We start from the raw sequence: 72,089 nt of genomic DNA, 5'->3' as shown, positions 1-72,089 counted from the left end.
GGAAGGTGGGCAAAACCAACGCCTTCCTTAAAACCACCAATGAAGTTAGATGCCGGCATATCGCCAGCAAAATTAAGTAAAAGGCGGTACCACTCCCGCGTCTCGTTCCTTAAAATAAGATGGACACCGTTATATAGCAATTTCATATCAGCTAAAAATGGTGCTATAAAAGAACTACCCCCCCTCCGTTTCAGCAAATCTGAGCTTACCATCCCGAGTAACTGAATGTTTTTTAAAGACGACCTTGATTTGGGTGGAACGTTTAAGAGCATCCAATAAAATATTGAAACTTTATGTTTACCTTTTTTACTTCCCAACGGGTTTGCTAATTCCACCTCATCCATATAAACTTGAAAACCAAGAACTTGACCTTTCTTTTCTACAAACAAAGGGTTATGCCTAACAAATTTGCCATCCCAAACGTCTGAATAAGCGTCTGCTTCATCTCTTCTGCTACCTAAGGTAAAGCTATGTAATACACAATCATATACCTGGCGAATGGAGAGGAACTGCTGAAGGGACTGAAGGAAGGGAATGATGTATCCTACTTCAAAAACTTCGTCCAAAACTTGCCCAAAATTTTCATCGGTTACCCAGTGATAGGACGGGTCGTTCTCGTTTAGTTTGATTTCCATAGGCATTGTAGTGGGGAAGGTTTTTTCCCACAGTGTTTCAAGTTTAGTCCTCGTAAGCACGTCCTCGCCCTCGGGCCGTTTAAATATCTGCTTAAACGTGTTTGTGTTGGTGACCGATGGACTTAATATGGAGTTAAGCTTTTCCTGTACAATCTATGTGTAGACAAGAGTGATAACTGTTAAATATATTTGAAATTGTTAAATAATTAGAAACCTGCATGACTTCTGCCTGCTTGCGGTGATAGTCATGAATAGATGATGAAATGAGTATGAGGGCTTCATAAGGAATGTGAAACTTTTGCCGTAGCAGCAAAAGAATTCCTGCCTCCCATTCAACATCAGACAAAGGAACCATCATCATGGAAACGGAATCATCCGTCTGGTATAAATTGGGCTAAAGTTCACAGCCCTCTTCATTTTTTCCATCCAGAGCTGACATAAGTGTAGTATTATTTGAAAAATCTTCCTCCGTCACCAATTCAACTGTGTCTTCAGTAGCACCTCCTGTTGTATATGTTATACAAATAAAGTAATTAGTTGTTTTAATTAGACCTATAGAGTTTTTATTTATTTTTAAAAAGTAATTTTACCGTTACGATAACTGGGCACACTAGGCAATTGTGTACTGTTGATTCATGAAGTTTGTTGCAGTGGCGACGAAATGAAATGTATTTGCTATAATGAACATTACATCCAGGATACTTACACACTACGTTGAAGAGAGTAGCCGGTGCGTGAATTTTCATGTGGTTAAAAAAACTTATCTGAAGTTCACTTGAAATCAAAAGAGGGCACATTGGGCACTTTAAAAAATTTGACATTTTAAAAAGTATATTGACTCGTTTATCAAAATCAATATTATCGTCTGCTTCGCAGGATACTTAAATATTTTAAGCACTTAAACCAATTTTTGTAACTTAAAAAGCTGTATATAATACTTTTTAAAAAATTTCCATGCTTAAAAAAAAGGGAAAGGTTAGAAATTTTGTTTCAGTAGGGGAAGCCGAATTTTAAGTATTTTTTTTTTAATTAAGTGTCATTTTAAAATACTTAATTTTTTCAGTAGTTTTTCCCTACTGAAAGACCCTTAATTAAGTATCCATTCGCTGCTGTGTGGTTATTGTTCCGCAGTTTATTTTGGTGTTTAAGCCCCTAAAATCTATAGTATTGAATCGGTTTTTGTGGTAAAAACCATAAATTTTTTGCTTCTACTTCGAAGTTTTCATAGCCCTGCCAGGTTAATTGTATGGGTTACAAAATTTTCAGGGTGATAATACCCCAAAAATTGGTAATGTTTTTGACAATTTAAGTAGTAAAATGTTTTTTGAGTAGGAAAACGTAAGTACGACGTAGCCGCCGTGTAGTCATACAAACATATTTCTATAGAAACAGGCGCCGGTCGAACGCCAGTCACTGGAACTTGTAAAAAAAAGCTGTGTGCTCGGAAGTTTTAGTCGCTTTATTGTAAACGGTGATACTATGACTCGAAGTTTTTCATCCCAGTCGAAACGGATTTTAACTCGAATCGTGGTTTTACTTCTTCTGCTTGTTATTTTTTTTACTATATACCAAACAAATTTTGCTAATCATAAAAATTTAAATGCAAAACACGATGCTCGAGATCCAAAGAGTATTTCCTCGGCTTTACGTTCTACCCTACCGCATTATAACTTGATGGAAGAAACTTCAGGATTTCGAAAATCTGTTACAGGAGCGAGTTACAGCAATAAGTGTGATTTAGGTCGAAAGATGCATGTAGGATTTTTCAAAATGTTGATAATCAGTAATATTGCTTTACTGCTTATAAATACAGATTACATAAATGCAAATAAATTGGAGCAAGATCATCCTTGCGTTATCGAAATAATTCGACAATTTTTCTTAAATAAGCCGCCACCGTCAAATATTCCACTCAAACTGGACTCTAACGATACAAGAAATCGGTCACCAGGACAGACTGACGTTATAATGAGGCTCTTAAAAAACCAGGTCTCTAATCAAGTTTCATGTCTTTGGATGTTGATTGATTGTTGGTGTTATATTAAAGTTCTGTGTGTTTGCAGACTAAAGGTTTTTTTGTGGAATGCGGTGCCCTAGATGGTGAATATATGTCGAACACAATCCACTTAGAACGCCAATTTAGTTGGAGTGGCATATTGATTGAAGCCAACCCAGTAACTTTTAAAAAGCTTTCTGCTCGTCACCGTAGAGCATGGACGCTTCCCGTGTGTCTTAGTTTGGAACCGTTTCCTACTCAAGTTTGTCAACTACAGTTCAATGTTGATAGAAGTGGTTAGTAATTTAAAATGCAAAATCAGGTCACTTTTCAAATGAAGGTTGGCGACCCCGGTCATAGCCACATCGAAGGAGGGGCTGAAACCTTACAGGAACCTGGAATACCTGGAGTCGATCCAAGTTTGATAGAAATTCAGTGTTTTCCCTTTTACTCAATACTGTTGGCCGTTGGCCTAACTCAAGTGGATTTCTTTAGCCTTGACGTCGAAGGTCACGAACTGAAAATTCTCAAGACCATACCATGGCGAAAGGTGGATATTAAGGTAATTCAGCATAAACATTTCGCAGAATCACTGTAAATTTTTTTAGGAAGAAGGGGCTATAACCCAAAAAAAAGTATTTCATTTTGTGCACAACGATTTTTTCGTATTTTAACCCCAACAGCTTAGCGGGTTTTACCACAAAAGTTTAGAAATAAAACCATTGTTTTGGAAAAGGTTTGTCTTTGATTAGACTCAAACTACGTTATCCGAGGTTCCTAGTCAAATGTTTTACCACCATCTCCCATTTTATGCATTAACTATCGTCAATGCTCAGTTTCAATGTGGATAAGTTGCGTAGGGTGAAAAATTACCAGAGAACTTGCGTACTTAAGTTTTTTGTCGACTTTCCCAGATTCATGTACGCGAGCATGTCATTGATTTAAAGTTTAATTAAAGTATTATTTGATGTTTAGGACGCAAGTGGCTGAATAAAATTCCCATTACCATCCATGAAAAGCTCTTCAAAATGCGTCTAAGTTTGCCTAATAAAATGCGAAGTTTATCGTAATATCAGCAATATAAAAAGACACCAATTTCTGCAAATTCCGGAAAGACGACGCTAATGTCAAACACATAAAAAAATCAACCGAAAACGTTAATGACTCAGAATCTAACTTGAGCTCATCCATAAAACTTTTTGTTAAAATAAATTTTCATAGATTCATAAACAATTGAATAATTTTAAAGCCAAAAAGTTTTTTAATAAGGCAATTACCTTATTTTACTATGCCCTGTTAACTAGAAAACGACTAGACCTAATCCTTTTGAAAACGTTGTGTCTTATTCGGACACATACATCTTCGTAAAATATTATCAAAAGGTTTTAGTTATTTAACTTTGGTTTCCCTCTAAAGCCAAATGTGGGAGGGATTGGATTCACAATCCATTTTTGCATGATTAAGTTTCTTTTTCTTGTTGAATAAGCTCCCGTGATGCTGATTCTTGTCAGCAGACTACATATGCGGGATGTACTCATAATAAGTTATGAAAATTTATAATAGCCCCACTTTAAGACTTTGGTGTCATGGTTCGATGTTCTGTGTTTCGAATCCTCCAATGTGGAAAGATTGATATAAGATTTGGCTACTTGAAATATCGTTTCGTCAAACTTTTACTTTCTTCATTAATTTGAAAAAAATAATGTTAACTTAAATCGCCTAATTCGTCGTAAACGAACAGTATCAAAGATATTTGGAGACTAGGCCTATTAGATTTTTTGAAATGCCCTTTATTACTCAGTTGAACTTGCTCTTATCTTGTCGCCAAAGTATTGAACTATCAAATAGTATTGAACCATTGAACTTAAAATTTACATCGCCACCTTCCGACTTCATTGCTGCTGATATTATATTTTGAATGTAAATAGCATGTCATTTTTGTATGTAGTCTGCTGTTTGAAATTAGCAACACAGGAGCTTGTTTAAAGAAAAGAAAATGCAATAACAAAATAGATGAATATTTCTAGCGAAAAAAGTAACCAGTTGAACAGTTTTGTAAAGGAAATTTCAGAGAATATAATAATATTAATGTTTCCTCGAATAGCGTAAGTTTAAGACATAAAAAGCGGCTTAAAATTTTTTCAGAAACATGCAAAAATCTAGCAGTATAAGGTCACCAAATAGTAATGAACTCTGTATCAAATAGTTTACTGCCCAACACCTTCCCACTCAGCTATTATTGATAATACAATTTTGAAAATTCATAGCATCTGATTTGGTATGTTGTCAGCTATCCGAAGTTAGCAACACGGGAGCTCTATGTAAAAAAAAAAAGAGGAACGCATATTTCCGCATCTTTTGAAAGAAAATTCAGTCCAAAAGTCTAAACCGTTCAGAATGAAAAACCAAAGAAAGAACTTGCCGATTGATGCCGATATGATTAAAATTAAACAATTTTCTTTTTCTAATAATATTATGTGTTTTTCTTAATATGCAATTGTGGACAAAAAGTTGTCAGGATAAGTTTAAAAAAAAGTGAACAAAATTAGATTTAGTATTTCGTTCACCTGTCATTATCCTTAATGTTATAGCCTTTGTGTCATAAATAGCGCAAGTTTTTCACGATAATCGCCTCTTTCAGTTAGATATTGCCGAGGGCCAAAAATATTTTATTGCATTCTTTTTTAGATTTTTTAAGAAAAGAAATCCACAATAATATTTTTCCTCTTCTAAAATCGCCTGTGGCCAATATAATACACAATAATATAATGAGTTCTTCAGTTTTTGCTGCGAGCAAAAAAAACCATGAGGGAAAATTTGAGAAAAAAAGCAAGGTGTGGGGAATGGTTACAATTTAGAAAAGGTTTGACTTTCTTCGGCCTTCTCGAATTTTCCGTTTTCTGTATTTTGCTGAGGAATATTTTGGGTTTTGGCCCTAAAATATTTGTGGTTTTTACCCCAAAAAGTTAGTTGGTAAAATCATTTTATTTTTAAGTTTGTCTTATACGCAAATCGAACCTCGCAACCATAATATCACAGGCTAATGTCTTATCACAATGCCACACTTTTTGCATATATGGTATCTAAATTTCATTTTGTATTCAAATATGATTGAAAAGATAATGAATAAATTTTCAATAAATTTTAGATTTAGAAACTTACGTGGTTATGACGCGATAAAGTTTCGTTTTCGACGGTTCCTGAATCATATCCAGGGGCCTTAAAATTTTTTTCCAATCTATAGAATTCGTATCCTTTGATTTTATATGCAAAAGTTTATAATTATAAGTGGCTGAATTTAACATATTAGAAAAAAAAATGAAAAATGAAACTGAAAACGTGAAAATTAAATTAAATTAATTAATTAATATTCGTATTAGAAATTGCAGCATACCAACAAAATTATTTTGTTATGTTAAACTGACGTATTTCTGTGGACACTGGGCACACAAGGGAACAAACCAAAACCGCAAATGATAACTCCTCCTCTTTATCGTTACCAACCACTAAAAAAAGGATCAGCTTCTAATTCTAGAATAATTTCAGTTTTTATCGTCATTACCACTGGATTATAATTTTTAAAATAAACCGCAAAATATTTGTAGAAATAAACAAATTATATTTGTCGTGGTTGCAATTTAAAAAAATAATGAATAAGCTTTATTCTTGAAACTTTAAAATTCAACTCTTAATAACAAATTAGGGAACTCGTGAATTTTAAATTTAAATTTTAAATTAGGGAACGATTTGGAAGAACCATGTTTTTTTTGTTTGTTATTTTGGGAAGGTGGAGTATTTTTTAAAACTACTTGTATCCCAAACATCCGGATCAATACGTCCACTCTTTATGAGGGCTATATCCTCTCCTCAAAGAAAAAGTGAAAACTTTTTCAAAGATTTTAGCCCCCCAAGCATTGTATTAATTAAAAAAAAACATTTGGGAATTTTTATCGAAAACTTTGGTGATTTTTTACCTAAAAAATGTAGGTGGTAAAAACTTTTTCTGAAAACCTAATTATGTTACACAACTCAAAACCAATAACGGTAAATTCGCATGATAACGTTTTGTCACTGAATACCATTCTACATATTAAAATTAATGAATGTCTTTAAAAAATAAATATAGCGTACAAGGGTGATAAAAAATTTTCGGACAGTTTTAAGAGATTAGGAAAATTTGATTTTACGTGTTAATGTTTTGTTTTCGACTATTTTTTTATTAATAGACAAGGCATATGATGTATTAATTTTTTCAAGTTTAGTTTAAATAAATGACGTATTAGTTCGTGTGTTTGGGGTTTGGGGCACAAGTGGCAAAAATAAATACCAAAAATAAAATTTAACATAGCTCTTCAAAATTCACCAATTAGGGCACGTTCTCCATAACTGTATTAACATGTAACTAAAAGTTTGATCCTTTTACATATATTTTCTATGGCACAGGAATAAGCATATACACTGTAAATGCACGACTTGTTTTTCGAATTCCATTGCAGACAGTGCTTTATCAGAAAATGATTTTACCACTAAACGATTGGGGTTACTACCAAACCAAAATCTTTTTTCGGACCTATAGCCTTGAAAAAGTTATTTTAAAAATCAACAGTTACGTTGACCAATTCATAGTAGGCTATCATACTTCCAATTTTCGCAAATTCAGAATTTATTTCATACACAAATCCAACTATATTTGGGTATATTACATGAGAAAAGATAAATGGCATTGGCAACCCCGAACATTTTGTGTATTTACATTTACCCTTCAAAAACTTTAGCCATTTTAGCAGTGTGGATGAGTATTAAACCTCCCAGGTAATGCAAATTTTTTTCGCTTATACCTTTGAAGGCACTGACAGTTGAATGGGATCACATACCCGAAGGACAGGAGGCGTTATCCCGTTTCATGGTGGAGAATGGCTTCGTAAAGATTGGAGCGTTTGATTTTCTATGGAGCAAAGATGTGATTTTCGTTAAGAATCAATCGATATCTCTACACTAGACAGAAGGCTACACAGCAGCGACTGCACACTTAATTAAGGGTCTTTCAGTAGGGAAAAATTATTGAAACAATTTAGTATCGAAAAATGGCACATAATTTTGAAAAAAAATACTTAAAAATTGCCTTCCCCTACTGAAACCAAATTTCTTACCTTTTCCTTCTATTTAAAGTATTGAAAAATTTTTAAAAGTACTACATACAGCTTTTTAAGGCAACAAAAATATTGTTAAGTGCTTAAAATATTTAAGTTCCTGCGAAGCAGACAATCATATTGACTTTGACAAACGAGTCAATATATTTTTGAAAATTTAAAATTTTTCAAAGTGTTTTTAAAGTGCGCAATGTGTCCTGTTTTTATTTCATGCGAACGTCCAATAAGTTTTTTTTTAACCATATGAAAAGTCATTCATCGGCTACTGTCTTCAACGTAGTCTGTAGGTATCCTGGATGTAATGTTCATTATAGGAAATACATTTCCTTTCGTCGCCACTGGAACAAGCTCCATGGATGAACAGTACACAAAAAATTATGGCCTAGTATGCCCAGTCATCGTAACGGTAATATGACTTTTTGAAAATATATTAAAACTCTATAGGTATAATTATAACAACTAATAATTTAATCTGTAACACACACAGCAGCGACTGGATACTTACTTAAGGGTCTTTCAGTAGTGACACTTAATATTGAAAAAAAAAATACTTAAAATTTGCCTTCCCCTACTGAAACCAAATTTCTAACGTTTCCCTTTTTTAATAATAATAATAATTTTTTTAAAGTACTACATACAGGCTTTTAAGGTTATACAAAAATTGGTTTAAGTGCTTCAAATATTTAAGTATCTTGCAAAGCAGATAATAATACAACGACATCAGGATCAATATCATATTACGATATTATAACAGCAGTTAACATGGCATTCCCTATTATTGCCATATGCTGTAAAGATTTTTATCTAAGATAAAGACGTACAAATACAAGACGAAAAAAGGAAAAAACAAATTCTTGTATTTTTGTTACGTGGCAAGGCTTAAAAATTCCAGTGTTTGGGGGAAAATTTCATTACTGCTCAAAAGGGATGGACAAATTTTGTCTATTCCAAAAATCAAATGAACACATTTGAGTTAAAAGTGGTTGTCTATTTCAAAGACATCGCGATCAACAAAAAGAAGTGCTTGATGGTAACCAACATTCAACTATGTACGTGTTTAAATCTTTATTTTTAAAAGTGATTTCTAATTAGATTTTGGATTTTCAATGTCAAGTTATAGAATACCTAATGGAAATCCCATAGCCAACTTGAATACACAGCGGCGAATACTTAATTTTTAATACTTAAAAAAGGCCAGCGTACTAGATTTTATTTCCGTACTTAATTGAAACAGGATACTTAAGTTTTAACCATACTACCCTGCCTACTGGATAATTCAATAGGCAACTAAACTACTTAATTTTTAGATAGATACTTAAATTTTTACTCACTACTGGATTATATATAGGTAGAATAAATAAAAATATATATTCCTTTGAAATTTGTATTGTTTGAAAAATCAGAAATTTCATGGACATGGTTTACAAACACTAATATGAAACAAAACTTCCCAATGGCACGTACAGCATTTGGTGAACGTAGAGGGATATTCCATGTTGATGACGTAGTAGGCTGAGATCTGAGATAAGAACCTAAAAACAATCAACATTATTATTTGCTAAAATGAGTTTCACCAAACTTACCAATATCAGCTGCCCGTTCTTGGGTAACAGCAACAACTACGCCATGGTTGTCCTCTATAAATGCAGAGAATCCTGCTAGATGACAACAAAATATGAATTGGTAATCTTAACATTGTCATTCATAGAACTTACCTTGATCGATTTCTTTGCATCAGCATTATCGTATTCCCCTATAAAAGGGATTGTATTGCTACTAATACCTGCTTGAATCTATTGTAAAATTTTTGAAGCAACTAAATGATATGGGTGATTTATAAAATTTGACATTCTTTTTTCTTCATTTGTCTTTACTTGCACGTAGGACGGCTGTCGATAACGCAACTCTTAATCGATTTTTTACATTTCATTTTCTTAATCCTTTTATTATCGCAGGAAAAATTATTACGCTAACTAGTGTAAGTGCAACTACTATTATCAATGATGGAAAGGATATAGTTACATTAAGTTGTTGGAAAGATAGTCCTGGTCATCACTTGAGTTTCCTAGAAAAGATTGTTGTATTAGTTTAAAACTATAGTAACGGAAAAAACTTTATCTATTTTACCCTGCTACTGCGTCAGACTTCTTCAACCCGGCCATGAAATTTCCATTAGGTGTACTATAACTTGACATTTTCCTACTTAAAAACCTAATTAGAGATCTGCTTTAAAAAGAAAGATTTTAAGCCCGAGCACAGTTGTATGTTGGTTACCATCAAGGAAATTTATGTAAATTTCACTATCTCTCACCATTTGAAGGCCATTCTTTCAAGCAACATATTGCCTATCCTTGCTTGTGTCGTTAAGTGACGGCAACGCAAGCACTTTATTTTGTTGGTCACAACTCACAATGTCTTTGAAATAGACAACCACTTTTAACTAACATGTGTTCACTTGATTTTCGAAATAGACAAAAATTTTCCATCACTTTTGAACAGTAATGGAATTTTTCCCCAAACACTAGAATTTTTCAGCGTTGCCACATAACAAAAATACAAAAAATTAGTTTTTCACTTTTTTCATCTTGTATTTGTACGTCTTTTTCTTAGATTAAAATCTTTACTGCATATGGCAATAACAGGGAATGCCATGTTAACTGTTGCTATAATATCGTAATATGATATTTTTCCTGATGTCGTTGTATATTATTAGAAAACGTTAGAAATTTGGTTTCAGTAGGGGAAGGCAAATTTTAATTTTTTTAAAATTAAGTGTCATTTTAAGATACTTAATTTTTTCAGTAGCTTTTCCCTACTGAAAGACCCTCAATTAAGTATCCAGTCGCTGATGTGTGATATTGGTAAGTTTGATTATATTGTCGCCTTCCCTACTAAAGCTCAGAGTAAAGGAGTGTATTCAAGGTCTACACGCTACAACAGTGTCCAAAAGACTAACTAGAGTTGAGTCCGCCAGCCGCCCACAACACAGTCGATGGGCCGAGTCCAGCCGGATGGGATCCGGTGATCATCCGGTCACACCGATCTCATGTAACGCTGACAAATCCCAGCGGATGTGGCGCAGTCGACTGGAATTGGAGCGCGTCCGGTTTGATGGTCGCGACAGATCCCCCTCTTCAAGCCCTACTCGTCCCGAGTAGGACCGTGAGAAACCGACGAGACCAAAAACAGATAGGCTAACAGCCACCGATTACAAGTAAACGGTAACAGGACAGAAACATCCATGGCAAAAAGACAAGAAAACAGAACAAAACAAAAACAACCACCAACAAAGAAAAGAGAGAGGAAAAAATAGCTAAAAAAAAAAGTGGAGAGAAAAAAAAAGAGAAAATGTAAAGAGCGTTAAGTACGATACGCTCATGAGGGAGCTCCACCAACTGCTCCTTCTACCGCCGGCGATTCGTCACGTTCGGCATCCTCCAAAGACTCGTGCTGGGCAAGACGGGCCTCCAGTTGTCGAACCCGAAGGTGTAGCTACCCGACCACCGTCAGCGTCGCGATTATCGTGCTGATAAGGGACGCAATCCAGTCGTAACCGAAGAATTCTGATGCCGGAGTTTCGTCCATTTTCCATAGCAAATCCTGGACATCCTTTAAGTTCCGCTGGGCCTCTTCACGCGTCTTGGGGACTACGAACAGCTCGGTAGGGTCCCGTGCCGGTGGGGCGGGCGCTACCGTGATCTCCGTCTTCCGTGGTCGAACTGTCGGCGAGTATAGGTCGGGTGTGTCCACAGGCGTTGCTTCGAGCGTGGTTCCTCCCTCCGCGACCGCCGGAAAGATCCACTCGTCCGGGTGTGCGGTACAGGCTGGCGGCAACTGGAAAACGTCTACGGGGTTCAGCTTCAGCGTTTGTCGAGGGGGTCCCGAGAACCCGGGTGGGCACGACACGACAATTTCTTGGCTTTTAGTAGCCGATAGCATCCAAGGTCGTCGTCCAAGGTACGCCGTGCGGGAGCCCTCGCAAGTTGTTAGCTGCCGATGGCACCAGCGCTCCACCTCCCGCGTGTCCTCTCTCCAAAGTGCGAAAGCGCAGGAGGATCTTGTAGTCTTCCGTAATAACCCAGTGTAAAAGCGGCATATAGGAACCTCGCCGCCGCAATGAGAGGTTTCTCCTGGGGTCAATTCCACAAAGACCTGCAGGTCGGGGGCTAGGGCGATAGTCTCCGGTAGCTCCAATCGTCTGCCTGCTCTGCCGTTCTCTATAGCTTCAGGTAAATTGACGATCCGATACAGGTGGAATAGGTGGTTCCGATCCACTAGGGGAAGGCCTATGAGAACCCGGATGACACCCTCTGCGACTCTTAACCTCACTTTAGCGTCCCGGTACAAGGTCCAGGTATCCCCGAGCCCAGAACCAGTCATGAGGTCCCAACCGGGAGGTAGTTGTCGATGAATTGACTACAAAACTGTCCTGACTTGCTTCGGTGGGAACAGTCTTGCGGGGAGGTGTCCCCCGGCCACGGCGCTCAATCCTGCCTCTACATCGGTGGCGAAGTCCTCCAACCATGTTAGGCCTTGTTCCACTGTTTCAAAGGCTCGGTCGGTCGCGAGACATGTCACACACCTCTCCTCATCCGCTGCCTGTGTGAGCAGAACTTGGGCCTGTAAATGTCGGATTGAAGTGAACAGACTATTTTCTTCGGTCAGCAAGCCACGTAATATTTCCGCGTGTGACTGTAGTTCCCACAGGGTGGCATTGACCACTATTGCCTGGTGCTCCACAAGATGGGCTATCTCCTTATTCTGCTCCAACGTCCGGGACACGGTCTGACTAAGATGAAGCACGTCCTTCTCTGTGGCGGTGCCGAACATCCATTTTAACAGGTCGCCCCCTCCATCAATCACCCCTCGCACCCGACGGTAGGCGCGCGTCGGGGTTACCACCACTGGGGTGAGCCGTTCCTTCGTCTTTAATAGTCGGTCCGCGGCTCGCTGCTTCCGGGCTTTGATGTATTCTTGGGTCATGACCTGGAATTTGTTGTCCCCGACGTAAGGCTTTAAGTCGCGCAGCCAGAAGTCGAGACGTTCCAGCATAGTTAGGGCGGGTCTGATCGCCAACTCGGTCACAATGGTCCACGTGGACTCGCTGAAGGTCACTTGCCCCTTTTCGAGGAATACGACGCTACCACGGACTACTAGATCGGAAGCGGATGGTTCCCCGGTCACTGTTAACAGGAGGAACAATTGGGCTAGCAGGGCTAGTCCGCAGCGCAACGGAGGCCACCTATTGCGTAGTGGACGTTGCTTTTTCCGACCCTCGTCGGCTTCGGGAGTCAGTGGGCTCTCGGCTCCGGCCAGAACTGTTGGTTCCGGTTCCTCAGGCACGGGCGGGGTAGCGATTCTCAGCGGGCTCGGCATTTGTGACCCATCCAGGTTTTCCCGCGGAGATATCACTGTGGAATCTGGTATTCCGGAGATGGGTTCCCCTTGTTCTTCCCAACTATCGTCCAGCTGGTGGAACGGTTTCATCCGGCTGACATGGACTATGTCGGTCTTCCGTCCGTTGGGTAGCCGGACCTCGTAGTTCACCGGGGTGGTCTGCCTTCCAACGCGGTAGGGTCCCAACCAGCAGTGGAAAAGCTTTTCGGCGTGGCCAATCTTGCGTATCGGCTTATAGACTAAGACGAGGGTATCCGGTTGGAAACTAGCATCGCAGCGTTTGGCATCGAATGCCGCCTTCTGTTTCCGCTGCACTTCGTCGAGCCGCATTTGCACGGTGGCATGAGCGTGAACTAAGCGCTCGCGAAGCTGCGTCACATATTCAACTGGGGAGTCCGCGTCACTCTCCTTAGTAATAATGCCACCAATCCCTAGGTTGAGGTCCGTAGGGAGCAGTGGCTCCCTCCCGTACATGAGAAAGAACGGGCTGAAACCCGCCGACTCCTGTCTGCTGGTGTTGTAGGCGAAGCAAACATACGGCAAGGCTTCGTCCCAATCACGGTGGTCGCTGCTAACATACATTGACAGCATGTCCGCTAGGACATGATTCATCCTCTCCACCTGTCCGTTGGCGCTCGGGTGCAATGCGGATGTCGTCTTGTGGTTCGTGCTTAGCAGACGAGTGACCTCTTGAAACAATTCGGCCACGGTCCGTGACAATGGTTTCCGGGGACCCGTGTCGCAAATCAATTTGTTCCACGAAGAAGCCCGCTACATCGAATGAAGTACCGGTAGGCATTGCCCGAGTCTCCACCCACTTTGTGAAGTAATCCACCGCCACGATGATTTGTCAATTGCCTGCCTTGGATAATGGAAGGGGCCCTAGGATGTCGATGCCGACCCGTTGGAAAGGTCGAGTCGACCTCATGGACTGGAGAAATCCAGCCGGCTTATCAGCTACCCCTTTCCGGGATTGGCAGCTTGGGCACGACCGTACGTAGGCCCACACATGCTCCGCCATCTTCGGCCTAAAGAAACGTCGTTTGATCCTGGCAAGCGTGCGGTTGACCCCCAAGTGATCCGACACCGTGCTATCATGGTATTCGGTTAGAATCTGGCGTCTCATCAAGGGGGGACACACAAGCGAAGCTGTGGTCTCCCGTCCAGCCATACTCGACGGTACAGTACACGATTGTCCAGGCAAAAAGCCTTGGGGGCCTTCAAACCTTTTTCCAACGCTTCGATGTGTTTAGCAAAGGGATGGCAAGACTATTGTTCTTGCCGCCAATCCAGACCCGGTACGGGATCAACGTCGAAGTGTGCCAGTATCAGGCATCGGTCGTCCTCTTCTTCCTGATGGGGTCTATCAACCGGAAATCTCGACAGGCAGTCTGCGTCTTGGTGGAACCGCCCGCTTCGATAAACAACCTCCAAATCGAATTCTTGGAGGGACAAACTCCAGCGCGCAAGCCGACCGGCCAGGTCGCGCTTGCTCATCAGCCAGCAAAGGGCTTGATGGTCTGTCAACACACGAACTTTCGTGCCCCAAATAAGGGTACGGAACTTTTTTAGTGCCCATACCAGAGCAAGGCATTCTATCTCGGTTATTGAATAATTCTGCTCGCTCCGGCTAAGTAGGCGGCTAGCATAAACCAGCGGCCTTTCGATACCGTCCTCTCGTTGGATGAGAGCGCACCGATGCCATAACCACATGCGTCCGGATGTAGTTCCATCGGTAAATCGAAATTTGGCTGCGCTAACGTGGCTGCCTCTTGAAGGGCTTTCTTGAGAGCCTCAAAACTTTTACGCTGCTCGGGTCCCCAGGTGAAAACGTTGGTACTTTTGGTGAGCTCACAGAGCGGATACGCTAATTTAGCAAACTGTGGGACATGTCGCCTATAATAAGAGCAGAGTCCTAGAAAAGATTGTACTACTTTAATTTTTTGGGATACCGTCTGGGTATCGTCCGGTGTTGGAAATTGTTGTACCGCCAGTATTTTGTCGGGGTCGGGTGCGATACCGGTTGCGCTCACCACATGACCCAGCACCTTTAGCTGGTAATCTCCAAATCGACATTTACTCAAAAATCCATGGCTCTCTGGAACTTAGCGGGCGCGGAAGTTAAGCCGAAAGGCATGACCTTAAACTGCCGAAGTCCATCTGCGGGGACGAATGCACTCTTCGGGCCATCTTCCGGCTTAAGCTCGATCTGGTGGTAACCGGACTGGAGATCCATGCTGGAAAAGAACTGGGAACCGGTCAAACGGCTCAAAGCGTCATCAATCCGAGGTAGAGGGTACACGTCCTTCACAGTGACGTGGTTCAACCTACGGTAGTCAACGCAGAATCGCCAGCCTCCGCATTTCTTTTTGACCAGAACTACGGGTGAAGACCAGGGGCTGTCAGAAGGCTCTATGATTCCCTGAGCCAACATCTCATCCACTTGCCGTTGAATTAGTTCCCGCTCTTTCCAGGCACTCTTGTAGGGCGGTTGGTGAAGCGGAACCTGCGTCTCCACGGGAATGACGTGTTTCACGGCCTTGTAGCGCCCCAGCTCCAGCGAAGTATTGGCGAAACAATGTCGATGTTCCAGCAGGATTGCAATCAGCTTCTCACGTTCATCTGACCCTAACTCGGGGCTTATGCGGTCGGCGAAATTAAGAACGTCGTCCTTGGCTTCTCCCATGTGGGCTTTCAGCTCCTCCGGTGGCGCGGTGGTTTCCTCGATCTCCACTAGCTCGCCCAGCGCCGTGCCAGGGGACAGCCATGCTTCCTTCGGCGTATAGTTCGTCACGGGCACCAACATCTGGGTCGAGTTGCGCAAGATTACCGGGTTAACCGCCATCCCCCGGGTGCTCAACAGTTTTTCCACCGGTTCCAACAGCCAATGCTCGTAGGGCCCTCCCTCTGCCGTTACTTCCACCTTCGTAGTCGAGCGAGCCGGGACGCTGAATTCTTCCTTCACCCGGACCACTCGCTGCCCGAGAGGCTCGCTCTCCATCGTGATTGCCCTCAGGGGAATCTCACCTAAGCTGATGAGGGGCTCCTGGTCCTGCCGATATTGGACCTTCAGACTTTCGAATTGTTGGAGGAAGTCGTTCCCAAGCAGGAGCTCCATCCCCTTCATTTCCAGGACAACGGCGGTTCCCCTCGCCGTCAGCGCTCCATCGCTGACCTCCAGGTAGGTTGCGCCCAAATTCACCGCTTCCGTACCGTTGGCGAGCAGAACTCGTGGTCCGTGCGATGGGACCACGACGCAGAGAAGGCTGGCCGCCAAGCGCGGGGAGACGACGGTGACGGCAGCCCCGGTGTCAATTACTGCGCCGACAGGCTCACCGTGGCACGTCATACGCTTAGTGACCATCGTTCCTGCGGTAGGGATACACAGCATCTGAACGTCTGACGTCGAACCGTTGTCTCCCAAGTTTTCGTCCATGCGCGTGGTCAGGGCCCGAACCGGGGCAAATTGCACCTGAACGGGCTCTCTGGCGGTTGACTGATCCGGTTTTGAATCGGTCTGATCCCGACCCTGCCTGCTGGGACAGTTCCTAGCGATGTGTCCCGGCTGCTCACACTGGTAGCAGATGGTACGACCGTCCGGCGTGCGACCGCTCGGGCGATTTTGCGTGGCTGGTCTCCTTCGCGGGACTGCTGTTGCACGATGAGCTTAGCCACCTGGTCGTGAAGATCACGGATGGCCTGCAGGAGCTCACGGTTTGTATCTCCGGTAGGAGGCAAGGCGGCAAGCGGCACGCCACGATCCACCACTGGCAAGGGGGAAGCTGCTCGATCGCTACGGTAGGTGCGCACCTTTGCTTCCTCCTGCCGGCGCAGGCATTCCAAAAATTCCGCGCTGGTCCTAGGATTGAAAGGACAAATTCGTTCTACTATAATTGGTTTCAAACCACGATACAGGTGTTCGACTTTCGCCGCTTCGGTCATATCCAGATCCACCGTCCGGCATAATTTCAGGACGTCATAGAAGTAGTCGATGGGTGATTCATCGAACTGCTGGATACGCCTCCGCAACCTGTTTTTTTGAAAGATGGCCTGGCTGCCATTCAGGAACGCCTCAAGAAAAGGGTCCTCAACCCCGGAGTGGCTTGTCCTAGATGCCCAGCCCGGGGTGCCTCGTCACGCCAGGTTGTAGGCCTATCGTCGAGGCACAGAAACCAGTTCCTGGCTGTGTCTTCCAGGTACATCTCCAAGTTGATTCGTCAGTCGTCATCCGACCAGCGGTTATGTTTCCCGCTGCCTCATATCGCGAAAGCCAGTCAATCACATCGTCCCCCTCCTTGCCCGTGAAAACGGGCGGGGCCCTGAACTGCAGTTGCGGCCGTGCCACCGCCATCTCAGGAGCGCGTTTTTCAGCTCCTCTGTAATGCCGGGCGCTGGCTGTCCCGGCGAAGGGAGAACGCCTTCAGTCGAACTCTCAAGGTCACCGTCTCCGTCCCCCGGCCCGTCGTCCCGTCCCGGCGAACCGAAAGACGACACTTCCAACACACTATTTGCGTCACGTACCTCTCCCGCGACGTGCGAAATGTCCGTACCTAACCCGCTGACTTGCAAGCGACCGCGCTCACGACCCACCGGGCGACTTTCCACTTCAGTCTGCGAATTGTCCCAATCACAGGAGTCCATCGACACACCCGCTTCGTTCTCCACGAGTGGTGGCAGGCCTCGCAAACGCCGACTACCTAAACGACACCGCACTGTAGCCTGCCCACCCCTTCCACTGGATCAACCCAAAAAAAAACTCAGAGCTCAAAAGGAAAAGTTCACGATCATTACCTTTAAAAAAAAATGTCTAAAGGGCCTGCATCTGCACCATTCGTCGCGTTCCCTACTAAAGCTCAGAGTAAAGGAGTGTATTCAAGGTCTACACGCTACAACAGTGTCCAAAGACTAACTAGAGTTGAGTCCGCCAGCCGTCCACAACACAGTCGATGGGCCGAGTCCAGCCGGATGGGATCCGGTGACCATCCGGTCTCACCGATTTCATGTAACGCTGACAAATCCCAGCGGATGTGGCGCAGTCGACTGGAATTGGAGCGCGTCCGGTTCGATGGTCGCGACAATATAATCAAACTGAAACCAATGTGATATTATTTGTAAGTTTGGCGAAACTTAGTTTGGCAAATAAGAATATTGACTGTTTTTTGGTTTTCAGTCTCAGCTCTCAGCCTACTAGATCATCAACATGGAATATCTCACCAAGTGCTGTAAGTGTTATTGAGAAGCTTTGTTTAATATTAGTTTTTGTTAACCATATTCTGATTGTTTAAACAATACAAATTTTAAAGGACTATATTATTTCATTTATTCTACCTATATATAATTTCGGTAGTGAGTAACAATTTAAAGCATCTATCCAAAAATTAAGTAGTCCTACTGCATTATCCAGTAGGCGGGGAGTTATAGTTAAAACTGAAGTATTCTATTTCGATTAAGTTCAGAAATAAAATCCAGTACACTGGCCTTTTTTAAGTATTGAAAATTAAGTATTCAGTTGCCGTTGCGCAGAGGCTTCAGATTGTAAGAATTTTCAAGTTATCCCAAAAAATATTTTTTTAACGGTCTAATTCTAGTTTTTGCCCAGACACATTTTTCATTTTAACCCCTTAAACGATGGAGGAAATTATAAAAAAGCTCTTGAATCATTCCTAGTTCATTCTTATATAAACTGATAACATTATTTTTTCCTAGCTCTTACTTATACTCTGTAAGCAATAAATTTCCGTGAAGACCCATGCTAGGGGCAAACGGAGCACCTTGTTTCAATTGCCCCTTTCCGCATGCGAGTCCTCTTTCCTGCAATTTGGCAACGTTATTCCAGCCATTGCAGATGAATAGCAAAACACAGCTTTTAAAATTTCCTATATTGATAAATATCGCCTGCTGGTTGGCTTATGCTTATCGTCTTTTTTTTTTAATGGTCTTTTAGTAGTTTTTATTTATATTTCCTTACTAGCTTCTCGAAATCTTTTTCTGAAACAAACATTAGGTTAGGTTAGGTTAGGTTAGGTTAGGTTAGGTTAGGTTGCCAACGTTACGGTGCTTAAACCAATTAAATAGTTAAATTCAATTATGTTCATTAATAACATTTAGGATATATGTTTTAACATGCAATATATGCAGGGTTGGGTCGAGCGCGATCGCAAGCGCGAGTACGCTCTACTTTTTTTTTGCGCAAGCACAAAAAGCCGCAATCTTTTGCGCCATCTGTCAGTCATCAGATAAACTATTAGTAGCTTAAAGGATTTTCGTTTGCCATGGTAATAGCAGATCAGACCCATCTCTGACAAGTGCAAACAAAGGTGATCTGTGCCCAAGTATAAAACAATGCCTCCACCAAGAAATATGTAAGTAAATTTTATAATTCTTGTTCCTATAGACGTATTTAATTGTATTCATCATGAAATTATCAGTAAATCGAAGTCGCCTAACAAAGATGAAGACCCATTTGAAAATGATTCTGTGCGTCCCAGCACCTCCACAGCAGCTGAAGACAGTGATCTTAAAATTATTCCAAATTCTTCTTCCAGAAGGAGCTTTTTCTGTTGAAAAAACCAGATGCCATGCAATAGATTTTCACTGAGTTCAACGTTCCTACTCTGTGACCTGCAGAAGAAGTGCTGATCCGTGAACACGTGAAAATCTATACTCCTACCACGGAAGCCCTGGACAGTGATCGCCAGAATCAATGTTGATTACAATCAATTTTGCTTGATTCTTGCGATTTTTTAGTTCCCCCAAAATTTGGTTTGATTTTTTATTCTGATTCTATGATTTTTTAACAAAATTGATTCAAATCAATTATTTTTATTAGTTATTTTTGCAACCATGGAAACGTTTAATAATAATGTGGGCTACGTCACACAGCTGTCTGTTTACTCTGTTTAATAGCAGACGAATTATATTTTCAAACGCGGTACATTTGTACTCTGAACAACGTGACAGTTTTGTCATATCATGAACAATTTACAGTTTTTCAATCAAAGATTGGTCCTGTGGAAGAACATCTGGTTCTGATGCGGGAATACCGAGTACGATTCCAGTCATTGTCTTTTATTTTTTATACATTAACTTATTTCAAACTTTGCCTTTGCTAAAAGCTAATGCTAATTAAGAAAATTTAGCTTTCATTTCAATTTCTGTCATATAACTACTCATACTAAATACAATTTTACACAGATAATTAACTTAAACAGTTTATACCTTAGTAACCAAGAACTCTGGATTCTGATTTTTGATCCTGATTTTTGATTCTAATTTTTGATTCTGGTTCAGTTTCATCGATTCTTAATCTTGATTCTTATTCTGAACCAAAAAACTTGATCTATTCTGATTTTTTTTTCTTGAAATTAATGGAAGCGTTATTCTATTCGGATTTGATTCTAATCCGATTTCAAATTGATTCGGCCGATCACTGGCCCTGGATATCCTTCAAGGGATAAAAAGGTATCTGATGGATTCTTGCTGCAAACTCTTCACATTTTAAAATCGAAGCTAAGCCAGCTAGAAAAAGATTCTTCAATTATAAATGGAAAACCGTTGGTTGCAGCTATGCTTTCCGGACTAAATTTGCGGTTCAAACCCAGTTTTGATGATCGCGAATTGCAAATGGAGGCCATGGTCCAACCAATGTTTAAATTGAAATGGCTCTCTAGCAAGGATGCCAAAGGTTTTCAAGGTTTACCAAGAGAAGAGTATAAAATCGAACGCAAGCGACACCAAAGCCAGACTCCTGTCTCTCAACCATCTACTTCACGCTATCAGAAAAGGTACCAAATAAATTTTGATTAAACTTATTCTATTTATAAGACACCTATAACTTTGCAAGCGGATGACAAATACAACCGCAGCTTTTCCCACCTATACAACCTCAACACCACTGGAGCCGAAAATTGTTGTGAGGACAGTGACATGAAGAACCAAAAAAAAAGGAAGAAAGGATTTTTTCAAATGTCTACGGTCCAAAGAACTACGAGACAACGAAGAGATCGAGTAATTTTTAGCGGATCTATCTTCATCCGTTCATAGCCTCTCCAAATATCCTATCTTAAAAAATATGTTATTAAAATACAACACGGCTCTTCCCGTCATCCGCCGCAGTGGAACGTCTCTTCGGTGTAGGGCGATCATTTAGACCGACCAGGAGCCGCTTAATCGATAAAAATTTTGAAATTCGTTTGTTCCTTAAAATGATCGGGTGGAATTAAAAATACACTTGAATTTTCTAAGAATGTGTTGTCTTTAATAATTCTTCGAGTTGAGAAACGAAAGGGCGTGAGAACCATTCATTCACTTTTTTTGCGAGCGGACCCAATCCTGAATATATGATATTATAAAAATTTTATCTTCATATTAGCAACCGTTTTCCTATTTTAGTGACCTATTTTGGAGCTAATTTAGAGAATTAAAAAAGTTCATTAAATAATATTTAGTTGCTCCAGGAAGTTCAAAAATATATTTAAAAATGAACAATAAAGTTTTTTATATTCTTGTAAAAATGTCATTGAAATACGTATCCCAGAGTCTGACATATCTTCATTTTAGTTTCTTCATAAAAACGGAAGCTCCCTTATGGGAAAACCCACGTTTCAACTGTCCAGACGCCCTGTTTCAATTGCCCAGAGGGATTGGCAATGAAAACATCTTGAAGTACCTCCAGTTTTTTTACCCCTAAGAGATGTTCACCTTTGACGAATCCCCCCCAAAAAATATTTTTGTGTAGCTGAGATAACTGGCTACAAATTTATTTATTATTCAGCGTAGGGAACATTTTTTTTTTGTTCCACCACCTCTTCTCCTTATATTTTTAAGTTTCGGTACCATTAAAATTAATGGGCAAACAATATCCCGAACATTTTCAAATACTTCCGTACATTCATTCAAGAGAAAAATGTAAGGCTCTGAGTTTTTTAGCAAAAACTTACTAGAAGACCTTGCGTTTGGCATAAGTCGGCAATTGACATAACTTGGGGCAATCTGTTTCCATTAGGAACGATTTGCCGCACAAGGCGGTGTTATCGTTGGTGGGATAGCAGTTGTTTTCATTTTGGTGATATTCTTTTACAAGAGAAAAAATATCTTCCTACTTCTCTCTCTTTTCTTTGTTGTCTAAGTATATCTGAGTTTATTTTCATGTTATCTAGCAACTTATCGAGGACGAAAAGAAAGAGAAACGGAATTATTTAAGCAGTTCAAATAAAGTACCATAGCTTGAAACGTGTTTATTGTGTTGCAAATGCAAGACAAACAACAAAATAGAACTACACAGAATGTGGAAGTTTAAAATTTTTCGTTATTTAGCACGTTATAGAGTGACGTTGTTTGTGGTGATATTCTTCCTTTTAGTTTTATTACGTCAGAGGTTAAGGCAAAATCAGGCTTTGGCCAAAACTGCAAACAATCACCAGAAAACCTCCGAGTTGCATTATTCATCTGGCCCAGTGAGTCTTTTGCGAAATAATAGCGAATTATAATGTTACAAAGTTTAATGCTTGTAGTGAATTGCACTTCTCAAAATTAGGACTTAGAAACAACAAGCGCAAAACATACACAGCAGATAACGGAAACTGAGTTTCTACAATATAGCCGGAGAGTTGCGAATTTCAACTTAATGGAGGAGACCCATGGAAAAAGATGGGAAAACATACCGAAAAAATATTTTCTTACCGGCTGCACTACAGGTAAAAAATTATGCCTGAATTTGATTGTAGATTTTTCTTATGTTCGCTATAAAAAGGGGATTGCCAATCATAGGTAATATATAATTCCAATTTTGGAAAAAATCTAATATTTGGTAACATTTGCCTGTTTTTTGCACTATTACCTAAAAAAAGAAAGTTTTCACACCATAAATAACTAATTAAAGATATCTTTTTTTTGAAAATATGTGTCCATCGGTGATTATCCCATGGAACACTTCCTACGTCTAATATTGAGCCATTTATTTTTTGAAAACATTCGCCTATTTAATGGTATACTACAAAATATGTTGTTTGAACAACACATGAATTAGTTATAATGCAGCAGATTTTTAGATTTTACAGCTATGCTTTAAATTTTTCGGATTGTCCATTCAATTTAGAGGGTTGTATCCGAAACATCGGAATCCCTACAATAATATAATTTCATGGAATACGTATATATAGATCATCAGTGGTATAAAACAAAATTTTGGCTTGTAAAATCATGTTTGTATAGGTATAAAAAGTTTTTTTGACTATTTTTTTCTCCTAACGCATCTTTTGCGTAATCGCAGCAAAAATTCTTTTTGGGGGCTGTAACCCCGCCCCCTCCCAAAAAAGGTTTCAGTTTTGTAGATTTTAGCCCGTATAAGCTGCATGGATACGCACAACGAAATTTTTGTGGTTTTGACCGCAAATAGGGAATTTGACCCCCGCCCCCCCCCCCCCCCCAAAAAAAAAAAATATTATTTTGACCCAAAATCTTAAAACCACTAAAATTTGTAAAAGTCTTCTATGGGAATGGAAAGCCTAGAATCACACGTTTACAAGCTAATGTCTAACCACTGCGCCACATTTATTACATTAACATTTTGTAATTTTTTTCTATTGCTCACAAATATGATTGAAAAACCAATAAAAAAATTTTCGGAAAACTTTGGATTTCACGTAATTCAACTTCTTTTTTACTATTCCAGAATCATGTGCAGAAGTAATTACAGAGATTTTTTAAAGTTAGTCTAATTAACGTATTATTTCGGATGTTTGGGATACAGCTTGGCAAAAAATAAAGCATAACGACAAATATGATGATTCTTCAAAATCCATTTAAATTCGTGTTCGAACTTGTGCAAATATAGAAAACAAATTTCGAACTAACAAATCCTAATTTTTCATTAAGAATAAGCTTTGAATTTCTGAAAATTTAGTGTATTTAGTTTTCTGACAATAGCTAACCTGGAAAATATTTTACTTGTCTTAAAAGTGATATTCGCATCTATTTCATTGCACAATCAAAGGTTTTTACAAATAGTTTGGCCATTAATTTAAATTAAATTAAATTAGATAATATATATTTATTTGTTGGAAACCACTAAAAATTTAACATGATTTTTTTTTTGGGAGGGAGTGGGGATTTTTCTTACACTTATTCTGTGATTAACACTGTTCGTTCACTAAAACCATCGAAATTTATACAATAATACAGCTTATGATTTCCGGAGACCTATAGGCTAAGTTGATGATTGTAGTAGGTTCTCGCGTGCGAAAATCAGTGGATGATAATGTTTTTGGTATTTTTTTTTGGCAGTATTTTTGCTTACAAAGCTACCGCTGTACACACAAACTTAACTTAACTTAACTTTTGATTGGTCGTAGCCACGAAAAAATCGTTGTTGATTTAAAAATAATTCACGTTTATTCTTTATGGCTTGAATTATTTGAATTTTAAGGAGGGATCTTCACATCCTTGTTTGTCTTTTCGCTTCATCCTTCCTTTTTGTCAAGGGGCAGTATTACATAAATGCTTTAACATAACGAAATTCAAAACTTTGCCTTTAGCAAGTTGTCAGAAATTTACTTTTTTTGCGTTTTTTTTGTGACTAGAGCTTTGTAAACAGCCACCACTGTTAGTTTTAGTTAGCGGTTTTCGTACCGAAAAATAGTCTGAAAGCGGTGGACAAGGGACGCATGTTTTAACCAACGGTACGTTTCCGAAAACGAAAACCGTCGGTTTTTTTCCGACGATTTTCGGTAAGTTTTTTTGTCGAAATTGAACAGTATCATAATTTTTATTTGCGCCAAGAAAGTATCCATATCCGCAATGGGTATTAAAACAAATAAAATAACAGAAAATTTTTACGGATACAACTGTGTTTATTATTTGATGACAGTCAATCAAAATAACCAAAATCACGACCAGTGAAGCACAACGCAACTTGGTGGGGGAATCAAAAAGTGAATCTTTTTCGTGTAAAGGCAAACCAAGGAATTCAGCTTGAATGAATGGGCAATGAATGGGGGGGTTGCTTTACACCAACTTACATACAAGACGTAATAAACACATAGAAAGAAAACAAGTAACTCCACACTAGAATTTGATGTTTGAGTGAAGGCCTGTTTGTCTACCACAATAGTGTAACATTTTCCAATGTTTAGGGTAACAGGAGTTAGTCTGGAAACGGGCAATTTTCTAGGGAATGACCTCATATGCAAACGGCCCTGTAAATTATGTCAGATTATTCAAGTGAGAAATGTTATAGGATTATTTTGTTCAAAGCAATACCTCTTGCACATCAAATATGGATCGTCTGTTACTCTGCTGATTTTTTTCTGCATGGATTCAATAAGCACAGCAACTTTAGCCTGCACAAGATTGGCTGTCTAATTTAAAAATGAAAATATTTTTTGTTAGTTAATAAATTTTAGCATTTCTCACCTATCATAACCTGTTCTTCAGCAGCCTGTCGTGCCCAAGTGTTCCTTTTAGTGCGACCTGTAGTTATGATAAAATTACACGATAGGACAGTTGACAATAAGCAAAATTAACTTACAAGTATGTAGATGTAAATCCTGGACTAATACTTTGGAACAGCTAGGTGTTGTGTCGCTTATGCATGGCAAGGTACACGTATTTTTAACACAAGATTGGTTGATTGGAAAAGATGACGTACTACTCCTAAATTTAACTTCGAATTTTTCTTTACCATCAAATGACTGGATGGTAACTGATTTAGTTATATCTTCCATGTTATTGAAGAAAATAAGAAAACACACATGAATCCTTAAGTAACAGAAAAAGAACAACAGATAAATTGAAAAGAAACAGTTCTTTTCATTAAAATACAAATAGTACGTACCGAGTAACGCAAGGTAGCCGTTCTCCATTAGCTATAAAATCAAAGCTGCCACTGTCTCTTTGGATGAATATGAAACCGCATACTCAGTGCTGCCAGACTTTGTGAAATTTTCACATATTCGGGATTGGAAATGTCTAATAAAGCGCTTTGAGCTGCTTTGAGGGATATCTATGATTGGATTGTTTTTTAATTGCATTACACAAAATTGATATATCCTGCAAACGTGAAAATTGTGAGATTTCCAATTTGGCATGTGTAAATTTAAAAGACGATGGGACGGGGTAAGAGCGTAGGGAGTAGGGTTGGAATTAGCAGACAATACTTATTTCATTGTTCTGAATTATCGAACGATTATATTTTATATTGAACTGAATTTGTTAGTAATTATTTTATTTACACAAAAAAAATAAAAGTATTAACGTATCTTATAAGAAACTTCACTCAATTATTTTTAAGAAGGCTTTTAGGATTAGGGGAGGTAGGGCGTGGTTGAAACAAAAAACTTATGTTTGTTCGCTACGATTACAAAAATCGTCCAACTACACTCTCAATTTGTGATTTCTACTTTTTCACTGCTTTTGGCTACCATTTGGTAGCGAAATGAAACATGCTACCAAATGGTAGTACTGGCTACCATTTGATAGGAAAGTCGTCCATTTTTATATAGTAGCGAAAAGGTAGAGGAAAGTAAATCATTTACCAATACGTCTACCATTCAAAAATTTCGCATTGGTAGACCATACTACCACGGAAAATACACTACCATTTCCCTTCTATTTTCCTACCATTTCCCTTCTATTTTTCTACCTTTTCCCCACTTTTTGCCCTACTATTTTACCACCCTTTTTAAATTTTAATATACGCGCGAAAAAAAATTTCGTTTGAGTGAAGCAATATGCTTACTTTTTATTGAAAGAAATAAAATCAAAAGCGAAAAACATGTAATGTAGAATTTATCATCATCTTCGTCGAAAATTGGGTCTCCATTTCTATTAAGCTCATTGTCAGGCCTGCAATTAGACTTTGCCTTTTTAGCCGGGCAACAGCATTCCTTATTTTCCCTCAGTCTTCTCCTGGACAATTTTTTCTGTCGTCCATTTCCACTGTCAAGAATCCTACTAATAAAAAAACGCGCACGTTTGTAAATGCAAAATGGAGAACAAATTTTACACTTACTAAGATATCAAAACTTTTGTATGAGAGACACTAGATCCTTGAAAAGCCTTGAAGACTAATGAAAACTTAATGTAAAAAATTGATAATCAGGTTGACCACACACATTTTCTAGTGCTAGGTCCCTAAACACACAATGTAAATCTTCATAATATTTTACATTATACTTACATTCTAATTTTTGCAGTATTTTAATGCAAAAACAATTTGAAATTAAAAAAAATATCCCAGATTACCAAAGTGCACATGTTACTACGATATAACACATGTTGTCAAGTCCCCGATACAATGTTCTCGGTCGTCGTCCATTTTCTTGATGACGTTTGAGATTTCATGCCTACCAATTCCATCTTTGTGGTAGACACCTAGTGCTCTACCATATAGTAGAGGACTGGTAGATACCTTACCAATCTTCTACTTGCTGAAAGCAGACAATTTTTTCTACCATTCTTCTACCTTTTCAGTTCTACCACGTATGGTAGTCGAAAAGTAGGGAAATGGTAGAAGGCGAAAATTGAGAGTGTAGACTAAAAAATATATAGATTTGTAGCCAGTTATCTCAGCTACATAACAGTATTTTTTTTGGGTGGGTTCGGCGAAGATGAACGTCTACTATGTGTAAAAACCTGGAGGTACCTCAAGATGTTTCAATTGCCAATTCTGCTCGGCAATTGAAACAGGGCGTCTGGGCAATTGGAACGTGGGTTTTCCCATAAGAGAGCTCCCGGTTTTAGGAAGAAACTAAAATGACGATAGCTCAGAATCTGGGATACGTATTTTGATGAATTTTTTACAGTAATACAAAGAATTTTAATCTTTATTTTTTAAGATGTTTTACAACTTTATGTAGTAACTAAATATTATTTAATGAATTTCGGTAGTTTCCTGAATTACAGCTCATACGCTGCATAGGGCTATAACATCGTTGCCAGACTACAGTAAGGGGGACGCGCATACGGAAATCGCAATTGGAAAACGGTGTTCCAATTGCCCCTAGCATGGGTCTTTACGGAGTTTTAATGTTTATAGGGGATAAAATTTAGCTAGGAATAAATTAATGTTATCAATTTATAGCTTAATGAACGACGAATGATTCAAGACCTTTTTTTTAATGATTTCCTCCATCGTTTTAGGTGTGAAAACGAAAAAATTGTCTGCGAAAAAACTACAAATGGACAGTCAAAAAACAACTTTCTGGAATAACTCGAAAACTTTTAGAGTCTAAAGCCTGCAATTTTTTCTAAAAATGTACAACCCTAATTCCCGTTAGCTCAAATTTTTAAAACTAAATCTCTTACATAATTTAAGTGGAAGAATTTTTGTTTCAATTACCTAGCGTTCCAATTGCGCCCTACCTCCTCTACATGTCCCTTTACGTGGTCTAAATAGCCAACAAAATATAATTTGAAAAAAAATTTCAAGCTTACACTTCTGTTTTCGGGGAAATATGTCGGTATGTAAAGAAACTTCATAAGTGCCAAATTGGTAAGAAATAAGACTGCGATCATAAGGGTTTTTGTTTTGAGTCTACTCTCTGTCATAAAACTTTCAGTAACAATTTTTTTAACTTCATTTTTTAATACTGGAGTTATACGATATTAAGTAGAACATTTAAGTTGTGAAAATCAATACAGATTCTTCTTTGATATCACCCACAAACCTTTTTAATCAAATAACTGGTTAATAAAATCAACAACATTGGGCAATAGAAATATTTTTAGGAGAGCTTGATATAAATAAACAAAGAAAAAAATAACTTAAAGATCGTTAGACAGCACTATGAAACAGTATCTTCAACAGCGGGTAATATAAATTTCTTGAATTTCGTTACTTATGAACAAAATAGGAACTTTATGAGGCACTGATATTTTTTTTTTTGGTTTCTTCTTTTCCGGGCGTTGTCATCATTATTGTCTACGTTCAAACAGTAGTTGTCGATAACGCTGAGTACTTGATACGTAGCTGTATACTTCATGTTGATGATGTAATAGATGGAGACAAGCTTTAAAAAGGCAGAACCCACTGAGTTGACTGGAACGTTCTTGTATTTCAGGATACCACCCCCTAACAAAAGCATGGTATGCAACGTACTCGTTTCATCGAAATTTACGCCATTGGGGTGAGGGTCATAATTGTGTCCAATCTGCAGTTACATATACGGGAAGATAGAAATTGTGAGTTAAAGTTCGATAATATAAATGAAAAGGGGCATACTTGACTTGCGATGAACAGTTCAGGAGCCTTACAAACACCTTTTGTTGTAGAACAAAGCTTGTTAACTTCAAGTATTAGAGACAAATTGCCTCTTTCGTCGTTCGGTACATGCACTTTGTTGCCAAGGAACTAACGAAACATCAATAGCGTACTTGTAAAGTTGTTCATAAATAGCGTCTCACCCATTCCATCAGCTGCCATTGGTTCCATAAGAAGAAAATCACTGTAGACAACAGCAAAATCGTTGTATGCTGGAATAATTTGGAGCAACTGCCCGGTAGTTAGTTGGTTTCCCTCGGCAGTAGCTAGGTTACGTCTTGATTTGAAGTCTTTCGATAAGTCGTCTTCTGAACCTTTTTCCTTTTCAGTTTTGTTGAAAGAGAAAGATGCGTCTGAAAGTTTCCTCTTCATTGCTTTTTCTTTTCTTGGAACCTTGTGTTAACTGTTTGCAAGGCGATTGGCGATGGAGCTAACTACTTTCTTACGAACGTTTACCTAAAATGAAAAAGGAAACATTAATAACGAAAAAAAGTAGTAAAACAAAAATGATTTACCCATCCACCACCGTGGTCGGCAAGGCACGGATAGGATTGCACAATCATTTGTGCATATTTACAGTAAATTGCCTTTGATCTTTGTGGGTGAGTACGGCAAAGGTGTTTGACTGAAGTCAAGCTTTGCCACGTAACAAAAATATAAGAATTAGTTTTTGTTTCTGATGGCGTTGTATTATTATCTGCTTTGCAAGATACTTAAATATTTTGAGCACTTAACCAATTTTTGCAACCTGAAAAAGCTGCAAGCAGTATTTAAAATTTTTTTTTCATGCTTAAAAAAGATGGGAAATATTAGAAATTTTTTCTCAGTTGGGGAAGGCAAATTTTAAGAATTGTTTTCAAAATTAAGTGTAATTTTAAGATACTTAATTTTTTCAGTAGCTTTTCCCTACTGAAAGACTCTTAATTAAGTATCCAGTCGCTGCTGTGTGTTACTGCGTCAGGATTCTTCAACCTGGCTATTAGATTTTTCTCCAGGTGTTGTATGATTTCGCAGTTTCCTACTTCAAAATATAACCGGAAGTCTTCATTAAAAATAAGTATTTTTACGTCCTGCCCTTTGGTATGATAGCTATGTCTTTTAAATACACAACAACTTTTCTTTCACTGCTATTCTATTGATTTTCTGAAATAGACGACATTTTTTTAATCCTTTCGAACAGTGATAAATTTAAAACTAATATGCTAGCATTCTTAAGCGTTGCCACATAACATTAAATAACAAAATCATTTTTTTCCTATGTTTCATTTTGTATTTTTCCTTATGTTAAACAGAAAGTTTACAGCATTTGATAATAATCAGGAATGACACGAAAACTGTTGTTATAACAAAATGAATGAAGCGGAACTTGAAATTCTAAAGACGTGGGACTTGTTACAGTATACATTTTTGTAGGACGTACATCAAACGAGAAAGAATCCAGATTAAGTGAAATAGTTTCCATGTTTTCCATAACCAAGTAAATTTTATCATCTGAAGCAGTAGTTAATTAAGTATCCAGTCGCTGCTGTATAGAGGTAAGACTTGAGTAATAATAACTATTTCATAATTAAAGTGGCACTGTGATATGATATAGGACTACGAATTTGAAGGCTTGAGTGACATTAAAACCTTCAGCAGTCATTCCGAACATTTCCACGATTTCAATAATTTGTTATGGGTAAATTGCTTATGTGTGTACAAAACCAGGTATAGTAAAGGATTGAATTAATTAAATTTGAAAAAAGGAAACTTTCAATGAAAATTTGTGTTTAAAAAATCACTCACTTCACAAAACTATTACTTTTGAAAATTATGAAACTTACAAACACTATTTTTTAATAAGAGGCTTCTAGAATATACTTAAAAATTAAAGAAGGGTTTTCTCGTAATCTTAAGATAATTAAATTTTACATTTACCCATTTTTATGAAAAATATTTCATTCTAGGTCTCATACCTCCGCAAAAATTATATAATTTTTTGCTTCAAAATAGCTTGAGCTCAAAATTTTTCATTTTTTGATATGTTTATGTAGATATAACATCTAGAAAAACGGAATGGCGCTACTTTTTGTATTATTATAGAAAACTGAGTCCGAGTGTACAAATACCAATGTTTATGCCCTAGCTGGTTGACATTGAACCCATGCTGCAATTGCGTAAATCACAATAGAAAGTAGTAAAATTTTAAGTTCTTTAATTTTTCTTAGTTATATAGGCTATATATTTTCCGTGAGCTAGAATGGAAAAAACCTTTTCACAAAAAATCGTCGTATAAAAAAAATTTATTGATTTTAAGAATAAAAAAAAACACTTCATAATTTTTTGCATGTTCTAGAAGACATATTAAGCAATAACATCTGTAAATTTCACATTTTTCGGAAGTTTTAGCTTTGATATAATTTTTTTAACTCATTCTTTTTTTCTCAAAAATTTGTTTTCAAACTTCAGCAGTTTATGTTATTTTTACTATAAATCTGAAGGTTTTATTTTTCATATTTCTGTGGGAAACAGGTGCTGTGTCAAGCTAGTCTTCAGACCAATTTTTTGTCTAGTTTGAATAAAAATTACACTAAAAAAGATAATAAAAATAAGAAGTATTATACCTCTTACGAATTCTATTCATTAAATATATATAAAACTATTAAATAACATGAAATTCATTCTCAGAATTACATTCGTAAAATTCCAAGCTACTACGGCCTTGAAAACAAAATTAAGAAAAATCCGTTTTGTTTTAACATTCAAAAAGGATTAAAAAATAGAAGGGCTTAACAGTTGCCTAGGTAACAGAGGGAATGGCATAAAGCAATTTATCCACAACATCGTTTTACTTAAGTAAATAATGGATATTCATTTATGTTAGTGTTGCTCTTCAGCGACACTGACAATGGGGTTTTTGGTTCGTACTTTCCCTATTTTTGAAAAACTACCAACACTACACTACACTTGCCAATTTTGAAAATTTTTAAATCCGTTTCGTAGAATAGAAGTATGTTAAGGATAGTGTTTGTAAAAAGCATAAATTCAAAGGCTAAAACCCCCAGGAAACATGCCCCAATGGTAGCTAGGTACATTTTAGTATTAAGGGAGCGCCTCTAGCGGAACACTTTTTCAGCAAAATTACATGTAAAAACAATGAAAGTCATTATTATCAACTGATTTTCGCACACAAAAATCATCGAAAACCGATTTTCGACGACATCGACGAGTATTTTTGACGAGTATTTTTGACGAACACACTGTCAACCAGAATTAACCTGTGTGTATATCGCAGACAGCGCTCGATATTAGTTACCTGACCGACGAAAGCCGTAATTTAAAAATTAACAGTGTAGCCCCACTCTCCCCTTGGGGAAAGTGGTGTATCTAGAAATAAGAAATTTTGTCGAAAGAAACTAGCCTTCCTCTCCCACAGTAACGAAAGAATCAAAACGAGCACCTTTTTTCTAAACTTAACTTGTGTTTCTAAAAGAATACGCCAATAAATTTGAGCTGGAGCAAGACCATCCATGCGTCATTCATCTCATAAGGAAAAAATTTTTACGCCCACCAGCTTCTAGAAATCTTCCGTACCAAATGAGCCAACCAACTTTGGTTGACCCATCAGATGGCCAATCTCAAGCTATTCTGCGTCTTTTGCGCAATCAAGTGAGTGCTCATTTTTTATTATAAAATGAAATGTAATGTTTTTGATGGCTTACAATTCTGTTTTGTTTTACAGACGAATGGATTTTTTATAGAATGTGGGGCCTTGGATGGCGAATATCTCTCAAATACTTTATATATGGAGCGAGCACTGAATTGGGAAGGAATTTTGATTGAAGCTGATCAAAAGGCTTTTAGCCAGTTGACCACTCGTAATCGAAAAGCCTATTCTTTACCAGTCTGCCTCAGTACAAAACCTTATCCTATTCAGGTAAGAGAATTTGTCCATGTCCAGTTTATACCTACAAATTGGTTTTGTGCATTTTTCTCTTGAAACAAAGTGTTCCATTTGCCCCTAGCAGGGGTCTTCACGAAATTTTATAGGATATAAAAAGGAGCTAGGAAAAAAAATTATGTAGTCAATTTACAGATTAAAAAACAATAAAATTAAAAAGTTGTCTGGGCAAAAACTGGAAATAGATCGTCAAATATTCCTTTCTAGATAACTCGAGGAACTAGATGACTCGAGTCTAAAGCATAATTTTTTTTTTTCTGAAAATAAACTTTATTTCTGTTGGCCCAAATTTTTTTTAACGAAATCCAAAAAAAATCCGAAATCCATGTCATACTTCGAGAAGTAGAATTTTTTTCGATTGCCCCGTGTTTCATCTACGCCTACCCTCCTCTACTTAATTTTTAATACTTGAAAAAGGCCAGCATACTAGATTTTATTTCCATGGTTAATTGAAATGATTAGGATACCTAAGTTCTAACTGTACCTTCCCCACCTAGTGGATAGTTTAGTAGGCCAATAAGCTATTTCATTTTTGGATGGATGCTTAAAATGTTACTCACTCCTGGAGTTATATATAGCTAGAACAAATAAAATAATATATCCCTTTAAAATTTTTAGTTTTTGATAAATTATAAATTTGATAACAACTGAACATGGGTAACAAAACCTAATGCCAAAATGTAACGTCAAAAATTCCAACCTGAAAACAATAAATGGGTAAACTGTGTTGAGAAACTTGGCCATTCACGGACAAACACAACAAACAGAATGCGACTTAACGAACTTAAATTTGGCTGCAAACTTTATCAGCACTGATACATTTTTTTTGTGATTTTTTGCATTTTTTGGCTTTGGGGTCCTTGTTACCGACGTTCAAACGAAAATTTTCAATAACATTTGTTACGAAGCGGTATATTCCATATTGACGATGTAATAGACTGAGAGCAGCTTCAAGAAGGCAGCACCCACGCTCTGGTCTGTTACTTACATGAACTAATTGGTGAACTTCAGCAATTACTGAGCATGAGAATCCACCCCATAATAACCACTAAATAATTATCATTATTATTTGCCAAAATAAATTTTCACAACCTTACCAATATCGGTTGCATGTTCTTCAGCAACAACTAAGCCACGGCTGTCTTCTGTAACGCCAGAGAATCCTGCTAGAGAAAAATAAAATATGAAATGGTATTCGTAACAATGCCGTTCATAGAACTTCCCTTGATCTATTTATTTTGCTGCAGTACCATATTTTTCGGCAAAAAAAAAATTGCATTGCTACTAATATACCTGTTGAATAAATAGGAACAACAATTATTACGATAAGTAATGTAATGCCAATAATATAACCAATGATGAAAAGGATAGTAGCATTAGATTTGTTGTAAGAATAGTCCCAATCAGCACTTGAATTTCCTAGAAAAGATAAATGATTGGTCATTTAATTTGATACCGTAGTAATGTGTATAACTTGTTTCAGCCTCAAGCCAGATACTTCCGAGTCGTAATCGGGTGCTTTACATATCACCCAGTCAGTTGATTCATATAAACACAGTTAGTCCTTATGAAGATAAAACTTATGAAAATACTGAATGTACTGCCTTTTGGTTTTTTATTGTAGTTGATAATAGTTCTTATATGGTTACTTATTTGCTACTTTTTACCTACTACCACGCTACAATTTCTAAGGCAAAGGTTCAAATTTAGACTAGTGTTTTACCCTATAGAAAACTATCATCCCTTCAAAGTACATAATTTTCAATTTAATATTTGAGGCGTAACCTATTTTCTTGAAAAGAGATATTTAAGTCAATTTTTTAAAAATTTAGCAACCCAAAAAAAAAATAAGAATAAAAAATTTAAAAAAATAAGTTAGTCTATTTATTACATATGAAACGAGAAAACAAAAGTAGATGGTCCAGTTAGAAAATTTTTCGAAAATGAAACACCCTTCCCTCCTATATGTAGAATTTCTGCTGCTGTGAAATGGGTTAGAGTACTTTAAAGCGAATTCACACGTACAACATTCCACGCTGTAGGTAGAGGAGAGTAGTAGGAGTTGACACACTTCTTCACTGTTTCGTTTTCCATTTTCTTGTTTTTTGTGCTTTAAAATTGATTTTGGTCTCACAAACCGGACAAGAATTTAACTAAATTTTCAGTTTTTTTTAAGTGTCGGTCAGCGTTAGTGTTCGCGCAATTTGCCTTTATAAAACCAAGGAAGGGACCAATAGGCCTCTTTAACGAAGTCAATTGCTCTTTCAGGATAAGCACGATGTGTCATATTTTAAATGGAGTTTGAGCCTAAAAATGGCAGAAAAACTTGTGTAATTTTGCATAAAGAGGGCAATGGCGAGTTATTTTTGTTTCCCAATTGTAGAGGGCATAGTAGACACCAATTGATATACAATACCAATTATTATTCGTTTCTAGTTTTAAGCTAATCACGGTTTCATTCCTCCCCATAAAACGCAGAAACTTTATTATAACAGAGGTATTGTGTGGTTTTGTTTTTAATTCTCTAAAAATTTTCTCCATTTCTTTCTAGCCCTTTTTGATACTACGTAATAATCGAATTCTATGAAGACCCAATAAAGAGACAAGTCATTGCAGTTCACATTCAGCGAATAAGCAAGAAATTGTTTTTTAAATCAGTCGTCTGCAACAATTTTTCGGTTTTACTTTGCCACGTTGGTTAAAATAATTATTAATTGAAAACGAATGTCGGTTACTTATAACAAATATGATGTATATGGTTGAACATATTAGTCATCCTATTTAAAAAATAGCTCTGATATTTACGGTAGTTGTTTTAATTTTTGGCTGTTTTGTAAAGCTATAACTTTGATAAGAAAATATTCGTTAACTATTCATTAGTCAGTAGCGGATACGAAAATCATATTAAAAATGTAAAACGTTTTTTTATTAGTTTTTTTAGGAACGGGCAGTAACGGCTCGCACACTTTTTTCAGGCCACAATTTCTTATTTTCAAACTTTTTTAATTGAATCTTATATAAATAAACGAAAAACTTTTATTACACAGGGAGTTATTTTCAAATAATTAGTTTTCTAATAAAAGAACGCAGGAAAGTGCCACTGTCGTACAAAAAAAAAACAGGGTAAAAATTAAAAGGAAAATCATTCAAACTAGTGCTCGTCCGTGTTACTGGTGAATATAGGGGAAAATGGGGCTCAATTGAAACACGGCGCAATTAAAACAAAAATCTAGCTCACGACGTATGAAAGATTGAAATTTAAAGAAATTTTTCTAATAGTAATGAGGGCTATTGATTTTTAGGAAAATTAATAATTGGTGACTCAAAGTTTTTGAGCTTTCTAAAAAAAAATATGTTTTGATTATTTTATCTGTCTTATTTTTCACTTTGAACCCTTTAGTGCTAAAAACAATTACGGTAAATAGCATTAAATGAATTTGCTTTCATTTCGCTACAAGTTCAGTGCAATGTTTTTTACTAAACATTTTTTAATTACATAAAATAATTCACTTAGCAAGACCATCCGAGGTTCGAATGAAACAACTTTGTTTTTAGCAGCGTTTCTATGGGCGCGTGCAAAATTACGACTCCTTTTCTTAAGTCGATTAAAACAGCGTTCGGCGAGTTCGCTTAAGCGTTTTAAGAAATTAAGGTGTCTCAATTTTTTTTACAGTTTTTCGGCTACTTATATATATATAATTTCACCGAAAACATATTGTTGTGCAGCAGTTAACTTGCAGAATTTATTGGTTTTAGTAATAAAAACACCGAACATTTTAACACTGTACAAGTACTATATTGAACAAAAGACAAATAACAGTTTGACGCCTTAAGAACAAAAGATATTTCATGCCATATTGAAAGACAAATTCGTTTTAGCCAAGGTGTGTCCTTGAGAAATTGACATTCTGCAATTTAAAGTTATTCTGAAAAAATAAACGCAAAAAAACGATCGGGAACAAAATGCTCATTATTACTAATTTTTAAAAAAAATTTTGCCTAAGTTAAAAAAAGAATAAAAAACAAAAAAAAACAATTGATGGCAAATTTAAGATCAGGATATGCAAAAAATTTATGTATTTTTTATTTTTCGAAACATTGGGGGTTTTTCAACGAAATTTGTTTATTTAGCCATGGCGGATAGCAGTATGCGCACGTAGACTCATCTGAAAATTATCATTTAAATATCAGGATTGCTCAAAATTTTTAAATGAGCTACGAGCCTCCAGGCTACGGATTACATGATTATTATTACAGGGCTTCCTTAGGGGAAACCCACGTTTCAATTGCACAATGCACGGTTTTCAAATGCTAACTGGAAAAAATTAATACTTGATTAGTTGGCTCTGGGGCAGGTTGGCTAATCTTGTTTTTCGGGAATACCAATAGAATTACAATTTAAAAAAAACTAGGAATTGAAAAATACCGCATCTTTTAATCGGAAATCCATTTCCAAAGGTTGCAGAGGTCTCTGTTAATTGCATATGTAACACTTGAGCACTTGGGTATTTGTATGTATTACCGAGTAAAGCAAGTAACTACAAAATTACCCGCTTTTTAGCTTATGTTGACATTTTTTAACGCAAAGGAAACAAAAATCAGTTTCGTCTTTCAATTGGCTCCACAGTCCACTACTAAACAAATCGTTAGTAGCCTAGCTAAGAAAACCTCAGTGGTTCTAAAGAGGATCTTAAACCAATGGAAATTCTGGTAACCAGGAGAAAAATAGGCTGCATGTAGCCTGCAGTGGAGTTCGGTCGATTTCTGATTTCCAATGCCATATCAACTATCAGTAGTAGAAAAATATTAATATTTCTTTCGCGTTTGACTCAATTAAACAGACGTAAACCAGTCAATTGTAACATATTTGCAGGTTGCGTTTAATACTTCCAGCTGGTCTGGAAGCTTTATCGTGGAAGACAAGAGGTCAAAAGAACTGTTTCATGAAGAAATTCGGGAAAAACATCATGAAAATTCAAAGAATGTCTACAAAGTTCAGTGTTTCCCGCTATACTCCATACTTCTTGCTGTTGGGAAAACAGAAATAGATTTTTTTGGCCTAGATGTGGAGGGATCCGAGTTCAAAATACTAAAAACTATACCTTGGCACAAAATCGACATCAAGGTAAATAATATTTTCAATTAAAACTGTGTTTTTCCAACAAAACAATGGGCGTGATTGTGATGACGAAAGAACCTTGAAAAATAGTTACCTAATATGATTTCTAATTTGTCTACAATTTTGTGGAACTATTCCCTGCACGTTTCAAACTCTCAGTCCATTACAACGTGGAGAAGGGTGAACAAAAAAAAAGAGAAATTCTATCACCGGGAATGTGACAGGAAATTCCCGTTAAATCATTGCGATAGAATAATTTGGGTAATATAATCTTTGTAAAGAAGAAGGAAAAAATTATAATATTCCATCAGGGAGTTAAGTTACGCATTTCCCCCTTAGGTAAGGGCTACCATGTTATTGCAAATTATCCATCGGGATTTCTTCTCGATCTTGACAATTAAAATTATACAAAAATTTATGTAGAGACGACGCTAAAGGTGTCGAATCGTTTTTTTAGCTAAAGTTCAAAGGTTTTTTTTTCTTACCCTTCCTTTTACATGCGGCATGATCCAACCAGACACCTCAAACATATTAACCATTTGTCCAAACTTGGAAACAAAACTTGACAAAACTGACTGAAAACACTGAGGTGGACAAACAAAACGATTAAGAACGAAGAACAGAAAAACGTAGAAATGAAACTGCAACTGAGGAAAACCTGAATTTTCAGGAAAAGAAAACTTTAGAAAACTTTACGGGAAAACACAGGGAAACAAGAGAAGGGCAGAAGCACACAACTCAGTGGCAAGGAATTAACCCGGCTCCTATAATCTGCACATGACCCATGAATCAACGTATCGTTGGTCGTCCAGACCGAAGGTCTCCCCCATACTTCCTGCATTTTCATGTCTCTTACTTGCCCCAGCCGGCTGTATCCTAGCGTGAGGGAGGAAAAGCATTTAGATGGAGAGAACAGAATTTAAGTTCAAGAAATAAATGAATACACATAGGTTGTTGCGGATGGGAAAACGTACCCTTAGGGTTGTTTCAACATTTATACAATTCTAAGTATCTTGTAATTGTACATCGAAAACTATTTCGCTGGACCCAATGGGTGACTCCAAAGGCCTAACTGAAATTTAGAATGCGTTCTAAAAATCATCGGACCGACCGGCGGTCCTGCATTCCTGTTCTAGAAATGGGTGAACGTTGACTCTAGTCCACTGCTTCAACAGTAAGATCGCGTCGACGACAATACCACCCCGAAGGGCCTTAGAGGCTGTGGCGCCCCTAGTAAAAGGAGTGCTGAAAATGGCAGTGTCAGTCCCAACGACTTTAAAACAAGATTTAACCCACCTAACGATTGTGCTTGTCGTTACGGGATTGTGTGATACAATAAGGCCAATGAAAAGTTCACGACTACTAGCTTCGTTTCTGAAAGGCTAAGAGCGCTCAATGAAACAGTACGATGGGACTTCATAAGTGTCACCAACTCTGTTAAAAATCACAACTATTATTTTTTAGTGTGAAAAGCCTCCAATGTTGCGTTCAACCAGAATAGGAGTTAAGCCCCGACCCAAAATTGGTGCCGGATTGCACAATAAATAAATGGGGGTTATACCCTTGGATGGATCTGAAATTAAAAAGGATTTGTAATTTACGTGACTCAAACTCCGGATTCTTTTAATAGTATTACAGTGTCGTACCACTGTGCCACGTTAGACAAAGTATATTACATAAACATCCATTCAAATTAAATCCAAGGGCATTGAGTGATTATTTTTCCGGTTATTGTTCCGGAGCTTATTCTGGTGTCTAAACTCCTAATATCTAGTATTGAATCGGTATTTGCAGTATGAACCATAATTTTTTGGCATCTACTTCGAATTTTTCGTAGCCCTTTCGAATAATTCGTAGCGTTACAAAACTTTCGGGATAAAACACCCCAAATATTGGTAACCGTTTTAACAGTGAAGAAGACAAGACGTCCGAGACCGTAAAAACGACGGAGTTAAGTTTTAGGTAAATCTATTTCGGTGATTTCTGGCACACTCATTAGAGACGCTAAAACAACTAAGGTCATTGTTTTTCACGCTAACACTGATAGAGGTAGAACTTTGTTGTGACCGTAGTTTAAGGACTTTATTTCACTGACACAAATGAATAAGTAGATTTACAAACACTTCAAGAAGATCTTTGTTACTAACTGACTTCGGGCTTGGACTTCGGGGTTTTTTATAGATTCGGGAGACAACGTATTAGTTACGTCCCCCAAGAGTCGTCGCCTCGATTTTCCCATTAACTCTTATTGCCACATGCAATAAGCTGTAATTCCATTCCCCAGTGACTAACATTAGTTCTAGGGAGTCCAACGCCCCAACACCTCCCTTCTGAGTTTTAAACGTATGTTTTCTTTTGAGGGTCGATTATTAATCTTGATGTTGGTCTGGGAATTCTACTGGAGCGGAGGCGCGTTGTACTGGGAGAGGCTGCTGGTTGATTTCCTGGAATCAATTGCTGTTCTTCCCTGGTCTCTTCCGTGATGATGGGTGTAGGATTGTTACTCATCTCCCGCTCCTCTGGTACTGCATGGTATTCATCCTCTTGTACGGGGGTTGTCACCTGTTTCTCTTCGGCAGGCACGACCGGTTGAGTTTCGCGATTTTGCGGTGTTAATCTCCCTTTGGTGTTCGTATCTTCTGGTAGATCGAACATCTGCCACAGGTCTGTTTCTGCTGTAACGTTCCCTGCCTCCTCTGACTGTGCCCTAAGGCGAAGCTGGTTGGCGTGACGAATCCATGTACCGTCGATCACTTCCACTACGTAGATCGTGCGTCCCCGTTTTTCAATGATTTTTCCCGATACCCATCTCGGTCTTCGCGGTCGATAATCACGGGCGTAAACTAGCTGATCTACTTCAAAACTTTTCTCACCTGCTCCATGCTTTTTTCTGAATTGTTCTTCCATGTTCACATCTTTTTCTCCCGTTGCGTTATCTTCAAAGGTGTTCAGGCTCGATAATGTCGATCTTAAAGGTCGGCCAATGAAGTTTTCCGCGGTGGACAGCTGATTAGGTGCGGATGGACATGGCGTCTTGCGGTAGGTAAACAAGAATGTCTTTAAAGTTTCACCTACAGCCCCCTCCCCTCTCATTTTCTTCAATGCTCTTTTAAATGTGTCGACAAATCGCTCTGCCTGGCCATTTGATTGCGGGTGAAACGGCGGTGATCTGACATGTTGAATGTTGTGTTTTTCACAAAAATCTTGGAACACTGCAGCCGTGAATTGAGTTCCGTTATCCGAAACGATCGTATTTGGGTATCCAAATTGTGCGAAGATCTTGCGTAGCTGGAGGATTGTGGCTTCTGTTGTTGTCGAGTTCATCTCGATGATCTCTGGCCACTTAGAAAAAGCATCAACTATCACCAGGAACATTTTCCCCTCCAATGGTCCCGCAAAATCTATGTGAATTCGTTGCCAGGGGCCCGTAGTTTTAGGCCACGAACTTAATTCGTTTTTAACAGGATTTTTAGCTGACTCCTGACACTTTGTGCATCTTCCCACCAAGTCTACAATGTCTTGATCGATGTTGTGCCAGTACACATAGCTGCGCGCTAACATTTTCATGCGAGTGGATCCAGGATGACCTTCGTGTAACATGGCCAACACTCGATGTTGCAAAACTTGAGGAATCACGATTCTGTGGCCAAAGAATAAACAATTCTCTATTACCGAAAGCGATTCCCTTCGGTTACGGAATGCAGCTAGCGCAGATCCTGGTTGACCCTCCTGCCAACTTCCTGTGCTCACTCCCTTTATAATTTGGGGTAACACTGGATCATTATGTGTAGCTTTTGCAATTTCCCGTGACGTGACGGGTAATGCTCGTAGTGCTTCGGCCCATACCGCATTAACATCCCGTTCAATTTTTGCGATAACCATATCTTCAGGCTGGGCCCTTTGCTTATCCATAAGACGTGAGCGTGCGTCTACTTGACCAAAGTCGGTTGTCTTCTGATATTCGATGGTGAAGTCATACGTCATCAGGATCAATGCCCACCTTTTCAGGCGATTCGCCGTGTAGACAGGTATCCCTTTCTTACTCCCAAAGATAGACAACAGGGGTTTGTGGTCTGTCTGGAGTGTAAACTTCCGACCATGAATATATCGATGAAATTTTCGCACGGCAAAAACAAGAGCCAGACCTTCTTTTTCTATTTGACCGTAGTTTTTCTCTACTGCGGTAAGAGCGCGACTTGCATGCGCTATGGCCTTTTGTTTTTCGTCAGCGAAACGATGTAGAATTACTGCCCCGATACCGTAATCTGAGGCATCTGCTGCGACTATGATATCCAACTTCGGATTGAAATGCGCCAAGAGTAAATCTGACGACAAAATTTCTATCGCTCGCTCGAACGATTTTTAGCACTGTGGTGTCCAGACAAATTTTGCGTCTTTCTTTAATAGTGCATCCAATGGGGCTCTAATTTCTCTCATTCTTGATACGAAGGCCGAATTCGGACGTCTTCCGTCTTTATCGATGACGAACCCCAGGTATTTAATCTTTGGCATCATGAAGGTGCATTTGTCCAGACGAACTCTGAATCCAACCTTCTGTGGCCGTTCAAATACCAATTCCAGATTGTGAATTAATTCGTCTTGGGTCCGGCCTTTAACGATTAGGTCGTCCAAGAAGGCAGCGACATCCGCCAGGTCCGCAATAGTTTCGTCCATCACTTTCTGAAAAATGCCTGGTGCTGATTTCACTCCAAAAGCTAACCACTTGAAACGAAATAAACCTCGATGAGTGTTAATTGTTAGCAGCTCTTGGGATTCTTCGTCGACCATTATCTGATTGTAGGCATCTGAAAAGTCGATATGGGCAAACCATTCCCCACCGTTCAGTTTTGCAAAGATTTCTTCTGCTGTCGGTAATGGGTGTTGGTGTAGCTGAAGTTGGTCGTTTAAACCTGTTGAGAAATCAGGACAAAGTCTGATCTTCCCATTAGCTTTTTGTGCTACCACCACTGGTGCTGTCCAATCACTATAATCCACCGGGTAAATCACTCCTTCCTTCACTAAACGATCTAACTCACTATCTACTTTTGATAGGGTGGCAAAAGGCACTGGTCTTTTTTTCTGAAAATGGGCTGAGCGTCAGATTTCAATACCAACTTGGCTTCCATTTTGGTACATCGGCCTAAACCTGATTTAAAGACTTCTTTATACCTTTTCCGTAGGTGGTTTACTACCTCCTCATGGGTATAGTTCCGTACCACTTTACAGCAAATCGTCTTAAACGTGTCTCGAAAGGGTGGTAATTGTTCAATCCAATCAATTCCCATTAGCTGAATGTTGTCTGTGACGTAACAGAATCCGTGTCCAGTGAAACTTTCCACTGAAAACTCCGTTGCAAATCGGCCGTACGTTTTTAACGGCACTCCTGGTACGTTCCGAACGTCGTCTTGAGTCTCCTGCAATTCTGGTTTTCCGAGTTTCCTCCAGGATTCACTGTTAATCATAGTTATGTCCGCTCCAGTGTCGATTTGGATTCTAATCTGCACCTCTTCAATTAATAGCTGGACATATTTGCGCCCGTTTAAGTTCTTAGAACTCGTAACCGCATTGGTTTGTTTTCTATTGGAGTTAAAATGAACTTTATGTTGAAACTTTTTGCCCTTCGTTGGCTTAGTAGTTTCGGGGCAATCTCGTGCAAAATGTTCTCCGCCGCAGACAAAGCATTCCACCGCTTTCTTCTTTTTAAATTGGATCTCACTCTTTGGACCTCTTTGGAACGACGCTTTTGGCTTTTGGTTGTTTTTTATGACTTGAATTTGCGATGTTGATTGTTCGATCAGCTTCGCGTCTTTTTTGAACGCCAAAACCAGTTCACATTCCGCCACTAATTCATCTAGTGTCACAGTATCTGTTTGTTCCAGTTTCCTTAAAAGACGTGTTCTCATCTCTGCGTCTTCTGGAGATTGGAGACCCGAAACCAAGACTAAACACTTAAAGTCATCGTCAGACATCTGATTCAGTTGGGCCCTTTCGCACTTGCGATTTACCAGTGTAGAAAATGTAGCGTAATCTTGCGTGGGCGGTTTGATTACTTTGAAACAGTCGTACCTTTTTCTGAACGTGGTCATTTTCTGTCCAAACATCTTCTCCAGGATCTCGACTGCCTCTTTTAAATTCAATTCTGCTGGTTTTTTTGGTAAGATTTTATCTACCAATCGCGCGTAACAGGCTGCATCTAGCTTTGTTATAAAAAATCTAGCCTGGGCTTCCTGCTTCAGTTTCGATCCCTCTTGCGACATCACGTCTTCGAATCGCTGGTACCACACATCGAATGTGCAACCATTTTCAGGTTCGAACGTGAATTCTGGAATTCGCTTTGATAACGCCGATAAAATGAAATCCAATGCCGTTTCGGTCTCATCCTCCATCTTCGTATGAAGCTGGCTCAGACTTCTCAATAGCAGCTCTTCTCTCCTAGCCGAATCAGCTCTTGCTTCTTCCAACAACTTCTGTTGTTGTTCTGCAAAGAGTTGTTGCTGAGCTAGTAACAACTGCGAAAAATCTTCTTTTGAAAGCGCCATTACTTTTTACTTCACTCGTCAGTTTCACTTGTAACTACACTTGTTGAGTAAAAGCCTCGTCGCCAAATGTTGCGACCGTAGTTTAAGGACTTTATTTCACTGACACAAATGAATAAGTAGATTTAGAACGGTGCTGCCCCTAGTGCCGTCTGTTGCGTTCTGTATGGGGAAGAAGTTTGGCGCTCGGTCCCAACCCGTCTGGTGTGTATTTCAGTTCGCTGCTTCAAGGGCTGTTTGTCTCAACCACCAGTCCATCCCACTGATCCAAGAGATTGGCCCGTGCAGAAAGAACAGTCACTGGCTGCAATAGGAAATTGAGTTGAGAACCAATTGTATTACCAGATTCAAGAGCCAAGAGCACACTCGTGATTACACTCGCGATTACATCCTCGATTACTCTCGCAATTAAAGCACACGCTCGGACACTGCCCATTCGCCGCTCTTCTCCAGGTTCTGCCTTGTTCATCTACCCCGATCCATGGGGAAGGGAGAACGAACCTAGAGTTCGACGGAGGAGGGGCGAAGAAAAGGCTATAACAGGGTTGCCAGTGCTTAGGTTTACACTAGTATCATCTTGTTTGGCCTCTCATTGGTGCCAAAAAAATTTCGGTAAAAACGGGCTCGTGGGCCTCTCTTCGAATCGAAAAAAAACATCCTGATCTGACAAAATGAATTCAAACTTTGGCTTAACCGAAGTGTCAAATGCCTTTCTTCTCCGTTTGGTTATATAGAGACAAACGAGGTCCCATTGTTGTTAAGCCGCCTCACCAGAGCTTCTACGGAACTCAGTAGCCTCTTCCTCAGCGTGAATAGAGAGGAATCTAGGGAATCGGAGGAATCGTAGGGATTAGAACGCCTCGGTTAATTTTTCAAAGGGATTTGCATTTTAAAAATTATGGGTGGTTTTCTGAATCCCTGCTCAAAATTCTTTTAGGTGCTGATCTCAGTTTAGACCACGCCCACTTATCGTAAAGGAGGGTGGGCATAAAAGGAACGCGGTGCAATTGAAAAAAATTCCACTTCTCGAAGAATGATTGGCCTTTAATAATTTAGAATTTGTTCAACTAATTTGACAAATTTTGTTGTGTAATATACACTAAAACATTCCTAGTGTTATAAGGAATCTAAATATTACATCTATTATACATAACATTCATCAAAAATACCCGTACGAAAGCCCCAAAGTTTACAACTTTTCGTAGTTTCCCCTCCTCCTATAAACCATCTAAAAATAAAATATTTATTAACGGACAAAGTAGGAGTCAAAAATGAATAATTTTTATTGCAACGAATAGCTCTTAATAAGTGCTTTCGATTTCTCTGAAATATAAAGTAGGTTTTTCCAAACAAAAAAAATTGAGAACAAAAGCATTTTTTTTTTACCGTATGTATCCACTATATCTTTGGACAACAAAAACTCTGAAAAAGATATGTAATTTTTTTTTGTTTTGCGAAATCCTACTTTAAATCGAAATTTTATTCGAAATCCACGAGCCCAACAGAGAAAAACAGAAAAAAAGTCGTCGGAAATATTAAAAAAGAGAAATGTTTGTTCTAATTTCCTGTTTTTGTTCTTCTAAAACAAGCATGCTACTATATTTCTAATGTTTGCAGACTCTGTCTGTGGAGTGGAATCACATACCTGAAGGTGAAGCCGCCATGACGCAACTAATGCAGACAAACAAATTCGTCAAATTCGGACATATTGAAATGGCGTTTTCCCGTGAAGTAATTTACGTTAAAGATTTCCTAGATGATTTCCGACAGTTCGAGTTTGATTAATTGAAATTTGAGTATGCTAGCAGCGTTAAATGAAAAAAAAAACTTGTAGGAATGACAGTGTGTAAATTTGTGTGTTTTTTTGGTGGTTTTGATTTTTTGTGGCAAATAGTTTACAAAAAAGGCTAAATAAATTTAACGACTAAAAATGCATTAAGTTTTTCTTTTCTACCCCTGGTGGCTATACTCCAGTAAACTAGTTAAATTAGATGTACTTTAGCATAGAAAATTGTTTCATGACAGACGAATTTAGTCTTACCTTGTTTATAGGAGTTCTAGTGATGGCTTTGGAAAGTTAATCCATTTTGAAAACATTAATACCCTATAGCTTACCTCCCATAGACGTTTTCCAGGTTATTACCCATCTATGCAAAACCTCTACCCTCTTCACCTTAGGCTGGGTGTGTCACCTGCAATATAAAAAAATGACTACCAATTTTTAGGTAATATGTAATTCAAATTTTTACAAATTTTTTGTAACATTTGCCTATTCTCTGCAATATTATCTTGGAAACCTGTCTAATTCTACTATAAAGCTAGAGGACGGAGTCCATAAATGCAAAATGGGGTAATTGAAAGAAAAATTTTGACTCCCGAAGCATGATCGGGATTTCATAAAAAATATTTATGCTAACAGGAATTATGGTAGTTTATTTATTTTATTTTTTTATTTTAGGTTTAGACTTTAAATGTTTTCGAATTACCCCAAAAAGTTTTTTTTTATTTTACTGTCCATTTCTAATCTTTTCTCCAGACGACTTTTTCGTTTTTACCAAAAAGACGGAGGTAATTAGAAAAAAAAAGGTATTGTAGTATTCTTGGTTCATTTGTTTAGGAATTGATTACCTTATCTTTGTTACTAAAAAGCGAAATAAGTGCTTTAGAAATGTCCTATTTTGATGCACATCGCCTGCTGGCAGGCTTAAAGCTATTGTCCACAAAAAAAAATAAAAAAATAAATTTACAACGTTAGTTAAACAAATTAATTAGCAAAATTCAATTACTGCCATGAATAACAATTATCATGTTTGGTTGAACATGCAAGATCTGTTATTTAAAAGATTTAGTCTTCATACTCGCTGCCGCTTTCCTTTACTAGTGACTGTATTCTGCAGCTAATTTAGAAAATTAGAAAACTACGAATTATGAAATAATCATAAGTTAGTGCCGGTAGATCTAAAGCATCTTTAAAAATGCAGAATAATGTTTTTTATATTCAAGTAAAAATTTCATAGAAATATGTATCCCAGATCCTGAGATACATTTTGGTTTCTTCATAGATAACGGAAGCTTCCTTATGGAAAAAATCACGTTTCCACTGGTTCCACTGGTTCCTGTTTTAATTGCCCGAAGAATTTGAAATTGAAAATTTGACCAGTTTTTTACCCATAAAATCTGTTCACCAGTACCCTCCCCTTAAAATTTTTTTTTTCTGTAGCTAAGATACCTAGCTACAAAATTATGTAATTTTTAGTTTAGTTTCATAATTTTCTTATTTACGTATTTACGTCTAACTAGTAACTCTCTTTACTAGTTCAAACTTCACTGTACAATGGTTATTCAAGTTGAACATATACCACATTAATAAGTGAATTCAAATATGTAGTACTGTCTGCCTCTGATTAGTGTTATGTACAATTTTTTCTCATCGTATTCTACGAATCCAATGTGAAGTCGAAAATTATACTACTGGACACGGAAAGTAATGAAATGATGCCACGTTATAGGACAGTTTGTTGAGGCGATCATTTGATATACTGTATGTTCTCACGCGGATTTTGAGAAAGGTTTCTTTCCAATCCTTGTATTGCTGTGACTCTTTGTGTGTCTATCGGGCAGAACACACACGCGGAATAGGCAAGATCGTACAAATGGTAAGAATAAATTCAGGGGAGTAAATTATAATACAATATTACCTATCGGGCAGAACACACACGCGGAATAGACACTACAAGTTCATTTAAGTTACTACGCCACCTCAAAACAGGTTAAACAGTAACCTAATTGTGTTGCGCGTGGTGTGGCCCTCTATCTTAGTAATCGATATAGGTGACATATATTTATAAACAAAATACGGTCGCCAGACCATCCTCCCCCGTCCATCTTCTGTCTACTTAGGAAGATGGGACTCTTCTGCCTCTAGAAGGCAAATTTTCTCTATGGCGCGCACGTATGTGTCCTGCGTTCCGGCTCGCTCGACTACGGAGGTGGAAGTTACGGCAGAGGGAGGGCCATACGAGCAATGGCTGTTGGAACCGGCGGAAAAACTGTGAGCACCCGGGGGATGGCCGTTAACCCGGTAATCTTGCGCAACTCAACCCAGATGTTGGTGCCCGTGACGAACTATACGCCAAAAGAAGCCTGGCTGTCCCCTGGCACGGCGCTGGGCGAGCTGGTGGAGATCGAGGAAACCAACGCGCCACCGGAGGAGCCGAGAGCCCACACGGAAGAAGCCAAGGACGACGTTCTTAATTTCGCCGACCGCATAAACCCCGAGTTAGCGTCAGATGAACGTGAGAAGCTGATTGCAATCCTGCTGGAACATCGACATTGTTTCGCCAATACTTCGCTGGAGCTGGGGCGCTACAAGGCCGTACAACACGCCATTCCCGTAGAGACGCAGGTTCCGCTTCACCAACCGCCCTACAAGAGTGCCTGGAAAGAGCGGGAACTAATTCAACAGCAAGTGGATGAGATGTTGGCTCAGGGAATCATAGAGCCGTCCGACAGCCCCTGGTCTTCACCCGTGGTTCTGGTCAAAAAGAAATGCGGAGGCTGGCGCTTCTGCGTTGACTACCGTAGGTTGAACCACGTCACTGTGAAGGACGTGTACCCTCTACCTCGGATTGATGTCGCTTTGAGCCGTTTGACCGGTTCCCAGTTCTTTTCCAGCATGGATCTCCAGTCCGGTTACCACCAGATCGAGCTTAAGCCGGAGGATGGCCCGAAGAGTGCATTCGTCACCGTAGATGGGCTTTGGCAGTTTAAGGTCATGCCTTTCGGCCTAACTTCCGCGCCCGCTACGTTCCAGAGAGCCATGGATTTTACCTTCGCTCAGCTCAAATGGCACTCCTGCTTGGTGTATCTCGATGATGTCGTGGTATACGCCCAAACCTTTGAAGAGCATGGCAGGAGGCTTAGCCAGGTGTTGGAGCATCTTGGAGCGGCTGGTCTCAAGATTAAACTGAGTAAATGTCGATTTGGAGAGTACCAGTTAAAGGTACTGGGTCATGTGGTGAGCGCAACAGGTATCGCACCCGACCCCGACAAAATATTGGCGGTACAGCAATTTCCAGCACAGGATGAGACCCATACGGTATCCCAAAAAATTAAAGCAGTACAATCTTTTCTAGGTCTCTGCTCTTATTATAGGCGACATGTCCCAAAGTTTGCTAAACTAGCGAACCCGCTCAGTGAGCTCACCAAAAGTACCAAGGTTTTCATCCAGGGACCAGAGCAACGTGAAAATTTTGAGGCTCTCAAGAAAGCCCTGCAAGAGGCAGCCACGTTAGCCCAGCCAAATTTCGATTTACCGATGGAACTACATCCGGACGCTTGTGGTTATGGCATCGGATGCGCCCTCATCCAACGAGAGGACGGTGTCGAAAGGCCGCTGGGTTATGCTAGCCGTCTACTCAGCCGCAGTAAGCAGAATTATTCAATAACTGAGAAGGAATGCCTTGCTCTGGTCTGGGCACTGAAAAAGTTCCGTACCCTTATTTGGGGCACGAAAGTTCGCGTGTTGACAGACCATCAAGCACTTTGCTGGCTGATGAGCAAGCGCGACCTGGCCGGTCGGCTTGCGCGTTGGAGCTTGTCCCTCCAAGAATTCGATTTAAAGGTTGTTTATCGGAGCGGGCGGCTCCACCAAGATGCAGACTGCCTGTCGAGATTCCCGGTTGATAGACCCCAGCAGGAAGAAGAGGACGACCGGTGCCTGATGCTGGCCAAGCTCGACGTTGACCCCGCACCGGGTCTGGATTGGCGGCAAGAACAAGAGTCTTTCCATCCGTTTGCTAAACACATTGAAGCATTGGAAAAGGGGCTGAAGACACCCAAGGCTTATTGCCTGGACCATCGCGTACTGTATCGTCGAGTATGGCTGGACGGAAGACCACAGCTTCGCTTGTGTGTTCCCCCCTCGATGAGGCGCCAAATTCTAACCGAATACCATGATAGCACGGTGTCGGGTCACCTGGGAGTTAACCGTACGCTTGCCAGGATCAAACGGCGCTTCTATTGGCCGAAGATGGCAGAACATGTGTGGGCCTACGTACGATCGCGTACGATCCCGGAAAGGGATAGCTGATAAGCCTGCTGGGTTCCTCCAGTCCATGAGGTCGTCTCGACCTTTCCAACGGGTCGGCATCGACCTACTAGGGCCCTTCCCATAATCCCATCGACAAATCATGGTGGCGGTGGATTACTTCACCAAGTGGGTGGAGACTCGGGCAATGCCTACCGGTACCGCTCCTGACGTAGCGGGTTTCGTCGTGGAACAAATTTATTTGCGACATTGGTCCCCCGAAACCATTGTCACGGACCGCGGCCGGTGCTTCATTGCCGAATTGTTTCAAGAGGTCACTCGTCTGCTGAGCACGAACCACAAGACAACGTCCGCGTTTCACCCGAGCTCCAACGTTCAGGTGGAGAGGATGAATCATGTCCTAGCGGACATGCTGTCCATGTATGTTAGCAGCGACCACCGTGATTGGGACGAAGTCTTGCCGTATGTTTGCTTCGCCTACAACACCAGCAGACAGGAGTCGACGGGTTTCAGCCCGTTCTTCCTCATGTACGGGAGGGAGCCATTGCTTCCTTCGGACCTCAACCTAGGGATTGGTGGCATCATTACTAATGAGAGTGACGCTGACTCCCCAGTTGAATATGTGACCAGCTTCGCGACCGCTTAGTGCACGCCCACGCCAACCTGCAAATGCGACTTGAGGAAGTGCATCGGAAACAGAAGGCGGCATTTGATGTCAAACGCCGCGATGCTAGTTTCCAACCGCATTCTCTCGTCTTAATCTATAAGCCGACACGCAAGGTGGGCCACGCCGAAAAGCTTTTCCACCGCTGGTTGGAACCCTACCGCGTTGTGAGGCAGACCACCCCGGTGAACTACTAGGTTCGGCTACCCAATGTGCGGAAGACGGACATAGTCCGCGTCAGCCGGATGAAACCGTTCCACCCACCGAATGATAGTTGGGAAGAACAGGAGGAACCCCTCTCCGAAGTACCAGATACTACAGTTATATCTCCGCGGGAAAGCCTGGATGGGTTGCAGGTGCCGAACCCACCGAGAATCGTTACCCCATCCGTGCCAGCGGAACCGGAACCGGCAGTCTTGACCGAGACCGAGAGTCCCCTACCACCCGAAGCCGACGTGGCCGGAGAAATCAACGCCCACTACGCAACAGGCGGCCTCCGTTGCGTTACGGGCTAGCCCTGCTGGCCCAATTGTTCCTTCTGTTAACGGCGGCCGGTGAACCGCCCGCTTCCGATCTAGTAGTCCGTGGTAGCGTCGCATTCCTCGAGAAGGGGCAAGTGGCCTTCAGCGAGTCCACCTGGACCATTGTGACCGAGTTGGCGACTAGACCCGCGCTATCCATGCTGGAACGTCTCGACTTCTGGCTGCGCGACTTAAAGCCTTACGTCGGGGACAATAAGTTCCAAATCATGACCCAAGAATACATCAAGGCCCGGAAGCAGTGAGCCGCGGACCGCTTATTGAAGACGAAGGAATGGCTCACCCCGGTAGTGGTAACCCCGACGCGCGCCCACCGACGGGCGCGAGGGGTAATTGATGGAGGGGGCGATCTGTTAAAATGGATGTTCGGCACCGCCACCGAGAAGGATGTGCTTCACCTTAGCCAGACCGTGTCCCGGACGTTGGAGCAGAATAAGGAGATAGCCCATCTTGTGGAGCACCAGACAACGGTGGTCAACGCCACCTTGTGGGAACTACAGTCACACGCGGAAATGTTACGTGGTTTGCTGACCGAAGACAATAATCTGTCCACTTCTCTCCGACATTTACAGGCCCAAGTTTTGCGCACACAGGCAGCGGATGAAGAGAGGTGGGTGACATGGCTCGCGGTCGACCGAGCCTTTGAAACAGTGGAACAAGGCCTAACATGGTTTGAGGACTTCGCCACCGATGTAGAGGCAGGTTTGAGCGCCGTGGCCGGGGGACACCTCCCCGCAAGATTGTTCCCGCAGAAGCAGGTCAAGACAGTTTTGGAGTCAATTCATCGACAACTGCCTCCTGGTTGGGACATCATGGCCGTTTCCGGGCTTGGGGACACCTGGACCTTGTACAGGGACGCTAAAGTGAGGTTACGAGTAGCAGAGGGTGTCATCCGGATCCTCATAGACCTTCCCCTAGTCGATCGGAATCACCTATTCCACCTGTATCGGATCGTCAATTTACCTGAAGCGATAGAAAACGGCAGAGCCGGCAAGCAAATGGAGCTACCGGGGACTATCGCTCTAGCTCCCGACCTGCAGGTCTTCGTGGAATTGACACCAAGAGAGACCTCTCATTGCGGGGGCGAAGTTCGTATATGCCGCTTTTACACTGGGTTGTTACGGTAGACCACAAGACCCTCTTGCGCTTTCGCGCTTTGGAGAGATGACACACGGGAGGTGGAGCGCTGGTGCCATCAGCAGCTAACAACTTGGGAGGGCTCCCGCACGGCGTACCTCGGACGACGACGTTGGATGCTTTCGGCTACCAAAAGCCAAGAAATTGTCGTGTCGTGCCCAACCGGGTTCTTGGGACCTCCTCGACAGACGCTAAAGCTGAACCCGGTAGATGTTTTCCAGCTGCCGCCAGCCTGTACCGCACATTCGGACGAGTGGATCTTTCCGGCGAGTGCGGAGGGAAGAACCACGCTCGAGGCAACGCCTATAGACACCCCCGACCTATACTCGCCGACAGCTCGACCACGGAAGACGGATCTCACGGTAGCCCCCGTACCACCGACACGGAACCCTACCGAGTTGTTCGTAGACCCCAAGACGCGTGAAGAGGCCCAGCGGAACTTGAAGGAGGTCCAGGCTTTGCTGCGGAGAATGGACGAGACTCCGGTATCAGAATCCTCCGGCTACGATTGGGTTGCGTCCCTTATCAGCACGATCATTCCAACGCTGGCGGTTGTCGCGTGGCTAAATCTTCGGGTCCGGCAATTGGAGGCCCGTCTCGCCCAACACGAGTCTTTGGAGGAGGCCGAACGAGTCGCCGGTGGTAGAAGGAGCAGTTGGGGGAGCTCCCCCATGAGTGTATCGTACTTAACGCTCTTTACGTGTTTTCTTTATTTTGTCTCTTTCTTCTCTTCTTTTTCCTTTTTTTTCTTTGATTGATGGTTGTTTGTTTTTTTTTGTTTTTTTTCTCTCTTTTTGTTTGTTTAGTTATGCCTATTCGTTACCGTTTACTTGGTATCTGTAGCTGTTAGCCTGTCTGTTCTTGATCGCGTCGGCCGCTCGCGGTCCTACTCGGGACGAGTAGGGCTTGAAGAGGGGGATCTGTCGCGACCATCGAACCGGACGCACTCCAATTCCAGTCGTCTGGACCACATCCGCCGGGATTTGTCGTCGTTACATGAGATTGGTGTGACCGGACGGTCACCGGATCCCATCCGGCTGGACTCGACCCATCGACTGTGTTGTGGGCGGCTGGCTGGCTCAACTCTAGTTAGTCTTTGGAACACTGTGGTAGCGTGTAGACCTTGAATACACTCCTTGACTCTGAGCTTTTAAGACGAGTACGCGACATTAACGATGTGACACCGACTCTCGCGGGTGGACCGACCTTCCTCCGACACCTTCATCCAAGGCAGATCCTGTGGTCAACATTCTTCTGGTTGGTACAGGAATTCAGGACCCTTGATCCAAGAATTTGGAGTTTTATGGTCCAATTCGAGCGAGGAACGAGTGGCCACATCGCTACAGTTCAATTTTCCGGGTACGTATCTCCACTCCTCCGGCCAAGTCAAAGTTTGAATCTCACCGATCCGATGATCCACAAAAGGTTTGTAGTACGCCGCGTTTGACCGGATCCAATTCCGCACGCATGAGGAATCCGTCCAGAATTTACGGCTCCTTATGGGTTCTAGAAGAGATTTGGAGACGAAATCAGCTAGCCGGGCTCCTAATAAGGCTGCTTGCAACTCCAATTTTGGGGATGGAGATAGTTTTCTTCGGAGCTAGCTTTGTCTTTGCCATGATTAAATTCAAGTTGGCTCCATCCGCTTACTGGATCCGGATATAGACCGCTGCCGCAAACGCCTACTGGGATGCATCCGCAAAGGTGTGCAGCTCCGACCGAAATATTTTTTCTCGATCCGGAAATAAACAGCGTGGGACCTCTAACTTATTCAATACTGCCAATGAAGTGATCCATCTCCTTCACCAATCCTTATTCTCAGGATCAACTTCGTCGCTCCAATCCAGGCCACGCGTTCCAATCTCCCGCAGGCGAATTTTGGCTTTAACTACTGTCGGCGGCTAGTCCTAGTGTATCATACAGTCCGGCCACTTTTCTCGCCAATCCAGCTCGGGTGAACTCCACCTCACTTAACTCCGATAGGACGAAGGTCAGGACGTCTCGATTAGGCCTCCAACATGCGCCTAGAATTTCTGTGGAATCATCAGGAACTGATAGTGGATGGTCATCTTTTTCTTACGCCGGATCCACACCCATCGCCATTAGAAAGTCGGGAGAATTTGAAAGCCATGTCTTAAAATGGAAGTCTCCCGCCGCTAGAGTTTCTTTTACTCCAGTGGCCCGCTCAACTGCTAACTCCACATTCTTGGCTGAATCCAAGTAATCGTCCATGTACAGATTGTTGTGAACGGCGTCTGCCACCTCCCCTCCGACACCAGAATCTGTGGCCGCCCTTCGTATCGTGTTAATTGCAATAAATGGAGAGCATCTGTCACCAAACGCCAGCCGATCCATTTGAAGAGTCTTGATTTCGGACGATCCATCCTCTCGCCACAGGAAACGGTGGTAACGGGCATCTTGTGGTCTCAATCGAATTCTACTAAACATCGCCTCGATGTCCGCAGTGAATGCAACTTCCGCTTCTCTAAACTTGGTCAGCACTGATGGCAGCATATTCTGAAGTGTAGGTCCGGTCAGCATCGCATCATTCAAACACTTTCCTTGGAATTGAGTAGAACACTATTCTCAGCTTCCTCTCCGACGCCGACTTCTTGTAAACACCATGGTGGGCTAGGAAGTATTGCGCTCTGATCGGGTCACCTTCCTCTTTCACTTCGCTCACGTATCCCGCATCGATGTATTACTTGATAGCCATTTGGTAAGCCGCCTTGAAGTCCGGGTCTCGATCAAACCGTTTAAACAAATCATGTAAGCGGTAAAGCGCCAGCTTCTTGTTATCTGGCAGTGAAGGTTCTCCTTCCTTCCATGGTATTGGTACCTCATATCCTATTTCCAGCTTCCTGGTTCCCCTCCTCGACAATCTTCACCGCCCTTTCGTCTTCGGGTGGCATCACCAGCCTTGGAGTTTCAGTGCCAAAATTCTCCGTCTCACAAAATCCTCGAAGCTCCTTCTCCAATGCTGCGTTGACTCGTAACGAATAGCTGCGTACGACTCTAACAGTGTGGCTAGTTGGCTGTCTTCTTAACTTGCTTCCGATGACTCCACGAGCGTACCATCCGAATTGTGTTTTTACTGCACTTGGTTCTCCCTCTTCTCCAACCCTAGACTCGGTTGGAACGATGAGGTGGTAATGATCAACTCCAATCAATAAGTCCACCTGCCCTCCTGCTGATTTGATCGGTAGGGATTTGAGATGTTTCCAACGGGTCTTCAATTTGTTCCAATCGACGTACGGGATGGGATCTGTCACCGTCGGCATCGTGGAGACCTTAATGGTGGTCTCCCCTCCTGTCAATAACCTAACGGTCACGATTACTTCTTTGGATGTGTTGTAACAGCGGCTGACTCCACCGATTCCTTTCATCTCTAATTTCTGATCCTCTCTATCGATTCCTAAGCTCCGAATGAAGTCACTTCTTGCAAGGGATGTGTTACTTCCTTCATCGATGAACAGATTGGCCCACATATACTCTCCTTGGGAATTTTGGACTCGTACATTCATCACCCCCATCGCAACCTCTTCCTGAAGTTCGTCTTTGGAGCATCTGGCTGATGCTCCCTTAGCTGCAGCTGGTTTGTCGTCATAATGTAGGAGATGGTGATGACGCCGATTGCAACCGTTCCGACCGCACTCCTTCCATTGGTTGCAGAATCTAACCGAATGATTGGCGCCTAAACAGTTGAAACACAATCGGTGGGTTTGGCCAAACGTGAATCTTTCTCCCACCGCCAGTTTCTGGTACGCTGGGCAGTCGGTCAATCGATGCTGTCCTTTGCACTGATAACAAAAAGGAGTTCTCTTAATAAACGAGTCTCCACCTGGTTTACCTTCTATCTGAGTCGACGTCTGGTGCGATCGACCGTGAGTTCTGTTCTTCTTTCCGGATTCTGCGCTTGATTCGGTGACGATCTCGTAGGCGTTTTGGTATGCCGCGGCTCGCTGGCATAGCCAATCAGCAAATTCTTCAAATGATCTCGTTTCGCTGGCCCCATACGGCTTCTTATCATTCCACGCAAGTCGGTCGGGCTGGGCCAACTTCCGGCAGATCTTTTCAATGATGTCTGGTTGCGCAGTCTCGCCTATTCTACTCAAGTCGAATAGATGTGCTCTCACTCGATCAGCAAATCGTTGAAATGCCGTTGCATTATTTCCTCTTTCTAGACGCTCCAAAGCTTGTAGATGTGCCACCCTTAACACATCGTGTCTTCCAAATGATTGCTTCAATCTCTTTAAGGCCTCTTTGTGGGCCGGCTCCCCACCACCCAACGTCTTGACTGTCATTTGGCATTCCCCGTCAGGTGTCCTTTCAGAATCGCCAATTTCTCCCCAGGGGACTTTGGTGTCTCAGGTACTAATACTTTGAATAAATCAATCCAGCAGAACCAGTCAATTGGGTCCCCACCGTAGAATTACAGATCTGCAGACTTAAACTTGGTCGACCCGCTGTGTAGAGACTTCAACCCTATCTGCCAAATAATCTTCAATCCAGCCGTCTGGTGCTTGATTTTCTGTGGGTTGGCTAGGTGATAACGTTCGAAACCAATCTTCTACCTTTGTTCGTCCTCAGCGCCATCTTCCACTGGGGAGCCTGGATGCTTCAACTTCCATTCGTCCACATCCAGGTTTTCTAGCTCCATTTCCACACGATCCAGCTCTTGTTTGGCCTACTTAGACCTTTCATTTGCCTGTTCAAATTCCATCTTTTTTCTCCTTTTCTCTTCATCCAACTCTTTCAATTTCCTCTCAGTTTCTGATAGTGGGTCCCTTTGGCTTGAACGAGAGCTTTTGACGCTTGCAGCCGATGAAGTTGTTGATGAGGTGACGTCGTTCTGTGACACTCTGTAAGCTTTGATTGCGTCAGCAACGTCTTCTACCTTGCGTAAATACTTGCTCAAGCTTCGCTTGCGCTCAGCTTTACTTGCGTTCAAGCTGGGCTTGAAACTGCTTATCTGTGTCGTCTTCTGATGTACTATGTGCAATGAGTATTTCACTCAGTTGCTCATGTGTTGACAGCAAAGTTCTAATCTTCGTCAGCATCACCTTCAGGCTCCCAATAGATCCGTTTGCATCTATAATGCTTTCAACTTCTCGGCAGATAGTTGTAATTCTTCTGCGACTGACTGTCCTGTCACCCTCCAACTTAGCTAACACATCAGGTGTCAAGGGATTCGCCACGTCGTAGGTTGGAATACTCGCTGCCATTATCCAACGTAGGTGTAGTTATCTTGAATTGATTTTCTTAAACTTCACTCCGGTTCGAAGGACCAGTTGTTCTCACGCTGATTTTGAGAAAGGTTTGTTTCCAATCCTTGTATTGCTGTGACTCTTTGTGTGTCTATCGGGCAGAACACACACGCGGAATAGGCAAGATCGTACAAATGGTAAGAATAAATTCAGGGGAGTAAATTATAATACAATATTACCTATCGGGCAGAACACACACGCGGAATAGACACTACAAGTTCAGTTAAGTTACTACGTCACCTCAAAACAGGTTAAATAGTAACCTAATTGTGATGCGCGTGGTGTGGCCCTCTATCTTAGTAATCGATATAGGTGACACATATATTTATAAACAAAATACGGTTGCCAGACCAATATACCTTGTTTGACTTGTGACAGATGCTGAATCGAACCGAACTAAGCAAACACAGTATTATTCTTTGAACAAAATATTGAAGAAGGAATGGTGCAGTGGTATTTTTTCCTCCATTCTTGTGGCCTAATTAAAGCTATTTACAGGGGCTTGGAACCAAAAAAAACTGGCCTGCTAGTAAAAACGTATCGTACTGTAAATTTTTCAACATTAGGTGTCATCCAGAAATGATGAGAAAATAAATCGGACGATCCGATCGGAATTCCACCTTCATTGGGACTGTCACGCTCTTACAAATTATTAAATCCCTTTAGGCTGGATATCGAATAGAAGCTGGATGGTCCAAGCCTATTTCGTTTTTGAAATGCAAAATAATTTGCTTTTGAACATTAACAATAAATATCTTATCAATTGTATTTTCTGCCATAATTTCAATCCCTTGTGTATAAATCTTAGTAAGTAGTATGGTTTCATTTTTCGCAAAATATGTATCTTCCTTTAGGTGTTATTTTTACCACTTTTTCGGAGTAATCTTTACTGATTTCAGAGAACCTTCCTAAAATTTGTGAGGTGATATTTGCATCTCACTGAAAGAGACATTTAGTTGCAAATTTACCGAAAGTCGGAGCTTTTTTTTATCAGTGTGTACTATTATTCTGAACGTCAATGCAATCAAGTTGATAATTAAGCTCTCAAATTCATTTATATATTTATTGAATTATCATTCACTGTTTGTTTTAGTCGGGTGCTATATCTGACACCCAATCGATAAATACAAACGTTAATCCCTAGTCCCTTTGTAGGGAAAGTTTAAGCAAATACTTGATGTACTGCCTTTTAATTTTAAAAAGTGTAGTTTACTATGCTAATTTTTTGGTTATTTATTGGCTGCCTTAATCAGGGCATGTTAGAGTTATCACCCACACAATCATTCCTGCCCCGTTGCTTATAGCACGTTTTAGGCCTAAAGGACGAAGCAACTGATACTTGTGCATCTGTTCATTCCTTTTCCGCATTGGTGGATAAGATGAAGTATTTTTTCGTTGTGTTTGTAATTGCAGAGAGTTTGATCTATACTTTTGTGCTCGTCTTAATTTGTTAACTAAGATACATTAACAATAAAGATCATTTTCAGTTGGATTTCCTGCTATTATTTCAATTATTCATATAAATAACTAGTACACAAACGGATCATTTGGTTTCATTTTTTGCTAAACATATGTCTTAATTTAGGTGTTATTTTAACCATTGATCGGAGGACTTTTACCAGTTTCAGGGATCCTTCCCGAAATTTTATTTTAGGTGATATTTCCACCTAATTGGCAGAGTCCGACTTAGGTGCAAATTTCACCGAAATTCGGGGCCTTTTTTAACAGTGTAACACAAAAATCTAGGCATCGAAGGCAAATAAGATAATGAAATAGCCAGGGGAAAATAAAAATAAAAACTTTGTCTAACATTCTATGAACTGACGTATTTGGGTATGTGATAGAGATGAAGCGGAAGCAACGGCCAGCCTTTTTTTTGCAGGCTTCTCTGCACTCTTTGGATTGATGACATGATCTTAGAGTGGCTCTCTTCAGTAAGTAGAATTCTTTTGTAAAAACAAAGAAATCGGTTAAGATAAAAAAAATCATCGGAAAATTTGATTAAAATATTAAAAGATTATTACGTTGATTTTTGTTTACGTTTACGGTCCGAGCGGTTCTTATGTAACAGGGAGCAACGCATCCGTTCCAGGTGAACAGGTGGATGATGAGGATCGATAAAGTTTATAGCACGTAACAATCTTCTCAGTTCACTCTCAGTGTCTTCTAGAAGACGCTCGTAGAAAATGACCGTCCCATTTTTTATAGTTTCAATCCAACGAACGGCATGCTCCGCCCATTCAAATGCTACGTACATAGTGAAACTATCCCATTCATGTCCACTAAAAAGCTCAAATGATACAGTCCCGTTTTGGTTATTGCCACTCCACCGATAGTGCGCAAAGGTGAAAAGGGCATCAAATGGATTTCGAAGGAGAAGAATTGCTCTGCCTTGGTACGGTCCCTCATTCCCTAGAAACGGGTAGAATTCTGGATATCCATGATCCTTAATCAAGATTGTGCATCCACAGTAGTCTTCTGCCTTATTGCCATAGTAATTCCCTGCGTGAAAATTTTGAAATTGTTAACAGTTTTATTGGCAAGTACAGTCACAAGAATAGAAAATACCGTCGATGATCCCAGGTTCTTCGGATCCATAGACTGTTCCCGTAAATATCCTAAGAAATTTTAAACAGTAATCCTTCTCTACCCGATTTGATATTTTTTGTTTGTTTTTAACTGAAAAGTATAATCTTTTGAAAAGAATGAACCTTTAAAACGTAAACTGTTAATACAATAGTGATATAAAAAATAATTTTTCGTGTTATTTTCTAAGTTGAAGCTGTTGAAGTTAAAGTTGATTTGATGGTTACACTGTAAAATTTTGTTAATAAAAATAAATAATAGACTAAAGCGGTGGACAAAGGGCAGACGGTTTAACAACAAAAACCGACGGTACCTTATCGAAAGCGAAAATTGCCGGTATTTCTCCAACAATTATCGGTACGTTTCTTTGCCGAAAGTGGTGTGATAGAAATATATGAAACCAAAAATAGCAAACATATTTGCTTTGACGAGTCTCGAACCAGAGACAGAGATTCGAAAGCCATATCTTACGGCCAATCAATCTATCTTTATTCAAATACTTAGCCCCTATATAAACAAAAATCTTTGTAACTATAATTGATGTACTGCTTCTTCATTTTTTATTAATTGTGTTCACCTTATTTATTTTATGGGTGTCTATTGGCAACGCAGATAACGGGATATGATTTTTTTTACCTACCCACTCGCCTGTCGCTTAGTTTATAATTTTTGGTTCATTAAATAATAATACTCATTTATGTTACTGTTGCCCCGCCAAAGAGTCCCCTCTAGTTGCGCGTCGAACTATTCTTTGCCTCTGCTCGTCGATCCGACCACTGTCCGCCAAAATGCCCAATGTAGTGGCCCCGTCGACCGGTTTGTTGCTTCTGCCCGTTGAATCGCTTAATGTCTCTGTCCAGATTCTAGCCTTCCAAAAGCCTCATCCTGACGATTCACCCCAGCCAGTGGCGGTTTGAACCCTTTATAAGGTGACCCCCCGCTAGCCAATCACAGCAAATACACAATGTAATCAAAAACAATTGTTTTACACATACATAAGCGGGATTCGTACAACTTTTCAAATCCACAAATTATTTTTCAAGTTATTTTCCGGGGTTCATTCCGGTGTTTAAAGACCTAAAATCTAGTTTTGAGTAAGTATTTTTAGCATAAACCAAAAATTTTTTGCACCCATTCCGAAATTTTCGTACCCCTTACGAGTAATGTGATGGATTACTAAATTTTCGTGGTAAAACACCCCATACATTCGTTACCATTTTAACAATGCAATTTCAATCGATCATGAGATGTCCGGCGATCTTATCATCGAGATTTCCGGCGATAGGGTATACCCTCTCCTAAGGTATAAATACCCGTATGTTTCGCTCAGTAGACCCCCAGTCTAGTTGCATTTGAACTGATGTTTGCACGTCGTTAATACACGTCTCATATTAAAAGTGCCTATGACGGCCTCTTCTTAATCCTGGCGTGATAATAGCATGAAATAGAAAAAGGTTTTTCAGAAAATTGGTAGCTTTATGTTATGTTTAGGTAATGTTCCCTGGGCTAAAAAATTACCAAATTACAGATATCAATAAAAAGCTAAACATTTTAGGTAATGTTGCGTGGATAGGGAAAGGTTATCAAATATTATTTTTATGACTTTGAATTGCATAATGCCTAAAATTAGCGGTTATTATTTAAAGTGTAACAGTTAGTAGAATAAATCAAATTTAACTAAAGTGGATCTTGGAATCCTTGCATTCGTATATTCGCAAAACTTGTTGACTTTTTATTTATCGAACTGTTGGGGATATATCGTCAAAAGTTTCTGGTATTATGCGCTTCATGGTGGTGGATCTGGAGATGAAATTTGCAAGTGTTTTTTTTCAGTAAGTACCAGCGGGATCCAAAATTGAGCTTCCTGTCCACAGGTCTTTTTCCTCCTCTCTCCCCGACCCTTTCCTGCTTTTATGCGAGCTGCATTTTTCAAGAGCACAAAAAAATTGCTTCGTTCTCTGATTTTTTTTAGAAGATCAATTTGATTGTCGTGTAATAAAAAATCTATTTGAACAGAGCTAATTAAAATATGACCTGGTGAAAATTTTTTTTTTGTTGCTGCAATTTTTACTCTAGCGAGGTGGAAGAAGAGTGAAATTTTGAGAGTAGAAAAACGGCAAATAAGTAAGCAAAGCATTTCTTTCAGCCACTGAGAATGTTTTCTAAACTTAAACGAATTTCGCTTGTTGTCTTAGCACTTTAATTGAGCACTCACCCCGTTACGCCTTCGACCATCTGTCGCGTCCAAGTAACGCCACTTCCAGGAAAAGAAGTCAGAGCCCATGGGAGTCGAGATTTATTCGCTGCGAACTGTGTGAAAATAATAAAAACTTTTTTCTAAACCTCATAGTTAACTGTAATTGGGTCTACCTGTACGGGAAAATGTTGGCACGTAGGATCCCCAACCCAAGGGTAACTCACATTTTTTTTCACTAAGGGTCGTTGCAAAGATGGATTATTTTCTTTTCCCGCTAATAAATTATGGTTCCAAGGAGTCGTTAACTTAACACTGAAGCAACAAAAAGAAGTCACTACCAGAAAACAACCAAGTCTCAGAATACGGCTAGAATAAAAGTGTGGAAATGAGAGCATTATGCTGATGCTGCGATGGGATAAAAGGCACGTCGTACAACCACCTTTCAGACTGCAGCCTTCAGCCGAAAAGCTAGGCACGATCCTTTTTATTTATTATGTAACATATAGCTACAGGCTTATACGGAATTATATAATCCAATGGGAATGACGCTAACTGAGCCAGAACCAAACGAAGTAGTCTTCGAAGCTAAAGAAAAAGGATTTCTGTTAAGACAGTAGTTACAGATAGGGTAGCAGCAGTTATTACTGTTGGTAAGAAACTGCGTTAAGTAGAGGAGAGTGGGATAAATTGAAACACATTTCGGTTTTCTTGTTTCCCCTTAGGAACAAATATTTCAGCCAAAGGGGTAGATTGAAACAAAATTTGTTTTTTTTTGTTTCCCCTTAGGGACAAACATTTCAGCCAATAAATTATATTTTTGAAAGTCGTGATACATAAAACTAAAGTGACTTAAACTTAAATAAGGTTTTTACTAAAGTCGCTGCAAGTGTTTCAATTGCCAATATATCATGGCAATTTAAAGAGTTTAAAGGGATGGCGGCAAGGTGAATTTTCCAGTTAGGAATCTTCTGCGGATCCCCTTTAAATAGAAATAGCAATATTTCAGCATTCAGAACAGGTATTGCGGTAAAAAAATTTTCAGTTACAAAATGCCCCTTCTCCTTAATTTTTACGATATTTCGTGTGTCAATTAATTGAGCCAATAATACCCACAAAAAAAATTAGAAAAATTTTAAATTAAAACTTAAAAAATCATTTAAAAAATATTGTAACGCACAGCAGACGTAGGGTTATGCAACCTATAGAATTTATCTCGTGGTTAACTCCCGAGAGTTAGATAAACTAATGATTATTAAATGTCACAGGAAGGTTATCACCCAATTACTTAAATCCCTAGAACAGGAGAAAACGCCCAACGATGGTATAAAAGAAGACCACTCGGCTGAATCGGGGTCCTTCCGTCTTAGTTACTCTTACGTATCAAAGTTGTTTAAACCTTTGTTTCCCTTATTCCTAGTTATTCTGTAGTCAATTCTCTTTGATTTCCAAATAAACGGCTCTGACGTCGATCGTCCGTTACAATATACTACACTTAACGAAATGACAAAATTTTTTTGAAAAACATATTTCTTATGTTCTAGTTATCACCTTAGTATTTTATTTTTTAACAAAGTATTTTAATTTTTAAAAATGATTAAGTAACCAGAAAATGCTGAAATAAATGCTAGAAAAAAATGTAGAATCATAATTCCTTTCATCTTTCGCTGAACTGTATTTGTGCAAGTACATGTTGACATATTGCGAAAAATGGGCTTCCTACTCTCAGCGAATAAAAGAACCAAGCATTTCATTTGCCCCATAGTAGGATCATCATAAAACTGGAGTATTTCATATTATTTAAAACGCGAGGAAAAACACAAGTGGTATGCTGCAGTAGAAAAATAAATTTTAAATCGCTTAAAACTAATTTTATTAATAAAGCATAGCGTGTTTGGGGTAAAAAATCTTCTAAGCAAAGGTACCTCACGTAGACTAAAACAATGATTTTTTTTAACGATATCCTGAAGAGTTAAAAAAAAACTATAAATTTTTTTTAAATTGTGAAGCCCCTAATTCTATTTCCTGAATTTTTGAAGGCAATTCCTCTTATACAGCGAGAGTTACAACTTTTGTTTCAATTTGCCCATTGTGTCAATTCGCCTCATTCTTCTCTACACAAAACTGCTGTTCACTCCAACCTGCTGAACTCATACACAGTAGCGAATGCATGCTTTATTAAGGACCTTTCGGTAGGTAAAAGCTATTGAAAAAAATTAATTATCGTAAAACGACACTTAATTTTACTTCCCCCACTGAATTCAAGTTTCTTAACTTTCCCATCAATTTAAAGTATGGAAAAATCTCTTTAAGTACTAGATGCAGCTTTTTAACTAAACAAAAATCATTATCTTTTCTTTTTGCTGCTTAAGTGCTTTTAAGTCCTTAAAATATTTCGGCATTCTGCAAAGTAAACGATAATACTTTGACCTGATGAACGTGTCAACTTTGTTTTTCAAGTGGCAAATCTTTTAAAGTGCGTAATGTGTCGAGATTTTATGTCGTGTAAACATTCAATGAGTTATTTTAATCATATGAAAATTTGCGCATCGGTACTGCCTTCATATAGTCTGCAAATATCCTGGATATAACGTTCATTATAGTAAACATGTTGCATTTCGTCGCCACTGGAACAAATTCTATGGATCAACATTTCACGAAAATCTATTGCCTAGTATTCCCAGTCATCGTAATGGTAAAAATACGGTTTGTAGCTACGTTATAATTCTATATCTAATCATAGCAACTAATAATTTTCTTTTTAACAACTACAAAAGGTGAAGACAACTCAATTCAATTGGTAATGAAGAATTTTTTTCCGAGCTAATCTTGAATTTGTGCCAGATCCTGCTTGGCAAAATGAAGATGGCTGCACTGTAAATTTTGGGTTACGCCTTTTGTCGGTTTAGGGGAAACTAACATCGAGCAGAGTTTGCGATATACATGTAGGACATCTCTGGTTCACAGTTTTCATTCGTAAAAAATCTTCGAAAATCGTCGGTATCCTCGAAAAATCGGGTTTCATTGGTTTTTGCATGCAAAAATCTATTGACGATAACGATTTTCCTCCTTTTTAAACGTGATTTTGCCGAAAAAGCGTTCCGCTAAAGGCGTTCATTTAATACTAAAATGTACCTAGCTTACATTACGGGCATGTTTCCTGGGATTTTAGTATTTTAGTTTATGCATTTTAGATATACAGTCCCTGACATTTTTCTATTTCGTGAACCGCGTAAAAAATTCTAGAAATTAGCAAGTGTAGCGTAGTGTTATTTTTCATGAAAAGGGAAGCTGCAAACAAAAAAAAAAAACATTGTCAGTGTCACTGAAGAGTAACACTAACTTAAATGAATATTAATATTGAATAAAAAAATTCTAATCTTAGGTATAGGAATGATTGTGTAGTTAAAAAGAAAGTAATAGTAAAACCAATCAAGTACAGTTCTACAAAAAATAAAAAGTAGTACATCAGATATTTGCTCAACTATAAAACTCATAGGGACTAAACTTTAAATCGGTTGAATGGTTAATACGTAAAGTCTCCAACCGATATATTAAAGTCTAGGGTTCATGCCTTATTAATTTTTTTAAATTTTTGTTTCGCATGTTTTTATCCCACCACTTTGGCAAAGAAATGTTACGAAAATGTTCAACAAAAAAACCCACACGACTTTTACGTTCGGAAACGTACCGTCGGTTTTCGTCGGTTAAATCGTATATCCTTTGCCCACCGCTTTTAGACTATTTTTTGGTACGAAAGCCGCTAACAAAAACTAACAATGTAGGCAATACGTTTATGTATTTGAACCCATGTATACACAGCAGCGACTGGGTACTTAATTAAGGGTCTTTCAGAAGGGAAAAGGTACTGAAAAAATTATTATCTTGAAATGACACTTAATTTTAAAAAAATACTTAATATTTGGCTTCCCCTACTGAAACAAAATTTCTAACCTTTCCCTTTTTTTTAAGTATAGAAAATAGGACTATCTCTACACAAAAATAGCAATAATTCCTTGGGAAAATAGGGCTTACCTAAAATATCTTAAAAGTCAGTCCTATTTCACCGCCAATTCCAATAAAAGCAAAGTTTTTGAATAGGAATATACAATCTCTAATATTCTGTTGTCATTTAATATTCATTTTATGTGTTAATTACATTCAATTCCTATAAAACTTATATAAAGCCGCTGGGTATATCGAAGACATATGTCACACAATTTTTTCATCACGGGAGGTTCTAGGTACTAGCTGAGGAGCATATAAGAGGGACTGAAGAGCCTGTCAGGCAGCTACCAGGAGACCAAAAAGAAGGTTCTAAGAGAAATTTAGGATGGTTATGGAGAAGACTGAGGAGGAAAGTAGACAGTTCTGCAGAGGGCCGTCGTGCCGTGTGGGTTATTTCAATGTCAGATAGCCTTCTAGCCGAGGTACAGTTTTTCCGGTGGTCATAATTACTATGCAATTACACTCCTCTTACACATTTTTCCAAGATTCGTTCTCTACAGAAAATTAAACTATGTGGTCGCATTTGCCTAGTGGGGTCCGTTTTTCTACGTAAACTACCCACATCCCTCGATTTTTTTTTCTTTTAGCACTGTTAAAAATATGTACTTTTTTCGGTAATTTACCTCCTCTAAAACCGATAATTTGACCTAAAAACGGTGATTTTCAGTTTTTGCGAAAAATATGGGGAATTTTCACCCGAAAAATACATTGTGGGTTTTACACACCAGATAACGGGGTTGACGCACCAGATAATGGTGTTAAAAAACAAAAAACGAAGTTCCTACCCCGAAAGGTGGCGCTGTTAATTGTTTATGTTTTCATGGAACTTGAAACGGCCAGACATCATAAAAATAGTTCGTCCGTTGTGCTCTGACTTTTTACTCTTGTGAATCCAATTTTGCTGCCTACTGGAAATTCAAGTAGAAAATACAGATATGCCATATTAATACGTGAATTTAAATGTGTAGCACTGTTTGCCTCCGATTAGTATTACAGTATGTATATTCGCTGCTCTTCGCCGTTAGTAATCCAATGTGTAGTCATAAATTGCACTGTTCGTACACGGACAAAAATAGAAATGCTGTGACACTATAGGACAGTTCATCGAGGCGATTGTACATTTGATGCGCATTGGTTGGCTGGTTGTGAAAGAAGATATCCAACCGAAGATGGACTAAGAAAACATTTGCAGGATCACCAGCCAACATTCTTTGAACGAAATATTGAAGCTACAGCATCTATCTTTTCAACAGAAGAACAAGTGCTTTAGAAGCCCTACAGCTAGTAAGTAGAATTTATTTTGTTTTCCATATCCATGAACTTAAAAAATATTAATTTTGTTTATAGTGACTTTACGTTATATCTCCTTTGTCTGTCTGATGAAACAAAATTAAATCAAGTAGATTTTCAGACTGCTATGGAAGCAACAAAAGAGACCGATAAAATTTTATCTGACTATTGTTTTAATTATTAGGAATCAGCTAACCTAGCAAGTTGCATCGAGCAAGAAACAAGAGGATCACTGTTCATCCTATACATTGGAACGACAATTCAACTCATTTTGGAGAGTAACCCATTTGTGAGATTCCAAAAAACTTAAAATGCTATTAATAGATTAATGGCGACCTACTACGTCTTCCACGTTAAATACAACAGTAAGGTTCAAAGCGCATTGTTGTTTCTTCAGTTCTACGGTTTAGGCGTAAAGGACAAAGCAACTGATACTTGTGCATCTGTTCATTCCCTTTCCGCATTGATGGATAAAATGTAGACTTCTTCATTGTGTTTGTAATTGCACAGAGTTTGAAATCTATACCTTTGTGTTAATCTTAAACTGTTAACTAAGATACATTAACAATAAATAACATTTTCAGCTGGATTTACTGCTATTATTTCAATTATTCATATAAATAACGAGTACACGATTGGTTCATGATTTGGCACATTTGGTTTCATTTTCCGGTAAATATGTGTTTTAACTTAGGTGTCATTTTAACCACTTTTCGGAGAAATTTTACCAATTCTAGGGAGTCTCCCCTAATTTTTTTTAGGGGATTTTTCCACCTAGCTGGCAGAGTCCGACTTAGGTGCAAATTTCACCGAAATTCGAGGCTTTTTTTAAACAGTCAGGTTGACTGAAATAATCGCTTCAGATGATAAAATTTACTTGGTTATGGAAACCATGGAAACTATATCACTTAATGTGGATTCTTTTTCATTTGATGTACGTGCTACAATAATGTATACTGTAATAAGTCCCACGTCTTTAGAATTTCAAGTTCCGCTTCATTCCTTTTGTTATAACAACAGTTTACATGTCATTCCTGATTATTATTAAATGTTGTAAAATTTCTGTCTAAGATAAGGAAAAATACAAAATGAAACATAGGAAACAAATTATTTTCCAGGACGTACAAATATTTATTTTTAATGAGGACTTCCACTTAGATTCTGAAGTAGGTAACTGTGAAGTCATACAACACCTGGAGAAAAATCTCATAGCCAGATTGAAGAATCCTGATGCAGTAACACAAGGTAAGATAAACAAAGTTTTCTCCGTTACTTTATTCTAAACTAACTAACCTATCATTAATCTTTTCTAGGAAACTCAATTGATTGCTGGGACTATGCTTCGAGCAACTCTAATGTTACCAACCTCTCCAGTATTGGTAATGTTAATTGTATACACATTAGTAGACTTAAAAATTTTTCTTCCTAAATTGTCTAATATACAGTACCCACCAATTAATTGGCACTCCTCCTCCATTTACGTGTATTCTTATGGCGCTACCGTGTCACTTAAACTCCCATTGCTATTTAATGGAAACAGGTAGGTTTTAAAAAAAACATAATGGCTATCAATCAGAGCAGACAAAGTTTTATTCACTCTTTGTACTGTTTACTAAGAATTAAGTTAAGAAGATTAAATTAAGAAGATTAAATTAAGAAGAAGAAAGCCATTATGTTTTTTAAACCCCCCCCCCCCCCCCCCCCCCTAATTTCAAACATTAACGGCAAAAAGCTGCACTGCACCGCCTCTGGTGACCAAGTGTGAAGTACACTTTCCGTCCAAAAACTTAGAAGGGAGTTAACTTCAAGGGATAGGGAGGGGTATTGAGAAAAATTATTTTTGAAAAAATAACATTAAATCTATATTAAGTAAGGAATGCTGTATCCTTTGGGAAAAAAGAATTTTTTTAGCTCAACTCTAAGTATTTTATTTAAAATTTTAAAAAACCTAGTCTCAGCATTACGCTTATGGGGAAAAACCGGGTGTGCCTATTTCGTGAACGAGGACCTAGAGCCTTAGCGGTAAGTTCTACAAAAAAACTAAGTGTTAGTGAATTGTAGATCACGACCTAATCTGATCAGCAAAAAAAAAAAAATCTACTTGTATCAATTAAATAGCATGGGAGTTTAAATGACACCGTAGCGCCATAAGAATACACGTAAATGGAGGAGGTGTGCCTATTAATTTAGTGGCTACTGTAGATTCGAGCAGGTGTAGTAGCATCAATGACATTCCTTCCCTACAAGAAAATGATGGTGATGTAACGAAAAATATAGATCAAGATAAGTTCTATTAATAACATTGTTATGAATACCAATGAAAATTTTATTGTCATCTAATAGGAGGCCCTGGCTTCACAGAGAATAACAACTATGATGTAGTTTTTGTTGTTGCAGCTCAGGAAGGTAATACGGGTAAGTTTGGTCAAATTTTTTTTTGTTAATAACAATGTTGATTTTATGTTTGGTTATTATTGGGTGTATTTTCATAATCAGTGATTCCTGAAGTCCATGAAGAAGTTTTTGCAAATAACGGACTAGAACATCTTTCCCTGCCAAAGGAGGGTGATGCAGATTCAGAATTGGGACCGGTGCTTCTAAATGCAATACGAAACGACAAACTGTTATTGCATTTAGATTACTTCATCAGAACATGCAGCAAACACCTTTGTCTTACCCACCCACACAGATTCAAGGCAATTTACTCTAAATATGCACAAATGCTTGTACAAGCCTATCCGTGCCCTGCTGACCACGATGGTGGATGGGTAAATCGTTTTTGTTGTACTACTTTTTTTTGTTAGTATTGTTTCCTTTTCCATTTTAGGTAAACGTTCGTAAAAAAAATAGCTAAGTCCATTGCCAATCGCCTTGCAAACAGTAAACACAACGTTCCAAGAAAAGAAAAAGCAATGAAGAGGAAATTTTCCGATACATCTTCCCCTTTCAACGAAACTGAAAAGGAAACAGGTTCAGAAGACAACTTATTGAAAGACTTCAAATCAAGATTTAACCTAGTTGCTGTCGAGGGAAACCAACTAACTACCGAGCACTTGCTCCAAATGATTCCAGCATACAACGATTTTGCTGTTGTCTACAGGGATTTTCTTCTTATGGAACCAATGACCGCTGATGGAATGAGTGAAACGCAATTTATGAAGAACTTTACAAGTCTGCTATTGAAGTTTCGTCAGTTCCTTGGCAACAAGGTGGACATACCCAACGACGAAAGAGTCGATTTGTCTTTAATACTGGAAATTAACAAGCTTGTTCTACAACAAAAGGTGTTAGCAAGGCCCCTGAAATTTTCATCGCAAGCCAGGT

At 39.6% G+C, this 72,089-nt stretch overlaps 4 protein-coding genes across 4 annotated transcripts; 3 read left to right on the top strand and 1 right to left on the bottom strand.

The window, feature by feature from the left end:
• Positions 1–2,241: 2,241 nt before the first annotated feature.
• Positions 2,242–7,654, top strand: LOC130703003 (protein Star-like). The gene is made up of 5 exons (XM_057524624.2): positions 2,242–2,376; positions 2,449–2,624; positions 2,699–2,893; positions 2,954–3,193; positions 7,478–7,654. The coding sequence occupies exons 1-5, from the start codon at positions 2,310–2,312 to the stop codon at positions 7,628–7,630; spliced, it is 831 nt and encodes a 276-aa protein (XP_057380607.1). The 5' UTR covers positions 2,242–2,309; the 3' UTR covers positions 7,631–7,654.
• A 14,773-nt stretch (positions 7,655–22,427) lies between these two features.
• Positions 22,428–70,806, top strand: LOC130702932 (uncharacterized). The gene is made up of 7 exons (XM_057524561.1): positions 22,428–22,633; positions 22,714–22,873; positions 32,909–33,084; positions 33,158–33,352; positions 38,250–38,501; positions 46,649–46,827; positions 70,793–70,806. The coding sequence occupies exons 1-6, from the start codon at positions 22,463–22,465 to the stop codon at positions 46,814–46,816; spliced, it is 1,122 nt and encodes a 373-aa protein (XP_057380544.1). The 5' UTR covers positions 22,428–22,462; the 3' UTR covers positions 46,817–46,827; positions 70,793–70,806.
• LOC132087992 (uncharacterized) lies at positions 51,223–52,528 on the top strand. The gene is made up of 2 exons (XM_059495408.1): positions 51,223–51,676; positions 52,101–52,528. Exons 1-2 carry the CDS (start codon positions 51,223–51,225, stop codon positions 52,526–52,528), a joined length of 882 nt encoding a protein of 293 aa, XP_059351391.1.
• LOC130703044 (uncharacterized) lies at positions 55,497–55,961 on the bottom strand. The gene has a single exon (XM_057524665.1). It carries the CDS (start codon positions 55,959–55,961, stop codon positions 55,497–55,499), a length of 465 nt encoding a protein of 154 aa, XP_057380648.1.
• Positions 70,807–72,089: the final 1,283 nt, after the last annotated feature.

The sequence above is a fragment of the Daphnia carinata genome, chromosome 5, assembly GCF_022539665.2.
Source record: "Daphnia carinata strain CSIRO-1 chromosome 5, CSIRO_AGI_Dcar_HiC_V3, whole genome shotgun sequence".
Taxonomy (NCBI): domain Eukaryota; kingdom Metazoa; phylum Arthropoda; class Branchiopoda; order Diplostraca; family Daphniidae; genus Daphnia; species Daphnia carinata.
Note: the sequence above shows the minus strand (reverse complement) of the source record. Positions and strands in the feature narration are given on the sequence as shown.

Excerpts from the sequence above, each read along its gene's own strand:
- LOC132087992 (XM_059495408.1), top strand. The coding sequence starts at position 51,223 with ATGGTGGCGGTGGATTACTTCACCAAGTGGGTGGAGACTCGGGCAATG. Across the intron at positions 51,677-52,100 it reads TGGCATCATTACTAATGAGA|GTGCCGAACCCACCGAGAAT; the intron begins GTGACGCTGACT and ends GATGGGTTGCAG.
- LOC130702932 (XM_057524561.1), top strand. The coding sequence starts at position 22,463 with ATGTGGAAGTTTAAAATTTTTCGTTATTTAGCACGTTATAGAGTGACG. Across the intron at positions 22,874-32,908 it reads TCTTACCGGCTGCACTACAG|AATACGCCAATAAATTTGAG; the intron begins GTAAAAAATTAT and ends TGTTTCTAAAAG. Across the intron at positions 38,502-46,648 it reads GGCACAAAATCGACATCAAG|ACTCTGTCTGTGGAGTGGAA; the intron begins GTAAATAATATT and ends TAATGTTTGCAG.
- LOC130703044 (XM_057524665.1), bottom strand. The coding sequence starts at position 55,961 with ATGCTGACCGGACCTACACTTCAGAATATGCTGCCATCAGTGCTGACC.
- LOC130703003 (XM_057524624.2), top strand. The coding sequence starts at position 2,310 with ATGGAAGAAACTTCAGGATTTCGAAAATCTGTTACAGGAGCGAGTTAC. Across the intron at positions 2,894-2,953 it reads TGGAACCGTTTCCTACTCAA|GTCACTTTTCAAATGAAGGT; the intron begins GTTTGTCAACTA and ends ATGCAAAATCAG. Across the intron at positions 3,194-7,477 it reads GGCGAAAGGTGGATATTAAG|GCACTGACAGTTGAATGGGA; the intron begins GTAATTCAGCAT and ends ATACCTTTGAAG.